The following is a 72,089-nucleotide window of genomic DNA, read 5'->3' on the forward strand; positions in this document are numbered from 1 at the left end:
TTGACGCTATCGCGTCCAAAAAAAAGAAAGATATATATAAAGGCGACTTCCTTCAAGCAGCCGCTAAACGGGAGGGCTGTTACATGAGCCGCCGAGAGAAGCACGGTAACGCAACCTTACGACGCAGGCACGCAGGCGCGAGCGAGAAAAGACAAAATAAAAAAAAAAAACAGACACACACAAAAGACAGACAGACACACACACACACACACACACACACGGGCGCACCAGGAGAGGAGAAGCGTGCGTGCTCAAGTCGAAGTCTCGCCGTCGCCCGTCGCTGCCTTCGCCATTTTCTCCCGTTGCCCGGTCATCGAAGTTTCCGAATTGCTCAGCTGTGTCGGCTGTGCGTGCCCGTGTCCTGTGTGTGCGCGACTCTGATCTCAACGCTGGACGTGAACGGCATTTAGCGACGGCAGTGCAACATCGCGTACTGTGAGCGTGTTCGTGTTGGTTTCATGATGGTCTGAAGGACTCAAGCGTGCTTGCAACTTCGTGTATTCGTGTTCGGCAAGCACCTGGTTAGGCACAGTCGGAAATGCGAACGGTAAGTGGTGCTTCTGTGTTCTCAGTTTCGCGTCGCTCAAGTGTGTAGTGCTGCACAGTGTGTCGCGTGGAAAGTACAATAAAAAGCAGAATGGAAAAGCATTGAGCGCACATACGTGTGATGCCTGATGCGCGTTTAAAAAGCTTTTGTGAAGGCACACGCTTCGCACGGCCAGTCTATCAAAGAGCGGGTACGCCTCAATGAAGACAATTTGTGCTACACAATTTCTTTGCTTGCCATAAAGCGTGAATGCGGCAGCGTGCTTTCAGAAACTATAAACAAGCGAGAGGTCGCGGTTATCACTCCGTCATGTGTGCATTAAGGCTAACTTTTGTTTTCAGTTGATTCAGTTATTGTAGTTGTCAGCCTCGGTTGTGCGATGGTTGCGGTGCTCGGCTGCCGACCCGAAATTCGATCTCGGCCGCGGCGGTAGCATTTCGGTGGAGGCGAAACGAACGCCTGTGTACTCTGCGATGTCAGTGCACGTTAAAGAAAACATATGGGCGAAACTTCCGGAGCCCTTCGTTGCGCCCTTCACTTTTTTAGAAAAACGCCTATTTTCATAATTCATTTTCGGTAAAACACCCCCCTCCATCAGAATTTCGCTCCCCCCCCCTTCCCCTGTGGCTACGGGCCTGGCGTACGCTATTCCAAATCTCCCTAATATTAGTAAGGGGGAATACTTTTCGATAACAATTTTGCATTGCGCACTTTGTTCGTCTCTAAGACAAAAAAAGAAACAGCATACCATATATAGGGTAATAACGTCATTAGGTTGGACTAGAACGAATAAATTATGCTGCAGAGATATGAATTATGGCCATATATTATGTGAAAGTTGTCTGCTAAGTGACAGCGTTTATGGTGAAGCACGTGCATTTTACGATATTGTCACTTAATTCGTGACAATTTTGTGACATAATTAGTGACATCTTGAACTTTCCTGAATTTCATGTGGATATTCTCATCGAGTTGAAGATGTGCGAGCTGTGCCAGGCTTATTCAGTCACATCAGTGCAAGTCAGCTCAATGCAATACTGATGGCAGAGGGACAATAATTAAAAAAATGTGACTCTCATAAGACTATTATGAAGCTTTGAAGCAAGGCTAAGCAGCCATTAAACATTATCACGGTTAAAAAAACTAATGTTCAGCAAGAACAGAACACCTTTCATCATTTCTTATGGTTTACTTCTTTAAGTCATATGTAAGCTTCCTACCTTCATGCTTCTTGATGAATGTGAATATTGTGTTTAGTGCAGCACCAGAAGCAGTAGACAATGGCACGCAGGTCACCAGATGACTCTATCGCAAATTCTCAAAGGATGTGCTGTTGTGCACCTACTCCTTGCTGTATCATGCTTTGTTTTGAGCTCTTTCATTAGCATGATACACGGCAAACAACTTAATTTATCAGAAACTCAAATGCTGTGTTTTTGATGAAATGGTAGGTGTGGAGTGAACTTGAAACCACAAGTATTTGCTTTCTAGTCTCGCACAGGCAGTGAAATTTGTGGTTGGCTGTAGGCTGGCTGCAGCTTATGAATGTTTGTGCAGTTGGCAACACTAGACTACTGAACTTGATGTCTATATTTGTAAATGCTGTAAGACTTAAAATAAAGGAAGGAAAAAAAGAAATAGATGGGTAGACAGGCAGGTTAGCCACTTCTCAAACTGGCTGGCCATGCTGTGCAAAGGAAGAGGGTACGAGGAATAAAGGATAATACAAAAGAAACTTTACAGAAAAAGAACAAAGCAGGAAAGAAGAGCATGATGCCTCGTAAAGTCTGTCTCTAAGCTCACTTTTGCGTAAGAAGCACAGCAGCACTTTCAATGCTAACATCAAACGGGAGCAACAATGAAAAAGCTCTGGAATCTGTTTTCCCTGAGATTAAAAAAAAACGCTTTATCTACACTGCCAGTTTTGTATTATCTACTGAATTAGTTCTTGGTGTTCGAGTGCATTAGGATAATAAATTTAGAGTTAAAAGATCCTTACATGCATGGACGTCTAACTGAATTTATGCCGGTTATCTGAATTAGGTATTGGTGTGCTTTACAGCTGTTTAGTGCAGCATGAAATAGTGCGTCAATGCAAAAAATCTGTACATTTTTTTTTCTTTGCAGATGGTGCTCAAGATGGCACATGCAATGCTATGCAGCTGTGGACACCAGCAGCTTGATAAGAACTCTTGAAGCTCATCTGGATGCTTCACAGAACCTTGGTTGGTAGCAGTAATCTCGTTAGGAGAGAGTGATCAAATAGAATTCATTTCTGAATTGTGCAGTGCATACCTGTGTTTAATGAAGCAAGTCATTGATACATTCGAAACATTGAGAGTATCACTATTTTGAGTCCAATGTCATGGTAGCTCTTATCTCAGTCATCCGATACAGTATGCAGAATCTGCACCTGCACTCTGTCACGCCTATAACACTATATTGAATTTACAGTGGAGTGCCTCCATAATAGACACCTGTAGCATGATATTGACTGTATTGTGAGGGATTCATAGTGTTCCTGGCGAAATGGTCAGTACTTATATAACGGCAGTGCTAAGAAGACAAGGACAAGAAAGTGCACATCAAGAGCGCTTACTCACAACTGAAAGCTTTATTGCCTAAACTTGAACCTCGCCTATTACCCGCCAACTAGTTCACATTCCCGTTTTGCTTCAAACGGTCAGTATTGTGATGCATTACCTTAACAATGAAGTGGCATATACATCGATATACATTGAAGCTCACTAGCGCATTGTTATTATGGTGTTTAACTTTATTTTTGTGTTTGGTAGTTGCAAAACCGTTCACAATTTGCGACACAAATGTTAGTCCTGTTGTGAGTCACAACAGGACTAACATAGGATGGGCTCCATGCGCCTTGTGATTTAATTTATCACTGTTAGGAAAATTTTTACATTCATTTCCACTTGATAGTTATATTAATTGCTTGTCTACTTTGTGTTGGCTAGGGGAGATTTAAGGTAACAGCAAGCAGTAAGCAGCATATAAAATTTTCAGTATGCACGCGTTTCATAGTTGGCAGAAGCAGGATGGTGCAGTGCTTACAGGCAGGTGCTATGTGCACAGCTGGTTTAGTCTGAAGTGCTGTGAGAAAGACAACATCTGGATGTTGCTTTGGCATAAACAGAGTTTTATATTTAAATGTAAATTAGAAAATTGAGGCTGTCCACTGTGGCATGCCTCATAAGTACTATATATCTATATTTTGTCCCGTCTAGCCTAGGATTTTAAATAATTTATTTGGGAGAACTTGCACTAAGTTTTGAGGATAAATGAATTATTTTGTAATAGGAGTTGCCTCCACAAAACAACAAGCAACACTGCACACTAGCTATTGTACCTTGTTCTTTTGCTAGGTGTATAAAAACATGGCAGCAAAACATGGATAAGCAATTCAGCCTCGTCTTTCTGTATTATAATGCTGCGTCTTTCTAGATATTACAAGAATGAAAGTGTGCTGCAAACTCATTGCATATCTCACAAGAAAATACTTGGCAGCTTCTTAATTTTGTATTTTTCTGTTTTTTCGGAAAAGTCTGCAGTAAGAGAAGACAAGTGGGTATTTTGTATGGATGCAGAAAGCTTAATGGACTTCTTTGCTTGATATCTTTTTCAGGACGACTGAACACTTTTGGCAAAGCAGCAACAGTTCTGGCCCACCTGTTTGTCTACAAGACGGTCTCTTCTGTGAACACTCCTGTGCCTTACAGTATACTATACTGATGATCTTGTACATCTCTCAGTATTTAGGTTTGTCAGCACTTGGACTGCTGCACTGTGTTATGCACGGTGCTGAGTCCAAACTTTCCAATAACAGTGTGCAATTGAAAATTTTACATGGCTTGAAAAGATGCTGAATGTAAACTCATTTAATTTACTAAGCATGGTTCTTGACTGTTTTACAGCCGTTATTTATTCCCTGTTCAATTTTTATTCAACCTCATGGCATGTCCAGTCCTTTGCTCTAATGTGCCAAGCCACCACCATTATTGATGGGCAATTTTTAATTCAAAGCATGTTATTGCCTAACTCCGAGGTAACTTTCCTGTCACGGTATTCGCAGATTCATTTTCAATGTGGCACTTCTGCATGAGCCATAAATTGAGCTTTTGAAGGTGACGAGGAACCAATTTTCCGGTCGCATTTCATGGCACTAGCTGGCATGTAAATATTGTAACCATTGGTCTACTATTTATGCATAATAATACGGGTGAATAGGGTTGCGAAATAATGCCATGTTCCCAAGCTTAACCTTATAAATTTACATTATTTCTTAAAAATATGTGAATAAAGGCAACTGTGTTTACAAACCTTGGCAGATGGATCTATGGTCGACACCACAGGTCTTTATACAAAACATTGAACTGCACAATCATGCGTAAGATGTTTTCATGCCTGAGGGCAAACTAATGCAATATACAAGAAAAATGGTACACCACCATGCCTAAGTGTTGCAAGCCTTTATTACTTATCGAGTTGCCTTCATGTGTAAGCAGACACCAAGTTCTCTGTGCATCAGGGGCATAGGCAGAAATTTTTTTCGGGGGGGGGGGGGGGTCGTCTCCTTGATTTGAAGTGGGAGCCGGGCAGGCAGATGTGTTCAGTTGTGATTTTGGGCTCTGTATGCCATAGCAAAAAAAAAAATTTCGAGGGGGACGGGGGGCGAGAGAGGCCCGGTGTGCCCCCCTGGCTACGCCACTGCTGTGCATGCCATCTCATTGGATTGTACTTGCATACTGGCATTTCGAAGTGTGTCTTGCTTTGTGATGAATTTTCGAACTATACTTTCATAATATTTTACTGCTGTGAATTAGTGCTCAGGTTGCATTGTGTATGTTGTTTCATCTGTTCACTAATGAGCATAGGTTCTGTGGTAGATGAAAATGTATAATTTACATTGACATTGTGAATGTTATTGTTTTGATTCTAATAAAGTGCTACAACCAGCATTTATTGTATCATTTGAAGTTTTAAGAATTTGTAATGCATTCAAACAAAAAAGTCCTTGTACATGTAAAAGAAATTGTTCAGGCTCTGATATATAGGTCGTGGTTCACAGCCATGGATGTTTTGGAGACCCCTTGTGGACTGGTGGAAGTGATGAGGGACCCCTTGCAGTGAGAAGTAAGGAGGGGGGGGCGAGGGCTTATAAATTAGCACAACATGCAGCGTGAAATAGGTGCCTTGCGTTTCTCCGTGGCAAAGGATGGTCAAACTAAAGTGCCACGCCAATTCAATCTCAACAGCTTGTCACTAAGTTGTGCGATCTGCCGCCACATTTCAGCTGTTTCTCACTACGCTTTCTCTTCAAATATGCAAGCCTGGAAAAGCACATGTGGTAGAAAATTGCAGTAAAAGCTTTACAGCCATCTCATGGAAAGCATAAGTCAGCTCCGCCGCAATGCATAACCGTTATGCGGTGAAGCAAAACAAAAAATAGTGGGGGCCGCTGTCATTGGACATATTGTTTCTTCAAAAAAGGCGTATTTTCTTTTTTGTTCGAAGATGCGTTTCGTGGACCCCCAGAAATGGCCTCGCTGACCCCCCCCCCCCCTCCCTTCTTGAGAACCACTGCATGCTACAGATAATGCTTGCGTTACTAGATGGGTTTAACCGATGATTCTTGCAAAACATCGTGCAAATAAGCGACAGGCAAACGGAAACAGATCAACTGTGATCGAACATTGATGGGTTGATCGTTTATCAATGATCGCATAATTTGTAGATTTGGAATCAACTACAGGTACACGAGGTGGTAGGAGTGCACATGGCAGCCACTTTTTTCAGTTTTTATTTATCTGCTGCACTCATGTTCGTGCTATGTGTAATCCTCAATCACGAAAAAGTCAAGTTGTGTCGTGCCGTGACAAAAATATCCTAATTAAAATGACACCTTATTTTCTGAAGAACAGCTGTTTCACTGAGGCATAAAATAATGCCTTTTTTTTTTAATAGGTACTGCACAATCTCTTCAGAAGTAGTGCCAACTACACGCGGACGTTCGCAATACAGAGGCGCAACAGTATTATCTTTTATTTATTTTAAGGGAGACATGTCACTCGCGAATTAATGGACATCGTGCTTAACCTTGGTGGACGCCTTCGACATACATTTTTAACGGCGGCGTGATACGGAAGAGTAAAGGTTACTTAGTAAAAGGTAGTCAGTCTCCGGGTATAAAAGCAATTAAATACTGACTATGACTAATTCAGAAGCACTGTATGTCGTGCTTCAGCGCGCGTAAGTGCTCATCACGCAAATATTCGTCTAACTGCTCAGAGGTGCCGCTGACCCTGCGTGCAGATCGCAACAGCACCTACACGCGCAATAAATGCACATGCTTGTATAGGTGCACGCTAAGATACCCTTGGAACTCTGACATCGACGTATGTAACAAAAATATGCGACATATGATGGTCTTCGAACAGCTGAGAACGCACTGCCGACACTTGCAGCTCGCGGCAAAAATAACCAAAACTGCTCCAACAGCACACGCTCGTAGAATACACATACGTGAGTTTCGCTATCTAAAGGTACTTTTCACGCCGGTATGAGCAAATTTTTGGGCGAGCGAGACATCCACGATGTATGGTGAACACACAAAAAACACACGTTTATCATTTCTCTTGCGGCACGACAAACGACGAACAGAAGTCGGAGCTGAAGGTGCTAACGGTGGCCTTCGTGAGTTCATGGCGCCGCACTAACTATTTACGAACCTAATCCACGCGCAAACACACGCCGATGATGCAAAAAAAAAGAAGTAGCAAGCTCCGCCCTCTCGTTGCAAACCACTTTGTAGATATATAAGGCCGTGAAAAGTCAACGAAGGACGCGGTGGCTCTGTGGCGTAGTTGTTAGAGTGTCTGCTTTCGGTGCTTGTGGTCATGAGTTCGATTCCTGTGTCGTGTGCGATTTGTATGTGTTGTCATATGTGCGTGTTTACATTGATGTCCATTTTCTAATTATCCCTAGAGATAAGCATTACAGAAGTTATTCCGTGAAACGCTGTTAAAGTGCCAAAATTTTTCTTTTTCTCAGCCGCTTTGTGTGCCGTAGCTGCCGCCACGTCAAGTTGCGCCAGCTATGGAGGATAAAAACAACTAACCGACACATAATGTATGACCTTCGAGATTCCGGGATTGTCACTCGCTAAGCCTACATCGTTGATTATTTGAGTATGGCTCTCGAAAACGGTGCCGAATCGACACGAATACCTTGCTGTCGAAGCTTAAGGACGTGAACCTAAAGCAAATAAAAGCATCAGTTCGGCGATAACGAGCGACAGAACGTGCGACGGCCACTTGATAGATTCGAGGTGGGCGGCTATCGCTTTCGGCGGCGCGGCCATGTTTACCGGGCGTGCGTATGCGCAGTTCACACCCGGTATTCCGGTGCAGAGCATTTTGCGTATTGCGGTGTGCCGGACAGACTAAAATCCTCTAATGTATGCGTTTCGGTTGCGAGCGCTCTACGTGTTTTGGTTGCGTGAATGCGTGCGCGTATGAATGTGCCATTTTCTGTGCTCGATTAATTTTATTTCAAAGCTGTTTCAACGTGATAGCTTTACTCCCTCGGAGGAGTGCTTTCACTCTATCGCAGACGGAGTACTGTACTCCATGAGGAGGCGTTGAATCACTCCCTGTCTAGAGGGAGTTGTTTCACCCCAGAAAAGGGAGTGCCCAGCGGGACAAGCCAAAACTCTCACAAAGGGAGTGCCCCGACGCCCTTTGTTTTAAGAGTGCAAGTGGGAGCGAAGCCCACATTTTACTCATTGCTGGTGCTTTGCTAGTTAGGCTGCCACGGCGGCTATGCTTTTGCAAATTAAGGTACTTCGCGCACAGCATTCGCTATTGACGCTTCCGACTAATTTTGGTATTGTCGCCGTGAAGAATATACTCACGAAGGCATCCGGAATATTAATGCGAAAGTCGTAGACACTTCATGATATGCGAAAAGTGGCCGTGAGCGTCAGCGCCAGCACGAACGGACCAAAAAGTCACGTCATCACAGATGACATCATCCGTGAAGTATCATGACGTCACATATCGCTAAAATTAGTGATTTATTATGACCCACCTATGGCGTCCCTAAACATGACCTCACATTCTGACATCGTCACGTTACATCGTCGCATAGTCAATGGAGGGCCGATCGCGGAGGCAGTGCCACACCACGTGAGCTGCAGAAAATTTCATGAGAGGGGAGGGGCGATCGATAGAAGAGAGTGAGAAAAAAAAGGTTGCTTTCGCTTTCGACTCGTCTCAGCCGAATGCACAAGGGAGCGTGAGAACTTTCCAACTCCACTCTCGATGACTGTAGTGCGAGATTACTTCGCTTCACGTACAAAGCCGCGTGCTTTCGCTAGTTCCTTCATTGCATATATACATCTTCAATGTCGGAAACATCGCTCAAATGAGACTGAAGTGCTTGCTATCTAGAGATGTAATTAGTGACATGTTATAGTTCTCCTCAGACTGTACCTGAAGGCTACATTGTATCGAAACGCGAACGGCTTGTAGCTTTGAATTGGAATTTGCTTTTGACCTCAACACTGCATTTACCCTGTATATTACTTGCGATATTATGGCAGTGTTATTCTCGGCACATGATCAACAGTTTACACTTACACTTATGCTTACACTTACACTTATTACACTATGAAACCTACGAACTGCATGCATTAAACGAGGGTACTACGATATCATCGATGACATCGTCATTTAGGGGAGTACGGTAGTTACCATTCTCTACTAGGTTCTTTACTAGAATGCACCTGACGAGAGCTATAATTACTGCACCACTTTCTTGAGAGCGGCGGGCTTTTGAGAACTCTATCGCGAACTCTCACATTACAAAAGTTTCCAGCCGCTTAGGTTTTATCGAATTCAGTTATGGTTGTACTGAAAATAAAATCACGCCATATCCACGAAGTGAATGATGATTGAGGGGCTGGCTCAGAGAAGATCAGGAAAACCCGTGAATCTTCTGTACAAGTCCTCTATCATCGCATGAAGACGTGACACACGTTGTTATGTATATATATGCATAATGTTCTTGTTTTAATTTTCAGTTTTGATGAAATATATACACCATTTACAATTATATACACATTGATAAAGTATATACAAAAGAAATATCTCAGAGCGCCTGATTCTCCGTGGTCGACACTTGCAGACGCAACGCTTCTAATGTTCTTTCAATTTGAAACTGCCCTCAAGACGCGCTCAACAAAGTGACCCTAAAAATAGCTGTCCGGCGCTCGCCTGGCTGCCGACCGCGTTCCCCGCTCGCCCTGTGAGAATAAACGGCCAGGCTAGAGGGAAGACACGACACGCGTAGCATTCCTCTTCGCGTTCCACGACGCTTTGAACGGATGGATGCAGGTTACGGAGTGGGACTTCGCCCCAGCTTAAGAACCTGGCGAGCCAGCTCCTAAAACAACACACAGTATTCAAGATAGGCGTTAGTTATGAAGTAAACTCCTAAACACTGCCTCAGATTTCCGCAAACAAATGTATTGTTTGCATCCTTCCTGAGAATTCCTTCATACAACGCGATAACTACGTAACGAAAGACAATTTGGGGTAAGGTTCAGCGCGCTTTTTGCCATTCATTCTACCACACTGTCGTCACATTTTACAGCAATATTCTTGGAGCTCGTGCTACAGAAAAATATTTTAAGCATGTCTTTTCGTTCCATTACGTGCAGCTTCCTTATTTCGAATTGTTTTTCTTACTTATGCTCCTATACCATGTCTACAAACCTGTATTTTTTGCTTGCTATTGGGTTATAGCTGCTCAAAAAACAACTAAAGCAGAGCACGAGTATCGAGAAACTCCTCATCGCATTTGCGATTCGTTCTGGCCTGACACTGCGTCTTTAGCGAAGCGGAAAGCAGGAAGTCATTTGGCGCTATCACGGATGAGAAACCCTCCACGATTCCGGTATTTTTTTTCTTGTTTGCTTTATTTGCGCAACGCAGACTGGGAGACCGGGTAATCAGCGACTGCTTTTGTCCGGATTCAACATGAAGGCAATGAGATGCATTGGTTCACCAATAATTATGCCGAACACTGTAATTTCGTAACGAAGTTAGTGATAAGCTGTGCAAAAGAACCGAAAATGTGCGAACCTCTATTTGGTGATTCAGTTTTAGTCTGGAACCCGTGATACGTCATCGTTATACCTCATGTGATTCACATCCAACCGTCTACTGTATTAAACACGGACTTCTTGCAAAAATTTAAAATTCAACCTCACTCCGTAAAAAAATCTAACGCTTTGGTTCTGTGAATTAAACCAGCCGCTCTATCAAAAATCGTAAAAAAAAGAAACGAGAGAAACCAGAACACACGTAATCTGTTCACTGGAATAGATCCATAAGAAAAAACCTATCGGAAAGTATTGAGTTGTTCATTGTTTTGTCATAATTATGAGTGGCGTGTGTCTAGGAAGAAATTTGTGCGAGCCGTATATTTTAATTTCTAAACGTTGTCAACCGTTCTTTCTCTTGGTTTTCATCATTTAATTGTTTTTTTCTTTTTTTGATTATTCAATATGTTCGCGAAAATCCCTTGGTGGATGAACAAACGTTTTTAGATCACGTCATCTCATTCTGTGACACTGTCTAACAATTTATTATGTGTACAGAAACCTTCGATGGCCAACGGTTTCAGTTTTTCTCCACTAAACTAAAATGCAGAACGCTCACGTAGGTACAAGCTGCGGCATGCGTCATAGGCCAAAAATTACACACTTGAATCTTTCATGTTTTTAGGGGCGAAGCTCCTTACGGCGGCACCCGTTCGTCCCTCGTAGTCGTCGTCATCGTAGTAGTCCGTAACATGTCTTACGCTTTGACCTCCAAGGTGGTGCCGGTGGGAGATTTCTCCTGTGCGTTGTTGAACAATAAAAAATTCGCAGCGCGCGCGTTAACTAAAAGCCGAATTCTTCTGTCTCTCATTCCCCATTAGCAGCCATTGGCATGTTCCAGTAGGAAACGTTAGTAGAAGTAGAAGTGTAAGTGTTAGCTAAAAGCCGACTTCTTCTGTCTCTCATTCCCATTAGCAGCCATTGTTTACCTCCAAGGTAGTGCCTGGTGAGATTTCTCCTGTGCGTGATTAAACAATAAAAATTTTGTTCAAAACGCCGTTGATTGATGAAATAAACCAACGAAAGACGCCAGATGTTTTGTAAAAGCAGAACGAAAGAACGCCAGATGTTTTTCTTAAAGTGTAGTAGTAGTAGTTGTATGTAGCCACCTCGCCCGATCGTCAACGGGCGAGGTGGACCGGCAACGGCGCGAGGACCCTGCCGTACGAGAGTTAAATCACACTAAAAGACATACTTTGCGGGCGATACACTCTAGTGAGCTTTCAACTTTTCGTCTTAATGTACATGATAAAGAAATTATTTCTACGAAAAACGCAAGGCACACCTTGAGCAATATATTTGGTTTTGGGACGCTAAATGGAACCATGAGGCGATGCGAAGCCGGAGCACTTGCACGATCGCGTTCCGTTGGCTTCCGTTGGGCATGCTACCGACCTCGCGTCGTGGAACGCGCGTCCTGTCTTCCCTCTAGCCTTGCCTTTAATTCGCACAGGGCGAGCGGGGAATGCGGTCGCTCTTGGCGCTCTTTCGCTCGGGAGCGGACTTCTTCCTTGCATTTCACCGATCACAAGTGATAATGAAGGGACCACGTAAACCAACAGTACAATAAAAGTTTGATGTTTAATATATACACGATGTTTCACACTCTTTATAGTATGTACTGGGCGCATTTCACGGAAGAGTTTCACGGTTTACAGATGATTCCCTCCGTAGCTTCGCCCCACTCATCATCATTCACCCCGTGGATATGCTGTGATTTTTTTTTCTTTTCTTTTCGAACCAATACAGTGCAGAGGCCAGGTGCCTGAATACAACAGTGCAGGATGTACTGCATATAGAAAAGTAGCGGTACGGGGGACCAGCAGTTCTAGCAGAACTTATAACACAGGTATAGTGTAACACAGGGAACGCTAAAGCAATAAACGTTTTAAAAAAAACATAGTATAGTGACCTGCGTTAAAAATTACCCCTCAAAGAAGGCTTATCTGGAAAAGCAAACCATCACGAAGGAACATAAACTTTTCCCGGTGAGGCCTACTCGTGGCAGGGGTGGTGGATCGATACCTGATGAAGGACATCAGCTTCCCGCTAGCGTGAAACAAATCACGCCGCTCTCTTGGCTCCAAGCGTCAGACGTGGGAGGGTTAAAGGTTATCGGCACTAACATCTGGAGATGGTCGTTTGTCAAGAAGGCTAAAGGTGTTTTTGTTTCTTACAACAATCAACCCACCTGAAAAAAAAAAAAAGCCATAATATTCGTCTTATTTATATTTTGCCGTTTTCAGTGCCTTCACTTCACGCGTGCCTTTTGTAGAACGTTTAAAACTTTCGTGGCCTGTATAACTCGTAGGAGCGAAGAAAGGATGATCTCTGAAAAGAAAGAAAGAGGCACAAGTGTTAGTTTGGGTATAGGGTTACCAGGTCCCAAGGAGAAAAATTAGCCAAAAATTGGAAAGATTAGCCAGAAAGTAGACAGCTTGAACCAAGAGATGTAGAAGAGCCAAAAGTAGCCACGCGTGTATGAAAAAGGTGGTTATGTTTTATTTAAACGAATTAATACAAAAGCGTTTTGGAGAAAATGTAAATTAATATAGCATGAAGCTTAACAAAATCAGATTTGCTGAGTTTAGCAATGATTCCATGCAGGACAACGATGTTTCTTACGCGGTTGCAAAAGTGGACAATTTTATTTATTTATTTATTTATTTATTTATTTATTTACAATACCTTACAGGCTCCTTATCGGAGCATTGTGTAAGGGGGCGATACATAGGTAAATATAACATATGTGACAAATACAGAAGAAATGAAATCTAATCTATACATTCTGAAATGTGCACTGAGATATTGCGATGTACTCGACTGCCAAAGGAAGGACGAGTAACATACATGTAGAAAAAGTAAATAAGGTAGGAGCATGCGCAAAGAGAGAAAAAATGCGAACCTAAATAACATTGAAGGTTATCGGCACAAATGCTCGGCACAAAAGAATACGGTACGCAAACCTTTCCGTTAGCGTTTGGTGATACTGCGCATGCGTCATACGATAAGAACTTTGGTACGCACTTGATATTTAATAATAGTAATATCTGGGGTTTAACGTCCCAAAACCACGATATGATTATGAGAGACGTCGTAGTGGAGGGCTCCGGAAATTTTGACCACTTCGGGTTGTTTAACGTGCGCACTTGATATTTGTAATATAGCGTACGCACCAAAGCGACGCAAACGCTACGAATCCAAAGCTTCCTAGAGACGCTGTCGTCGGGCTTCTTGCGTGAATATTTTAAGAGGACTGGAAGTAACAGTGCTGTGGTTAAAATAAAATTGAGTACGGCATGATTAACCTCAAGATCTCACTTGTTGGCATAATGACACTGAATGATAAATTGTAGTCATTTTCGCAATGATTTCTTGCGTGATGACGAAGTCAGAGCAGTCAATCTTCCTGCATAGCAGTTAGTACCAATCCTAAGAAATTGCACAGTCAGTTCGTCGGATATTCGGTTTCTAATATCGGTGAGTGCAAGGCGCCCTGGATGGAGAACACTTTCGATCGTCCCGTTCACTTCCACTTTCGGTATAAAGTCGCGTTCAGAAATATATATGGCGTTTTTTTTTTCGAAATGGGCTATATCCAGAAACCGAAACTAGCTCAAATATTGCTCCATTGGCAAGTACATTCTCTCAACTTTCCTCTAAAAAGAGATCGGAACGAAATGAGTCAAATACCAACGGCTGCGTGTGCTCACAGATCCCGTTTCAAAACGAAATTGGGCCAGATCCATGCGCTGTATGGATCGAAATGAGTCATATCCGGTATGCCGATAGTAGAGCGCTTCGGCGATCACGTGGTTCGGCGAACGTGGAAGTCTTCGTGTGATTTCCCGCCTAGCCTGACTACTCCGCCTGTTTTCTAGGTGTTTGTGGAAGTTTTTTTTTTTGCCCTTTCGGAGCTGCATTATCATGGATCCTGGTGGAAGTGAAGAGATCAGCGAGAGATCGGTCCCCAGACGTCGACGACATCGTGAACAGAATCAATGTCGACGCCGACGAAGCAAGAATGTGCCACTGCCCGAATTTCAATAAAGTTTTTTCAAGAATACCGCATTGAATTCCATGCCTCAATTCGAAATGAGCCAAATCCAAAGTTATCATGCTAATAATGGTGAAATCCGCTGCATATTTTTTAATTGATTGTGGCCAGAAACTTCCCTAGCCGACATGTAAAACATATCATAGAATAGCTTTGACAGCGTTGTATTTAGTTTGCATTGCAAATTTTTGCCGTTTTCTCAAATTCTCTTTGGATGGATTTGACCCATTTCGAAAAAAAAATGCCTCATATGGGCTCGAAAAAGAGACCCTATGCAACGGTTTTCGCCGAGTCCCAGCCACACATCTAAAAGCCTTTTCTTATTTTGGGAGCTGGAAACATACCACGCTTTGACGCCGTATACTTGAACGCATGCGGCTGCGACGTCACCAAATAGAGATCATTTGGTTGCAATCAAGGGGAAAATAGTAGCCAAGTAGCCAAGGTATTTTTGTCTGCCGCCACCGGCCTAAAACAGTAGCCAGGCTGGCGCAAAGCAGCCAGACCTGGCAACCCTGGGCTTGGGTGCTGTAATTCAACGCATGCCTTTTCAGAGCGACGAGATGTTATTCGATTGGGCTGTAAAGCTCGCTTGGTGATGCGCTTACGGTAGGGAGACGTTACAAAGTACACAGGACACAGTGTTAACAGGACACCAAGCCAACCAAGCCACCATCACCAGCCAACATCACCAAGCCAGCATCACCAAGCCAACGTGAACCAACTAGCCCCTTTCGTCGCACTACTGGGCTATAAAGCATAACATCTACGACCGAGAACATGGCATTACTGAAACAAGTCTGTTATGAATGACCTCTGCATCACAAATGATTGTAATGCTCACTCATACAGTGAATGACTCAACGCCGAGTGGGCTAAGCGTGCCAAATTATTCGATATTCCGTGTTAGCGGCATGAGCAACGTGTGACACTTTTTACTCTTCCAAGCACTTCGAAGGCAGTGCGTTTTAAAAAATAAAACTGGTACGAAATCGATGGTACTGCTTCATGTTAAGAGTTAAATGGGATGCATGTGATTTCGAAGTGTAAGTTTACTTAAGGTAAGGGCCAACCAACTGTCACGATAATTAATGAAAATAAATTGAATCAGGTCATTGAAAGAGCAAGTGGTTGTCTAGTAAGTATCGGGGATTGTTGCTTCACCTGGTGAAGCAGATTTATACTATTCACTTCCTTCTACGTGCCCTCCGTGCTCTGAGATCCACTTCGGCAGCGCACGAAACACAAGCTGAACCCAAGGAATGCACCAAGACACAGGTGCCGCTACTACACGCCTAAGTGGAGGGTCACCTCCAATTCCTTATGTGACATAAGAATATGCTGGCGCACAAATAAGGCGCCGGCTACTCATCAGCACCAGAACGGGTCGAACATAGAACATACCATATTCAAAATTTTCTGAAGCAAGACCGAAAGTCGAGCTAGTTGGTACATATTCATCTTGAGAAGCTGTTAGCGCAAAAAAAAGACAGGGACACAGAGGGAGGGAACAAGACCAGCGCTAACTATCAACTGAAGGCTTTATTAGGCCAGAAGAAAACATATATACTCTGACTACGTCACCCGCGGCACATGCGCACGGTCAACGGTGCAAACCAAGGCACTATCTCTCTATACCTATCGTTAACCCCTTTTCTTTAGGAGCGAAACTTCTTTGTTAGAAATCGTTACTGACGGGTGACTGATGCAAGATGATCCCCTGATGTGTATGTGATAAACCTCTGCCAGTTCTCGCGTGGTGCGATCACGGTGCTTAAATAAGGTGACCGTGTCAGAGAAGCGTGCTTCGCATCCACACTGCGCAGAATGCATTGCTAAGTGCGTGAGCGGCTTCCCTTTTAAAGACGAGAGGTGCTCCCTTAAACGTATGTTAAGGCAGCGACTTGTCTGCCCCACATACATTCGTCCACAACTTAATGGAATGCAGTATACAAGGTTTGAGGCACATGTAACAAAGCTAACTTTGTGCTTGACGTTGCAAGTACGAGAGGCCCCTCTGTCTCTAGCGTCCAGCTTATTTCCAATCATGGAGCACATCTTGCCTAGTTTATTCTTGGCTGAGAAGACCACATTCAGTCCATACCTATGGGCGGCCTTTTTTATACGGTGCGAAAGAGCATGCACGTAAGGAATTACCGCCCATCTGGATCGTTCCAATTCTTGCTCACGTGGAAGGCCCCCTTTTATATGCTTTATCAGGCGCCTACAAACAGCCTGTAGCACAGACTCGGGGAAGCCGGCCTGTTTCAGCCGCAGTACCTGCTCTTTGAAGCTCTGTCGTACCAAATGATGGCACGACCTGGTAACAGCAGATTTTAGGCATGAGAGGGCTATCCCGTTTTTTATAACCTTCGAATGAAAGGATTGAAAGCTTAACAGGGGCTTGCTAGACCGAGGGGCATACTTATAACATGTATGGTTAGCTGAAAAAAGCAGTGTAAGATCCAGAAACTGTAGAGTGTAATTAATTGGCTCTTCACAGGTGAAACTCAACCCCCCGCAGTGTGGATGCGAAGCACGCTTCTCTGACACGGTCACCTTATTTAAGCACCGTGATCGCACCACGCGAGAACTGGCAGAGGCTTATCACATACACATCAGGGGATCATCTTGCATCAGTCACCCGTCAGTAACGATTTCTAACAAAGAAGTTTCGCTCCTAAAGGAAAGGGGTTAACGATAGGTATGGAGAGATAGTGCCTTGGTTTGCACCGTTGACCGTGCGCATGTGCCGCGGGTGACGTAGTCCGAGTATATATGTTTTCTTCTGGCCTAATAATGCCTTCAGTTGATAGTTAGCGCTGGTCTTGTTCCCTCCCTCTGTGTCCCTGTCTTTTTTTTTTTGCGCTAAAAGCTTCTCAAGTTCAGAAATTTCATATCAGAGGACGTACAGTCGCAATCACACTTGTCTAGAACACCCAGTCGGCCGCTTCAGCTGCCGTTTTCTGCAGAAATATGCGAATACCGACGCCGTAATGATGCCTAACATAGTCACACTGCACGCTAGGCCAATGTGCTATAATCCAAGCACGAACGGAAGCTCGTAGCTAACGTGAGGTAGGAGCTGCGGACAGCAACATCGCCCACAGCTACGCGCTCCACCGCTCTAGACAAGTGCGCTTCCGTTTGTACTCATTGCAACATGGCAAGCTAGAAAATTACGTGGCACATACAACATAGAATTTCAATCACACCAAACCACGCAGAAGTCCCAGAAATACAAATTGTAATGTTCCCTAATATGAATGTTTCTATTAGGCGTGTCGCACATACATCCTTCTTTCCATTTTCTTAACACAGAAAACTATGGAAAATTTGAGAGCAGACAAGAACAGATCATGAGGGACAGGTATTGGGGAGCGTGTAATTACACCATTGGTGAAATGAATGTGCTGCCAGGCCAGACGCCCGAATGCATCGAACGGTGAAACAAAGCCCATTCCGTGCCATATGTGGCGGACTCGTGTACCGGATTCACCACCTGCAGGGAAATATACAGGTCTGCATTAGACGAAACCGACGCGCTTCAATATATCGACCATTCGAAGAACCCGCAGGGCTTGAAGCTCCTGAATAGCCATCGCGAAAGCGGTCGTTCCGGTCGTTCCCGCAACTCGAGACTGGAGCCCCTCTTCTATTGGCAAAACCCGTCGTGATCATCCCCTGCTCATTTGCGAGATTGGTGATTAGGGTGCATTTCGCGCTGCGTCTTTCGTTAATGCTTCGGGACGTGTTCTTCCGACGCCGCCTGGTTTCCAATTTCGGTGTAAATGCGTGCAAAGTGTTTATTTCAAGAATTAAAATATGAAACTTTCTCTCTTTACAAGAGTATGTTTCGGGAAAGTTGCGATAAACGCCCGCACCCGCTGGTGCGGTCATTTATCTAATGCTTTCCGCCTTTTGTAGTTGCGGGTGTGTTACCCTCACCACTCCACCTTAACCCTCCTTTGATCTTTTTTCTCCTCTTACTGGCATTCTACAATAAAAAAAAAACAGATATGTCAGTCTGGCTAGCTTTCCTGCTTTTCCCTTTCTTCTTGTTTTCTTGTTTGCTATTGTCTTTTTTGCCCTGGTATTTGTAAGACTGCAGTGCTGAAGATGGAAAGTTTCCGACTTCTTATATTGTCCAAGTGACGTTGTTACTGCATTTAAGTGCTTTCATGGCCGGATGCTGTTTGCGGAGGCTCCGACGAAAGCGCAGAGATGTTTGACGGCGCGGTGCCACAGAAAGTCACGACCGACCTCAAATGAAGCTGGAAACGGTGGGAAAAATCAATCGTAAATATTCGCTTTCCTTTATGCGCCTGGTGCCTCGTTCACTGTAAAATGAACCCCCCGGAAACTCTGAGGTTTCACTCTGTAGTATCTTCAGTAGGACGGGAGCCTAATAGCCAACACACATGTTTATTGCAACAAGCAATGCAACAGAATGACCCGCAACACGCACACGCGGCGGTCTTATAAGCTAACAGAGAACTAACAGTGACGTAAGACAGCCAACCACTTACACGTGCATCTTATCTTAGGTACGACCCGCAAAGCACAGAGTGACGTCAGCGCACGACTAACGCACGTTCCATCTTAGGTGGAATAACACAACACGCTTCCTCGATGTATTGTAAACAAGCACAGCCCCTTAGTGTCCAAGCATGAATCAAACGATTTGGCGAAAAATGAAACATCCCAATCGAAGGAAGTGATAGGTATAAGCGTTGGCTTCTTCTCTTACCGTTCTTCTATGGTGCTTGGTGGTAGACATTAGCGAATGCGGTACTCCCATGCATGCTGCCTTGTTAGACTGCTCCGGCAACCCGCTATCGCACGCCTTCCTATTGCTCCCCTCAAACATTGTGGGCATAAAACGTTATGTGACAAAGAAAAAAAGTTTTGACTTACTGAAAACAAAATAAACGCCCTAAGGTGTTCTTCAGTCAAATAGCTCAGAATGGGCGTAATAATAACTAACAATTATCTTTCAAAAGTAATAAGGTAGCACTCGAACGCATATATCATTTTAGACTCTTTATACCAATTGAGCCAACCGCCGCAGACCACTGACTTGCGAGGTTGGTTGTGAAAGTCCTCCTTCCAGCTTTTTCCAACAATATCATTTCACATCGAAGATGTGTAACTTTTCCTTCATTTGGTTCCTAATGCCATACACAATAGAATGGCATTTGTATAACTCACGTAATTTTGCGCAACGAAGGTGGTAAGGCTGCATATTGAGCTGCGATAGTGAATAGTGGCCATCGTGTTTTGGGCAAGCATAGCTTGTACAGCACGCAAAATGCGTTCGCGATAGACAGGGAGGGCAAAAAAAAGTTTCGTCGTGCCTTGAACATCTCGATGGCGTACCAGTTCTTTTCAGCCCAAAAACACTAGAAAGTTGTCTACAAATGAAGTTCAGTTTAGACGCAGAATGTTGAAGCGTGCTTGGGCGGAAAGGCAAATGACAACGCATATCAAGGGGTTGTTGTTTCATTTTCATTTTCTTTCTGTATTCATATTCTTATTATTTAATTTAACGTTGACATATGTTCATAATTATATATTCATATCCACATATTCATTTTCTTCGTTTGTTTCTGTGGTTGCAATACATGCCGAATTTGTATAATCGCCGCGCCAAATTGGGAGGATTTCGAGTGGTTACTAGGCGCTGCGGGCAGTCCCCAGCAAGCCCGAGCACGTAACAGAGCAGCGAGAGAGGTCACCTAGCCTGAGCCTTTTGCAGTGTCAGTACGGAGCGATGTTCTCGTACACCTCGAGTAAGCTGAACGTGCTCGGCGTTCATTTAGCGAACCCTTCAACCATCACCCTAACCGGAAGGTGGTATAGGTGAGTCAGCAGCGACGATGGACAACATCAATACTGTCCAGTGTTCGACAGGGAAATGAGTTTACACTCTTCTCGACGTGCATGTTTCTTTTGTTCGGTATACCGTGTTCCCTCTACTTTGATGGCATGGTCTCGTGCCACATAAGTGTTGCACGCCCGACCCCCGACGTAGGCCGGCAGCATTGGCGTAGCCTGGGGTTGCGGGGGGTGCCCGAAATTTCTGGATTTTGCGGTCGGAAAGGGATGTACCCCTTTCCGACCCCGCGACCAGTGTATTGGACGTAAGAAAAAAAGCGGCGCATAAAAGCAAGCAGCGCTAAAATCGAAACCGGTAGCACCTTTGCAGCTTCTCTAAGAGGTGGGCGATACCTTTTTTTCATGTAGTTCCTCCCTAAATCGCATTTTCTTATGGGGTACCCTCACAGTAATGGCGTCCTCCACGAGGGAACTCGTGCGCTCAGTGCCCTCAAGTATGCGAAATTATTAGAGGTTCTATCTTCCCGCAATTTAGATAATTTAAATCATGTGAGCAAGCATACCTCCGCTTGAAGCAGTGTGGCGGAAAGGCAGCCTTTGTAATCAGAAGTTTGCACGCAATGCGAGATTGTATTTATGTCCAGTACACCGGACTATGTGATCCAATTAGGATGCATCGTGCTAAACATGGGCAGAGAAATAAACTAGGAAGGAGCGTCACGTCGCAATCTTGAAGACCAGCCATGCAAAAAGAAGCAGGAGCATGCCAGCATTTCTCCGAAAAGCATTTAGCACGAGGAGGGAGCGGAGTCAGAGAAGGTTCGCTGGGGCACGCCAGGAGCGCGCGCTCGTCAATTTTATTGCGATAACAATTACACGGACACTATCGGCTGATTGTTGTCGTCGTCATCATGACCCGGATATATATATATATATATATATATATATATATATATATATATATATATATATATATATATAGATATAGATATATACGTAGATTATGAAGAGTCTGTCTTCGGTTGCCGTAAAATAATTAGGAAAAAGGTATACGCTTCTAAAAAACTGTTTATTTGTCGACGTTTCGATCGGAGACCGATCTTCATCAGGATGAAATTTACCAGGCTTCGATGCGCTTTTATATCATCGCTCTCCGAGCCGAGAGAAAGAGAAAAAAAGAGAAAAAGGTTAAGGAAAAGTACATACAGAAAAAAAAAGAAAAAAGGAGAGAGAGAGAGGTAAGAAACCTGCCGAAATAAGTCGCAAGTACGCTTGTGCACATACTTTGACTAACATAAGAAGAACATGTGTTTCTTGACAAAAAAGAAGAGTCGTCAACACCCCACGTGCACATACTTTGGCCTACGAAACACACGTGTTTCCTAAATAAAAGAAAAAAAAAGAAAAAAAGAAAAAGAAAGAAAACAAAAACCCCGCTGATATCCAAAGATCGTCCAGGTGAGGTACATTCCTGTAGTCACTAGTTGAGTTCCAATGCTTTGAAGCCCCAACACAACATGGGTGCATTCCTCCAGCCCATTGTCACTCCTCACGTCTTCGGCTCCCCCCCTCCACATTTGCTCCTGAAGCCTGTGAGGGCCGGGATGAAGCTTCACAAGAAGGGATAAGCGCTTAAAGGCAGTCAACTCAAAAAGCTTAGTAAAAGTCCGGGAAGAATGTAAAAAGGCACATTCACTAAAAAACAGGTGGTCACGATCTCCGGTTTGTGGCTCCAGTTAATGTTTATGAAGAAAATGGAGAATACGTTAAGATTGGAATGCGTGTGAGCATGCTGCATGTCCGACAGCGTGCTCCTGAAGCGATGTCCGAAAAAATAATAAAATAAACTATAATAAAAAATAATAACAAAAAAATAATAAAATAAAAGGAGAGAGATCTTCAGTTAAGATTATTATCAGCTTGAATCTTGCAGAGCCCGAATTGAAGACAGTATGCCCGGATTGATGTTTAGGCCAGCCTTCAATGTATTAAATTTATAAATCATATAGGATTCGCGCTGTTCACGCTCCCTTGTACTGGAGAAACCACTTTGCAGGAGTGTAACCTTCATGGAATCAAATGGGTGGTTTTCGGAATTTATATGCTGAGACAGAGGAAGATGCGGAAGCGAATTAACATGGGAACGATGGTTATTAAAGCGGGTGCGGAAGGCCGTGTCTGTCTGACCTATGTATTGAATACTGCATACTCCGCACTCGAGAAGGTATACTACATTAGAGCTGTCACAGTTAAGGTTTGAGTGAAGAGAGTATTTGAAATTGGAATGCATGCTTTCAACAAAGTTGGTTGTCTGTATGTGTTTGCACACCTTGCAACGAGCCTTGCCGCGTGGCTGGCATCCAGTTACAGGTGCCTTATCGGTTTTCGAACGTACAAGATAATCCTTAATGTTTTTGGGGCGTCTATAAACGACTCGCGGAGGGGAAGGGAAAATAACTGACAGTCGTTTACTCTGTTGTAAGATGTTATAGTGTCTCTTTAGAATTTTGTTTCCGTTAGGAGGGTTGCTTCGAAATGTTAGAACCAACTTTTTCCGTCCCTGTTGTTTTAATTCTTTCTGCTGATAAAGTAGTTGTTGGCGATCTAGGTTTGCCCCTTTACGTATGGCGTCGTTGACTATAGAAGGAGGATAGTGTTGCTTCGCAAGTGCGTTGCGCAAGTTATTTGCGTTGGCCTCAAAGTCTTCGGGGCGGGAGCAAATTCTCCTGAATTGGTGGGCCTGCGAGTACGGGATGCTCGTCTTGCAGTGACGAGGGTGGCAACTATCGAAGTGAAGGTACTGCTGCCTGTCTGTAGGCTTTTTGTAAACGGTACTAGTCAAGGACCCGTCTTTTACTTTTTCGTGGACGTCGAGGAAATTGATTTCAGTTCTTCAGTATGTGTGAGTGAAAGTTATGTCTGGATGAGCTTTGTGAAGGATTCTATAAAATTAACTAAGTTCTCTTGTGTATCCGTCCAAATGATAAAGATATCATCTAAGAAGCGTTTGTAAAGAAGGGGCTTAATTTTCTGGGTTGACAAGAACTTAGTTTCAAGATCATTCATAAAAATATTAGCGTAGTTGGGTGCCATTCGAGTCCCCATAGCAGTGCCATTTATTTGTAGATAGTATTGGTTATGAAACTCAAAGCTATTGAGTTGAAGTACCAGCTTCGCAAGGGTTTCAATTACTGTTGGACTTGGCAAGTCATCACATTTGTGCTCACTATAGGACTCTACTAATGTTTTGATGCCGTCTTTATGGGGAATATTAGTGTAAAGGGAAGTTACATCAAGAGTTACAAGAAAGGCACCATCAGGGATTTTTATATCGTTGATGATCCGTATGAAGTGCTTGGTATCACGTAGGTAGGAGGAGTGTGTAGGCGGAATGTCCTTAATTAGGGAGTCTATGTAGCTTGATATTGGTTCGGTGAGGGGTACCTCTTCCCGAAATAATTGGTCTGCCGTGGTTTCCTTTCTTGTGTATTTGATATATATATATATATATATATATATATATATATATATATATATATATATATATATATATATATATATATATACTTTGGTTATGAAGATCGATGGGTCCGGTACGATAGATGAGTGAGAAGAAGGACTCACGTACGAAATGTAGTTTTATTAACGTTTCGGATGGTGGGCCAGCCTATATATATATAGAAGAGGCACAAAGAAAAATAAAGCAGAAGAAAAAAATCCGGGGCACCAGACCGGGGATTTGAACAATCGCCCCCTCGCTCCCCAGCGCACTGCATTAGACAACTCAACCGTGCCTCATGCATGCGCCGGCGAAATAACGGCGAGCTATTTATATACACCATTTACCTCTGGTGGTAAGCGAATCTCGGAAGAGCTTGAGCATGCTTTCTATCTCGCAACGCTCCTAATTTTCTTTCCATTTGAAAACTCGCCCTTTTCTTTACGTACACCTGATGTGGAAGAAAAAAGAAAAAAAAACAGAAAACACCGGCCACACCTGACATCAGACAACCCCGTGTGGCAGGAGACGAAGGGGGTCACTCTACGCGCCGCAGTTTAGGGCGTCCTATTCTCCATTGTAGACACTTGCAGACGCAACGCTCCTAATTTTCCTTCAATTTGAAAACTGCCCTTGAGACGCGCAGGACAAAGTGGCCATTTTCTGTAGCCACTCATGATGTGGAAGGAAAAAAAAACGTCACAGTTTCGCCGCAACGGCGAAGCAATAAAATGCGATAACAATAAATTTGAATGTAACGCGAAAAACAGAAAGCAGCTCGAAATTTCCAGTGCGTCGCTCGAGCCCAAAGCACGCACGAAAAGAACGCACACAGGACGAGCGCGAACTGTCATGCGTCAGAGCTCAACACTTGAAGCGCACTGCTCAAACGTAAAGCCGGACGCACGAAACGAACGAACAGGTACACACAGGACGAGCGCGAACTGTCACAGTTGTTACTAATTTCTGTTTGAAAAGCGCGCTCCTTCGCAAACGCGGCCGCTGCAGCGAGCGACGTGACCTTCGCACGCTCTGTGACTTCAGCGCGGACATCGCGGGGAAAGCACAAGACATACAACACCCCGCTCTACCCCCCCCCCCCCCCCCGGCTGCCCCCTTCTTTCCTCGAGATAAGCGCGCCAAGGCGACCACGCCATGTAGGGCGAAGAGCAACGGCGTTCTCAGGAGCGGGGTGTATAACAATACTAATATCTGGGGTTTAACGTCCCAAAACCACGATATGATTATGAGAGACCCCGTAGTGGAGGGCTCCGGAAATTTGGACCACCTGGGGTTCTTTAACGTGCACCTAAATCTAAGCACACGGGCCTCAAACATTTTCGCCTCCATCGAAAATGCAGCCGCCGCGGTTGGGATTCGATCCCACGACCTTCGGGTCAGCAGTCGAGCACCATAACCACTAGACCACCGTGGCGGGGCAGGAACGGGGTGTCGACCTCTAAAGCGCGCCACGCGCGCGCTTCACGCCATTTAGGTGGTGACTGAGAAAGCATGCTGAAGTAAATGGTGTATATAAATAGCTCGCCGTTAGCAGGCTGAAAGACGGTGCTGTTGGTGGCATAACCGTCGAACGCCGCGCGTTGCAAAGCGAGAGGTCGCCCGTTAGATTCCGCGCGTCGGAAAGTTTTTCTGAATTATTTATCGTTGTGGCTTTTATATACCCTATTGAAAATTCCTCCACCATGAGGAATGGTGGATTCCACCATCCACCATTATGGTGGATTATGGTGCTGGAAGATGGTGGCACGTGGTGTATGCTGGATGCTGGCGTATGATGGATGCTGGAGAATGACGGAGCGTAAAACGGCTCTACAGCGTCGGCACCATCATGCCTAGCCGTCACACACAAATAATTGTATAGAAGGCGATGTAGAAAGCACTAGTACAAGAAAAAAAACCGTATGCGAAAAAAAAGAAAACTTCCGCCACCGGGAATCGAACGTCCGACCTGCGGATTTCGAGCCGAGTACTTTACCACTACGCCACGCTGACTTTTTTGTTCTTTATTGCAATGCTAATATGTTCTATACATATACACATGTGCCACACATCACCCACCAGCACGCGTAAGGCTGGCTGGATCTACTTATGAACTTTTAACTGTTTCAGTGTATCTAATATACAAATCATTTCATTTCTTGCCCCTCGGTGCTCCAGCACTTCTCTGAGCTTCGTGATCTGTTCAACAAAATAGGCGTTAACCGATCGCGCTTGTGGCTCAGCATTTCGTATATCCATACGTGACCTCCATATGCTATAAAGACCTAGAAGCGTGAAGAGGTCATAAAGGAGATTATTTCCACGAACAGGCAGAAAACGAATTCCGTAGGCATCAACTGGCAGTTCCTTCTTCAATGTTCTCTGCAGCACATCCCAATAAAACACAGCGTCCCAACAGTCAGTAAAAACATGCTCTACAGTTTCTGGTTTGTTACACAAAAGACAATTCACTCCCCACGGCACAAACATGCCTCGTTGTTCGAGCCATGTTTTCACAGGTAGTGTGCCCGTGTGAAGTTTAAAGAAAAACGTTTTAACCCCAGGTGGAACTAACATCTTTTTGACGCGTTTCAGGACGTCCCTCCCTGATCCCTCCCCATAAATGGTTCTGTAAAGGGGAACTGGAAAAACTATGTCTACCAGGTCTTTCAGTAGGCGCTTCCTGGGAACGTTACTTAAGTATTCAAAAGAAAATCTACTTATAAGAAACCTATAGGAAGAAACCACCTCGCATAAGTAGCGGGATACTTTATACGGACCGTTGTCCATGGTGGAGACAACAAATTCTGGTATAGCTCCGGTAACATGACTTGAATAATTGTACGGATGAAAGGGTTTTGCTGATCTCTTAAGAATAAAAATCTACTAACCACCTGTTTCAAGAACAGGTGACTTAACCCCAACCCACCGTCTCTGACCTTCCGGAAAAGATTAGTCCGAGATGTTCGCTCGTATTTAGAATTCCAGACAAATGTTGCAAATATCCTATGAAAACGCTGAATATTACTTCTTGTGCAGTAGAGAACCTGGAGAACGTACGATATTTTAGCTGCCAAAAGACGTTACATACCGTGGATCTTGCAAATATTGACAAATTCCGCCCACCCCAGCTTAAAGTCTTTGTGCTCATTTCATCCGCCTTGTCTCTTCAAAACTGCGTATTTTCTCCATATCTATCTAGTGGTACCCCTAGGTATTTGTTGGGTACAGTGCTCCACTGCAGTTTCTCATAGACACTGGGTGTCTGCTGCCACGAACCATGCCATAATCCAAAACTTTTGTCTGTGTTCAATAAACTACCAGTTTGGTCGCAAAAGCTTTGCGTGATCTGCAGTGCTATTTTCACACTTTCCTTGTCGGTACATATAAAAGCAACATCATCCGCATATGCAAGCACTCGTACCTCAAAGGACTGCAGCCGGAAACCTCTTAATTGATCACTGTTAATGATTTTCCTACACAGGGGCTCTAAAAACAAAGCAAACAGTAATGGTGACATGGGACATCCCTGTCTTACAGACGAACGAACATCAACGCGTTCTGTCAGTTCTCCATTTACAACCAAACTGGTGGTACAGTTTTGATATGCCATTCGAACCCCTTCACATATAATAGAACCCAGTCCAGCATGTTCCAATATATCAAACAGTGTGGCATGACATACCATATCAAAGGCTTCTGAAAAATCAATTTGTACCATCGCTGCTTTTCCTAACTGAGCATCGCAGTATTCTAGAATACTCCTCGCTACATGAGTGTTTGTAAATATACTTCTACCTTTGATTCCACAAGTCTGATGTGACACTTGCTAGGCGTCTTGCAAAATGACTAGTCAACATACTAATACACAGTTTGGCTTCAGCTTTGTATGTCTCATACTGGAGACAGACGCGATCTTCACATCCTACTAAATTTGCGTAGATATTAAACGCAAACAAACTGCTGCCGGTAACAATGACACGTCGATAATGGCAACAGCGCTAACTTTCTTTTAGCATTCACAACGTAACTCCAAAGAAATGTGTCAAGTGGAGCCAGGAGCGCGAGTATAGTCAACCGGGTGTTACTGCGAAGTTTTAATAGCCGTTTCTCGCTTTTTCCAAAGTGCTACATGTGCAGAGACGTTCTGTCGACTGCAATCGCATTCGATAAATACGCGCGTACAATTGATTGAGTATTCTGATGGCTTTTTTTTTTCGCGCAACGTACAGCGCAGCCGTGCCAGCGCACTGATCTGACGCTGTATCATTAGCTACAACTGCATAACAGCTGGGCCAAAGCAAGTGCAGTATGCGGGAAAAATATGCCATCATATTGGTTCAGTAAGGCGTACGAATTGACAACTCTATGTTCTCGCATACGTGTCAGAGAAGCGCCGGCGAGTGCGACCGGCGGCGGTTGGTGACCGGAGGCGTTTGCTGGAAGCGCGTCGCATCTATGCTCATCGCTTCGTGTGCGGACACTGTACACAAGAAAAAAGTGCTTCATTTAGGTTAGCCGATGCCACAGGTGTGCTCTAAAGTCATTCGTACTCACCGGAATCGTGTATAAAACCAGAAGCGCCGATAACACGTAGACGGACTCGGTCGCTACGCTATGCCTAACCTTTGGTGGCAATCATGGTGGTAGAATATGATGGTGGTAGTCATACTTGGTGGGGCTTATCTCGACGCACGCCGAAGGTAAAAGTTTGTGCATTTAACTTTGCATGAATTTTCACTATTACCTTAAAGTGCCGCTGAGGTAACTGAGTGTGCAAGAATTGCCAGAGTTGCGTTTCAAGCGTGACGGTATCAAGCGGAGGCTGTTTTCTGGTCTCCCCGCTGGGACTCATTTACTTCTCGGCAAATGCGCGGCGATGTAACACAGTTACTGTCGCTGTTCACACCGACACTTCTAGACTTGTAAACGTCAAAATGCAGCAGCACATCGCGGATGTAAACCTGATAAGCACGTGCGTAAAATATAAACATTCATGGCTGCTGTGCTCCAGAAAACTTGTGGCGGTTATTGGCGCCGCATGAATAAAAAAAAATAGCGCTGGAAAGCTTAATGAGCGGTGTTGGCTTCTTTGAACTGCATATATTTCTGCACATTCAAGAGGAAAACATTAGACCTGACAGCGACTTCACATAATGTCGTTCACTTCCATCATGCCACCGTCATCCACAATGCTTCCATCCTGCCACCGTCACCCAGCTTGTTCACCAAGTCATCCGCCAAAACATGTTTTGCTCGCCACCATCAGCCAGCAATTTCCACTTAACACCAAAAGAAGCTCGCCACCACCACCACCATCTGCCACCATTTTTTCCACTCTCGCCATCATCATCCATTATGACCACTACAGCTTCCACCACATCCACTATTCTTTCCACCTTGTCCACGATTGTTTCCGCTATGTCCACCAAGATTTCCAGCATCCACCAACCCACGATTTTCAATAGGATATATATATATATATATATATATATATATATATATATATATATATATATATATATATATATATATATATATATATATATAGCACGTAGGAAAAATTGTTCAGTAAAGGACTGACGTTTCGGCCGCGGGACCGGCCTTCGTCGGAGTGGCCGGTCGACGAAGGCCGGTCCCGCGGCCGAAACGTCAGTCCTTTACTGAAAAATTTTTCCTACGTGCTTGATTTTTTTCAACTTTTACTTCCGGGTCCTTTGTTAGCACTTTATTGTTTATATATATATATATATATATATATATATATATATATATATATATATATATATTCATTTATTTATTTATTTACACACACACATATACAGCGCATGGCGGAGGCGACGGCATAATTCAGCCGAGCCTATCCATAAAATTGCTATCACAATAAAAACAAAATACACCTGGCACAACTTGCACCAGAACGCCTCGTGTGTCACTCCACGCGCCGCAGTTTAAAAGAGAAAGAAATATAAGAGCATCTGATTCTCCATTGTCGACACTTGCAGGGCGTTGCTCAAGAACAAAGACGTAACAACAGCGACAGTTGTTAGTTCACGCTTGCCCTGTGTATGCATGTGCGTTCTTTTAAAGACGATAGTCTTTCTTGGGGAACTTAAACGCAGAAATTTTGGTCTGTCTTTCTGTCTGTCTGTCTTTCTGTTTGTCGGCACGTCCCTCGATACAGCCACTCGGCCAAAGTTGAACCACTTGCCCAAGGGCCAGCCGTCTTGAACTGGTACGGCTGTTCATACTTGTGAACGTTGTCGATCGAAAAGTAAATATCAGCAATATCTGAGGTGCAACATCACTAGGTAAGTATTAGGTGGCGTGTTCCTTTAATAGAAAATGCATACATACGTAATTTTAAGGACCCTAGTTTCTTATGCTACGCTGAAAATGCATAAGAATGGATGCTTGAGCGAGTTGGTATGCGTTCATCTTTGTTGAAACAGCGCTCACTAGACGACGACGAAGTAAAAGAAGGCACAGGACAGGCGCTGCCTGTCCAGTGCCTTCTTTTACATCGTCGTCGTCTAGTGAGCGCTGTTTCAACAAAGCTGAAAATGCGACTGCGCTGAAATTAGCCTTCCTCCGTGCCCTTCGCACGAGCTCATTGTTGTGTTTCGGTTCTGTATTGCACTGTACGAATGCCATTGGTTGGTTTTGAAAAACTTTAGTTTTGAGAAGGCCAAGAAGGTGAAAAGAAATATTTAAAAAATGAAAAAGCAGCGTTGTGGGCGGCCTTCAGGCTGCCGGTTGTGGGCGCCGCTCTGGCGTTCCTGTTTTAACCAGGCGACGTGTAAATAAAATTACACCATCTCCCGCTAAAGGGGACCATGAGGCGATGCGAAGCCGGAGCACTTGCACGATCGCGTTCCGTTGGCGTTCGTTGGGCATGCTACCGACCTCGCGTCGTGGAACGCGAAGAGGGACGCTACGCGCGTCGTATCTTCCATCTAGCCTGGCCGTTAATTCTCGCAGGGCGAGCGGGGAACGCGGTCGACAGGCGGGCGAGAGGGAGGCAGCGTGGGAGAGGAGAGAGAAGCGGAGGGGACGCGCATGCGCTCGAGCTCATCGCGGCGTTGCGCAGGAGAGAATTTCGGCATGTCTAGCCCCCGTTTCAGAGGAAGAGTGGAAAGGGGAGGCGAGAGGGGGAGGGGGAAAGTGGAGAGGGAAAGTGGAGAGGGTAAGGGGAGAGGTAAAGTGAAGAGGGAAGGGGAGAGGGGATGGGAGAGGGTGCGTGGAGAGGAGGTGTGTGGTGAGGGTATGCGCATGCGCAGTAAGGGTGGTCACGCCGCACACCACCACCACCACCACCACCGGATTGAGCTCCGCCTTAAGATACTTCGCATCTAAAAAGAGTGTGTGGAGAGTACTCGTTGAGTGCGGACGTTTCTCTGCTTCAGCGCTTCGCGCCAAACCGCGTTTCCGGGCGGGCTGGCGTCCCCGCCGGTCGCGTTGGTCACCGCCGGTCTTCGCCTGCTGCTGCGCCGGGACTACCAGCACGCAACACAGCACTCATGTTTCCCGACGTATTGCCAGATGGCGTCCTTATCTCACACAGCGCCTCTTCTATCGTCTTTACACGACATTTGCAGCGAAGCACGCAGATACGCGGCCAATTTTTTTGGGTGTCGTTCTTTGTGCTTCGGCGGCGCGCTGCAAGTATTGAGCTGCTTCTCGTCGTTCGTGTGACATTCCAATTTCTTGCTGTCGCACTGATTGCTTTGCCCTTTCGGGGAAACTGTGACTCTTCTTTAACAGTGAAGCTGTTTAGCAAACTGTTCGTTGTCAGTCGAATTAAAAGCTATCATCATCATGCACGGGTACATGCCACAGAAATTGAGTAAGTCCCACTACTCACCACTGATCCAGTAAAGATGCAGGAGGCAACACTTAGCCCAACAAAGAATGGCTGCGAAGTGACGTGGCGAGCCGAAGACCCCGAGTACGTACAACGAGAGAATACTAGGGAACGGGAAACTCAAAGGCGGCTGCGAGAAGACCCCGAAGCGATGGAAGGCGTATGACAACGAGGACGTGCCCGTACATCTATGAGAGGTGCGAACGCTTGGTTTCAGCGCGAGGTTCTCTCTCTGCAGTTTGGGCATCCATGTCGTGTCTGTGACTGTCTGGAGAATAATTGGGACCTCTCTGCGCTGTGCATCGACGTATTAAGAACGTAGCATCACCCAGATAAATCCTAGAAACAACGTAGAAGCATCCAAATTGGGCTTCAGAATCGTCCACTTTCGTTGTTTCAAGCCTTGCGCGGCTTAGTGCAAGCTTCGCCATTTTAAATGTGAAGCATTTCATAGCGAACCTCTGGCACTTTGAGCGTTTCTATCTAGATATCTATCGATCTATCTATCTAGACGCCCACGTCTGGGTGCTCTCATTATCGCCTCCTTAACTTGGTGTAGACCAAAATTTGCACGGGAGAGTAAGAGGATTTGACAAATATGATTGCAGGGTCATGACATGAATAACGTTAAAATCCTGTCGCGCACGTCTTCAAACCCTTTCCACTAGACACGTGTGGCACATACCCGTTGACCACAGGCCGCGATGTACGGGTATGCGCCACTGGTGATTGGCAGTTTATGTCTACCCAGGAACGGCGAGAACAGACATTGGTAACTTAAATGCTAGAGCGTTAACGAAAACCAACATCGGCAGCGTTGACTCAACGAATGGAAAGAATGAAAATTAGGATCCCAGCAGGAATCGAACCCAAGCATTTTATGTGGCAATCAGTTATTCTACCACTGAGCCACGCCAGGTCTATAAACTGGTTTGGAAAAACAGCCTACGCAAGCGTAATATCGGTGCAACGTGAATTGTGGTTCTGGTGCTGGCTATCTGATTTTACAAGAAAGCAATAAACACTACATGATACTCCTACGATGTGTACTCCTACGATACAGGCGTCATATCAGATCAACGTATGTAGTTCCAGTGCTGGTTCCGCTTTTAGACCATTATGTTTGTATTTAAATTACTCAGCAAGCTATACTGAAGCATTGTTCGACCCCGGAGGAATACATTAACGAAAGTTACATATGATATCCACATCACCGCACCGTAAGGTCCACTTCGTCCACCAGAACGCCGCAGTGTCCTCTTCATTTCTTACGACGCTGGGCGATGGCCTCATGCTGACCGAGGATGATGCCAGATTTATTGACAGCCGCTTTGTAGACTACGCTACGTAGGTCACATACGCCCAGGTAGTCTACGAATACGACAAACACCATCCACTGATGTTGGTCTACGTAGAACTATCCAGGCCTACCAGCCTCGACGGCCTATACCTCACCAACGCGAAGGGTGGCTTCAGGTTCCGACATGTCGCCGGCTCTGTCGACAGACAATTTGTTGGCACAATGACCGAGGCATCCACGAATTCCAACAGCTTTACTATACCTCATACTTCACTACACATGGACCCCCCGTCACCACGATCCCGACCGGATCCTATAACAAGTCATGACCAGCTGCTGGTGCTCACTGATCACGGTGATGATGCCCTTGTTCAAGAACTCTCAAGAAATTCTTAAACACATGCACACGGGTTCGTGAAACGTGTGTGCGTTCTCGGGACACGTATAAGCACTACATATCAGCTTACCGCTTCTGGTGTTGGTAATACCCACGTTGCGATCGGCAGCGTTCATCATCATCATCACCATCATCATCATCATCGTCATCATCAGCCTGTCTACGCTCACTGCAGGGCAAAGGCCTCTCTCATGTTCTGCCAATCAACCCGGTCCTGTGCTTTCTGCCTCCCACATGAATACACCAATTGGCAGCGTTACCCAACTGTAAACAACTGGTTATATAACACATATGCGGCTCTTCAACATATTGTTACGGGGAAAAATACAATACTGAGTCAGTATCAAGGCACAGCACAGCTCACAACACAACGTTGACTTCTTCACCTCTTTTTCAGCTCCCCTTTTCAGGGTATATCCCACTATGCCCTCTTAGCGTAGGTAAAACCACGCAACACAACCCCCGGCGGCAAAAGCGCCGACCCGGCGCGTCTATGGGACCACAGGAGAAGGTGGGTGGTAACGCTTGAGCCTGGATACGTGGACGACGTCACGGGATAATAGAGGAGAAGAGTTTGTAGGATTAGCCGGGACGATTTCGTATGTAACGTCTGTCAATTGTCGAAGCACGCGGTATGGCCCCGTGTATCGAGAAAGTAGCTTCTCAGAGAGACCGGCACGTCGCGTTGGGGACCAGAGAAGAACGAGGGAACCCGTTGGAAAACGTTCGTCACGATGCCGCTCGTCGTAACGGTGCTTCTGTGTTTCTTGAGAAGCCGTCAATCTGTGGCGGGCAAGCTGGCGGGCGTGGTCAGCGCGGGCAATAGCGTCGCGTGCATATTCCGTGGTCGACTCTGCAGCAGCCGGAAGGAAGGTACCCAATGGCAACGTTGGTTCGCGTCCAAACAAAAGGTAAAACGGTGAGTATCCAGCGGTGTCGTGCCGGGAGGAATTATACGCGAACGTCACGTAGGGAAGTGCAAGGTCCCAGTCACGATGGTCGGTCGACACGTATTTTGAAAGCATGTGTGTCAGGGTCCGGTTTAAGCGCTCTGTCAGCCCGTTTGTCTGGGGATGGTAAGAGGTCGTGAGCTTATGCTGGGTGGAACAGAAACGCAGGATATCGTCAATCACTTGTGAAAGGAAAGTACGGCCTCGGTCTGTCAACAGTTGTCGTGGGGCACCGTGCACTAAAATAAGATCCCGAAGTAAAAAATCAGCGACGTCTGTAGCGCAGCTGGTTGGAAGGGCTCGCGTGATTGCGTAGCGGGTCGCGTAATCGGTAGCAACGGCAACCCACTTGTTTCCTAAAATGGATGTTGGAAATGGACCGAGAAGGTCCAAACCGACTCGGAAGAAGGGCTCCGGTGGGATGTCGATAGGCTGAAGACACCCAGCAGGAAGTCCCGACGGCTTCGTGCGGCGCTGACAAACCTCGCAGGCGTTGACATAACGCCGCACAGAGCGTGCAAGGCCAGGCCAGTAGAAGCGGCGGCGCACACGGTCACACGTGCGAGAAACGCCAAGGTGACCAGCGGTTGGGGCGTCATGAAGCTCGTGGAGGACTGTGGAACGCAGGTGCTCTGGTACGACCGGCAGTAGAGCGGGTCCGGCGGGTGACAAATTACGCCGATATAAGGTGTCATCTTTGAAGGCAAACATGCGTACAGAGGCGTCGTGCGGGGAGGATCGCAGCCGTTGCATTATTTGACTGATATGCGGATCCCGACGCTGCTCGTCGCCGAGGCGAAGCAGCTAAGAGAGGGAAAATACGCAGTCGGTCGAGGCAGTGCTCGTAGAGGGCCGGTCAGCCACAGGGTAGCGGGATAGGCAATCCGCATCTTGGTGCAGTTTTCCACTCTTGTACACGACCGTGTAGGTATACTCCTGCAAACGGAGTGCCCAGCGAGCGAGACGACCTGTGGGATCTTTCAACGAGGCGAGCCAACAAAGGGCATGATGGTCGGTGAGCACTGTAAACTGTCGGCCGTATAAATAAGGACGAAATTTCACAACTGCCCATACCAGAGCGAGGCATTCGCGCTCCGTAATTGAATAATTGCGCTCCGAAGTGGACAGCAGCCTGCTAGCATAAGCTATCACGTGATTCTGCCCACGTTGTCGCTGGGCCAACACAGCGCCGATTCCGTAACCACTGGCGTCAGTGCGGACTTCGGTTGGCGCGGCAGGGTCGAAGTGGGCTAGACCAGGGGAGGATGTGAGCATTGTGACGAGCTTGGAGAAAGCTGCTGCTTGCGAGGGACCCCAGTTAAAGGGCGTGTCTTGTTTGAGCAGGTCCGTGAGAGGTCTAGCAATTTCGGCGAAGTCTTTGACAAACCGCCGAAAGTAGGAGCAGAGTCCCACAAAGCTGCGAACATCTTTGGCGGTTTTCGGCACAGGGAAGTCCTTCACGGCTCGAATTTTTTCCGGATCAGGTTGTACGCCGGAGGCATCAACAATATGCCCAAGGATCGTAATGCGGCGACGGCCGAACCGGCACTTGGACGAATTAAGCTGAAGTCCGGCGAGACGGAACAATTCAAGAATTGCTGAGAGTCTCTCAAGGTGCGTTTCGAACGTGGGCGAAAACACAATTACGTCGTCTAAATAACATAGACACGTAGACCACTTGAAGCCGTGAAGCAGAGAATCCATCATTCGTTCGAATGTGGCTGGGGCATTACATAGGCCGAAAGGCATGACCATGAACTGGTAAAGGCCGTCAGGTGTTACAAAGGCCGTCTTCTCTCGGTCCACGGGATCCACAGGGATCTGCCAATATCCGGAACGGAGGTCGATGGAAGAGAACTACGCGGCACCATGCAGACAATCAAGGGCGTCGTCAATTCGAGGTAGAGGGTAGGCGTCTTTCCTTGTGATGTTGTTGAGATGGCGATAGTCCACACAAAAGCGCCACGATCCGTCCTTCTTTTTAACTAACATGACCGGAGACGCCCAGGGACTGGAGGACGGCTCTATAATGTCCTTCGCTAGCATCTTATTTACTTCCTGTTGGATGACGCTCCGCTCAGACGCAGACACTCTGTAGGGGCGGCGGTGAACAGGGTTGGCATCACCTGTGTGTATGCGATGCTGGACAACGGACGTCTGCCCTAGAGGTCGGTCACCGAAATCGAAAATGTCCTGGTAGGTCCCGAGAACGCGCTGGAGGGCTTCAACGTGTTCAGGCGGAAGGTCAGCGGCGATCATGTTAAAAATTTGACGGCTGCCACAATTGGTTGTCGGTGGCGTCCGCTGCGTAGGAACAGCGGCATCCAAGGCGAAAGCTTCGACCGGTGAATCAAGTAGCGAACAAAGGTGGGCTACGGAAATGCCTTGTGGGAGCACTTGATTTGCGAAACCGAAATTTACCACCGGTAGCCAGGTTCTGTTAGCCGTGATGCTGAGAACCGTATAGGGAACAGCAACACAATGCTTGAGCAGCAAGTCGGGAAGAGGCGAAGCGTAGTAGTCACCGTCTGGCACAGCTGGTGAGCACAACATATCGACGTACGTAACAGATTGCTGGGGCAGGTGAATAAAGTCGCTGCAATGTAATCGGCACGAAGGTTGGGACGGGGGGTCACTGAGTTGCGGCAGTTCAAGTCGCAGCACACCGGCGGAGCAATCAATAAGCGCAGAGTTGGTTGCCAGAAAATCCAGCCCAAGTATGAGGTCGTGGGGACATGTGGCAAGGACAGTAAAAAGGACGACCACCTGATAACCGGCAACGGTAAGCTGAGCTGTACACATCCCAACGACAGGAACGGTGCCGCCATCCGCGACTTGTACCACATTGGTCAAGGGTGGCGTCAGAATCTTCTTCATGCGACGACGAAAATCCGCACTCATGACAGAGACGTGAGCGCCTGTGTCGATCAAAGCTTGAACAGGAGTGCCATCAACATGTACTTCAAGTGTGTTCTGGTGTAGACGTAAGGGCAACAGAGGATTTTTGGTTAACGTCGACAGGGCAGCTTCACCTCCAGAAGCTGCGCAGCCTAGTTTTCCGGAGACATGCGGCGGCTAAATGACGGCGAGGGCGAGCGGCGGCGCGTTGGTGAGCGAGAGGAACGGCTTGGAGGCGGCGACGATGGGAAGGTGCGGCCATAGTCCTCAGGGGCGGCGAATGCTGAAGACTCAGTGCGGTTCGGATAACGGCGATTCATTGTGCGGAAGGGGCCGTTGTAAGCGGGATACTGGCTAGGAGGAGTAGAGGGCCACTGACTGCGACAGTAACGAGCAACGTGGCCTGCACGACCACAGAGGAAGCAGATCGGCTTATCATCTGCTGTTCGCCATTCAGAAGGGTTCCTGGAATGAACAGGGTACTGACGGCGGCGTGTTGTCTCAGAGGCTACGGAGGTGTCAGTATTGTTCATGGCACAAACAGTGGAACACAGACCCAGATTGGCGAATTCCTGGCGGACAACGGCCTGGATCAGGGCGACAGCCGGTGCCGGTGTCTCGGACAACGTCGGTTTATGGCCAGCCGGGCACACAGCATCGAGTTCGCGTCGGACGATGCGTGTCACATCGTCAGTTGTGGACGGCTGAAAAGAGGTTCCTTCGCAAGACGATGTTGCAGCGGTGTTGGGGAGACGATGGAACTGGTGCGGAATGCGCCGACTCTTCGCTTGTTCCAGGCGGCGACACTCCTTAATTACGGCGTCGATGGTCGTGACGTTGGTAAAAACGAGCAGATTGAACGCATCGTCTGCGATACCCTTCAAAATGTGTGAAATCTTGTCAGCCTCGGGCATGTTGTGGTCAACCTTTTGACACAAGGCTAACACTTCTTGAATATAGGTCAAGTAGGGCTCGGTTGACGTTTGAGTACGTACGGCCAATTCTTTCCGTGCAGCAAGCTGTTGACCAAATGGGTTGCCGAAAAGGTCATGGAGCTGTTGTTTAAACATGTCCCAGCTTGTGACTTCGTGCTCGTGGGTCTCAAACCAGACGCGAGGGGTTTTGTCGAGGTAGAAGATGACATTTGCCAGCATAACGGTTGGATCCCAGCCGCTTGCTGATGCGCTCGTACATGCTGAGCCACTTGTCCACATCGATGTTGTTCTCCCCGGTAAAGGTGCCGGGGTCACGGGGTTGCGTTAAAGCGACGTACTGGGTTGTTGTTGTCGGAGATGTTGCCGACGTAGCTGGCGAAGGCGTGTCTTCACCCGGAGCCATGGTTGCAGACTTAAAGAGGCGTCCACTGCGGAGCTCCGTCGTCAAAAAAAAAAAGTACCCCGCACCTCCACCAAAAATGTTACGGGGAAAAATACAATACTGAGTCAGTATCAAGGCACAGCACAGCTCACAACACAACGTCGACTTCTTCACCTCTTTTGCAGCTCCCTTTTCAGGGTATATCCCACTATGCCCTCTTAGCGTAGGTAAAACCACGCAACAATATATATATATATGTGCGCGTATAAAATTTATACATATCTTTAGCGACATTTTGTAACGTGTCGCTAAGTAAAAAACTTACGCCACAGTCACCTACCCGCCGCATGCTTCGCATAATATCGACTCCCACGGTACGTGGGATCTGCCGAATTTTTTTTTCACGGGCTCATTAAAGAATGTGAAACAGCAGCATGATGGGAATTTTACCGTGAACACGAGGGGGTCTGCCTGTGTACACTGTGCGCGCTCCTTAATTTTTAGATGCGAAGTATGTTAGGGCGGAGCTCAATTCGGTGGTGGTGGTGGTGGTGTGCGGCGTGACCACCCTTACTGCGCATGGGCATACCCTCTCCACACACCTCCTCTCCGCTCACCCTCTCCCCTCCCCTCCCCACTTTCACTCTCCCCTCCCCCTCTCCCCTCCCCCTTTTCCGCTCTTCGTCTGAAACGCGGGCTAGACATGCCGAAATTCTCTCCTGCACGACGCCGCGATGAGCTCGAGCGCATGCGCGTCCCCTCCACTTCTCTCTCCTCTCCCATCTCGCCCGCCTGTCGACCGCGTTCCACGCTCGCCCTGTGAGAATTAACGGCCAGGCTAGATGGAAGATACAACGCGCGTAGCGTCCCTCTTCGCGTTCCACGACGCGAGGTCGGTAGCATGCCCAACGAACGCCAACGGAACGCGAACGTGCAAGTGGTCCGGCTTCGCATCGCCTCATGGTCCCCTTTAGCGGGAGATGGTGTAATTTTATTGAGATAGCAATTATATGGACAGTCTCGGCTGGTTTTTGCCGTCGCCGTCGCCGCCGTCATGCTGCGTATATGTATAAGTATGTATGTATACATCAATATCGCAAAGAAAAATAATTCAGAAAAATGCTTCCGAAGCGCGGAATCGAACCGGCGACCACTCAATTCGCAGCGCGGCGCGCTAAGCACTACTCCACAAAGTGTAGATCCGTCAGGTAGCTAACGGCGAGCGTTATATACTAACCCTTTACCGTTTGCAGCCCTCCGAGACGGAGGCGCGTATAAGCGTTTTTTCATTACCCGCGAGATGGCGCTAGGAGCGCGAGGGGCGCACTTAAAGGCGTCGGCCAGCTCTCTCGCTTCTTATATTTGCGCAGGGAGAACCTTGCCGTTCCGCTGTCTGCTCGCGCGGGCGCTCGAACAAGCTACCGCAGTGTTCATGATTCTCAGCAGGTGGAGCTACGTGGTAGCTCTCACCGCGCGTCGCGTACGTGTAGCTAAAAGCGTTTTAGATGTCGTGCACGTAACACACGTCTACTTCTCACGTTCGCGTACGAGAAGTCCCTACGTACGTGAAATTAAAACTGTCTAGTAGCTGCCGGGTAGTGACGGACGCACGGTAGTTGCAGCGCGTCCATCACGGGCCCCTTTTCTGGCTATCGCATTCATTGCTTCGCCCTTGCGGCGAAACTGTGACTTTTTTTCTCCCTCCATAGTGCTTAACGCTGTGAGCGAGTTAGTATACGAAACTTTTTTTTCTTCTTCTCGGATTAAAATAAGCCGTGGCAGGGTTTTCTAAGACAATCTTCTGACAGGGCCAAGAGCAACATTTTTTCAAGGAAGACAGAAGAATGTGCATACCCATAAGTGCAGCAAGTAAATCCCAGTGTCTAGAATACTGCACATTGTTCTCCCGTGAAAACCATCGTACTTACCGGCTCCTTCATTTTTTTGCATGCTTTTCAACAGCCTCTGAATTATATAGAAAAAGCATCAAGAAATTTTGTTCTACACTACAAAAAACTCGAGATGGAAATGCACGCGCAAATAAAAAGGCACCAGGAACGTACTGAAATGGTAGGGGAATCCCCTCCCCCGTTTAAAACATTTCAGCCTGCGGCCCTGGCAGACGACACGTGTGCGCGAAGAAAGGGCCACTTGTTCAGTGACCCCTTCTCGTGTTCAGCCAAACGTCCATTAAGGGATGCTTCTATGAATTACAGATTTTGGAGGCGGCATAATTCAAGAAAATCCCGGCGCTGGCGAGCGTGCAGAGATGCGGGTGTACGCTAATGGGGGTCCTCGAAGGAGCGCCAGACACATGCGCATTGGTATGCGTCATTTCCCGATAACTGATGCTCTCTCGATCGAGGGCTTGTCGATGATCTGCCGTTTCAGATATTGAAATCGGATATTTTATCCAGATCACTTGTCATTTCACGTTATCGCATTTCACTGTTGCCTTTACTTGTTACATTTCATTGTTTCATGCATGATGGTCATTGTCGCCTGTAGCAACAGGTACTTTGCGCTGCTAAGCACGTGGGTGAAGATCCAATTCCAAGCATTGAGAGAGGAACTAGTTGGGAGGGAGCATTGCGCTATGCGATAGGAGGAGAGAAAGAAAACTGGTAGACCAGGTACGCACACGCCAAGCTTCGTTTGTCCCCTTTTTTCCCGATAGAGGAAGGGCTCCTATTTTTTTTTCCGCAACACTAACGCTGTTCTAGGGCTTGGAAAGGGAGACGAATATTTAGCTTAGAAGGATGTGAAGGAAGGATCATTCGGAAACATCGATGATATCGCTACCAGTTCAATTTAAGTACATTGTCAAAAGATTTTCCCACAGTGTGATCGTTCATGGTTAGGACAGTGTGAACGTTTATTTTTATCATGCGTTTTACGAAGTCAGCATAGAACATTTCTTCTTGGTTCTGCAATTCTATTTATGCCCTTAGTGGGACATAAAGTATAACACGTTTCGAAACGCTGTTACAAACCAGTAAGGTGATGATTTCAATGCACGAAATCTCACTCCCTAAAGGAGCACTGACACAAAGCTTTGAAGGCAAGAGAACTTGTGGGGTCGATTTGGGTATACACATAAGCATCATCTACAAAAGTGTCAACGAATATTATGGCCTAGGGCATGTCCAAATCAATTTTAAACAACCAACACGTGACACCCGCCTTTGATTTTCGTGTAAGCAATGAACCGCCACCTGCGTCACGAGTTTATGCTGGCTGCCAATAGACCTGCGAGCGCGCTCTCCTCGCAGACCTCTTCAATAGAAAGAGGGGGAAGACCTGTACGGGAGTACCAAGGCTGGCTGACTTACTTGCCTCAGCAGTGACTCTTTGGGGGCTCACGCATATAATACAATGCGTCAGAGGGGATTATATCGGCACCCAGAAATCCTTAGTTTAAAAGAAAATGGCAACGCTCAAAACAGCAAAACTAGGCGATTCTGAAGACTAGCATGGTATCTACTACGTTGTTTCTAGGTTGTTTCTAAGTCGTTGCTAGGCTTTAGCCAGGTGATGCTAGGTTGTTTCTACGTTGATTCTCAGCGCAGAGAAGTTCGAGCTGAACCACACACAGTCACTGACACGACACGAGTGTCCAAACTGCGGACACAGAAACTCGAGCTGAAAGCAAGCGTTCGCACCTCTCATAGACCTGCGGGCACGTCATCGTTTGCGTACGCCTTCCATCGCTTCGGAGTCTTCTCGCAGCCGCCGTTGCCTTTCTCGTTTCCTTGTATTCTCTTGCTGTACTTGGGGTCTTCGGCTCGCCGCCATCGCTCCACAGCCATTTGTTCGGCTAACTGCTGCCTTCATTTTTTGTGGACCAGTGGCGAGTAGGAAGACTTACCCAATTTGCATGGCACATAACCGTTTGTGATGAGAAAGTGTTGAATGGTGAGATTTACCCAAATTCTGAGGCACATACCCGTTTATGATCATGATAGTTTTTTTTGGTTCGCCGGACAAGAAACGACTTGTTAAACAGCTTTGCTATTCAAAGTTGTCAAAGCGGCGCTTATGTGCACGCGCTTTTGTGTCCTCCCGTAGCCAGCTATTGTTACGTTTGGCCTGAAAATTCATCGAGGCAGACGCCATTGAGCGTACAGCTGTCTGCCAGAATGCTGCCTCCCCCCCCCGTATCGGCGCTTAGACGGAGGCAGGAATGCCAATTCTTCCTGGAGGAGCCTATGCCGAGCGAGCGAGCAGGTCGCCGTGGACGGATTTCCCAGAAAAAGGACGTCGGAATTCGGAGACCCCTTTTTGGCTTCTTGTTCTCTGCGTGAGATAGCACCGCGGGAGAGTTTCTCACCCAGCCACAACTGCCTTCTACCCTACCGCAGCAGGGAAAATTAACCCGTGCTGGAGGGAGCGGTCTGCGTGTTTTCCGGAATTCGACACACCCGCTTTATCGTGCGTTTCGGTCAGCGTGGGACTGCGCCGTTGAAGACGCTCCCAACAACCCAGGTGGGGCCTTCACCCGAGGCAGCCATCATTCAACGCTTCTTCCAAGTATTACTGGCAGTGGAAGCGGAGGTCATCGGCCCTTTCCCCTTTGGACAAACTCCTCGCCGACCTTCTCACCTACGAGTCTTCGGGGCGTGGCGAGTGTATTGTGTGACTCTTTGCCTCCTTTCGGGAGGCCGGACGCCAAGACGACAGGTCACCGGATTGGCGGGAGACGCTGACACCGGTTTGCCCGTGCTTCTGCAGTGACGGTCTCGGGGCTATAAAAGCCGAAGACTTTTGACGTTATTTCTCTGCTCTCTCTTTTCACTCCAATCTCTTAACCATGTAAATGAATCTACGTTCCTTCTTGAAAGAACGCGCCTCCTCACTGGAAATCATCGGCTATGGGGACGGACGGCGGGAGCCAGCTACCGTAACGAGACCCGCCGAACCCCAAACCTTACAACTGGTTGGCAGCGGTGAGATGGACCTTGCGACATGGTGCTGCGTTTGTGGTGAGTGCTTGGTCTTTGCTATGACTTTCCAGGCTTTATTTTGCGTTTACACTTGAGTAGTGTAGAAGCTGGATTGTATTTTTGTGGGTTAGGTAGATCACCTAGTTATGCGTAACGAGTGAGTTTGAGGGATCACCTAACTATATGTGAGCAGGACCAAAGCAAAGCGGCAGTCATGGATTTGAGGACGATGCTGAAAGATGAGCTCTTGTTTGTGTGCGAGCATCTCGGCATCAGGGTAGATAATAAAATGGCAAGGACAAATATGTGGAAGCTGATTATTAGGGAATCCAGTGAGGAGGACATTAACTGCGCGTTAATAGCTTTCAAAAGGTTTGAAGAGCGAGAAAAGAGAAGAGAGGAGAGGGAATCAATGGAGCGTGAGCGACAAAGAGAACGCGAGAGACAGGAACGGAAGGAGAGGCTAGAAAGAGAACGCGAAGAGAGGAGAACAGAAATGCAACGTTGGAAATGGTCTCAAGTAAATTCAAGGATTCACCAATTCAGAGAGGGTGAAAGTATAGAGCGTTTTCTTACCTCTTACGAGAAGGTTTGCACAGAACTTGGGCTAGACCGGGACTATTGGTCTATTGCATTATACAGCGTTCTTCCGTGTGACTTGTTAGGTAAGATAGGGTACCTTCCCAAGGAGGAGTTCAATAAGTACGAAGTAACTAAGGCGGCTTTATTGCGGTCCTTCGGTATCACCCTTAAGAGAGAGCAAAACAAGAATGACTTGCAGAGAGATCCTTCTGCGGAGAAAAATGCGCGACAGGTCGTTGTTAGTGAAACCGACCCAGAGAAAGGAACGCGTTTCTCCGATTGTGCGAAGGTAGAGCGTGAGCTAGAAAAGGAGAGAGAAAAACACGAGAAAGAAAGAGAAGAACGCGAGCGAGCCTTAGACGAAGAGATTGAAAGGTTGGAGCGTAAAGTTGAGGCAATGCGGCGGAGAAGTCAGACGTCCGCAGAGGTTGCGCACGAAAGGTGCGAAAAAAGTGGCGAGTGCGGTGCACTTCAAAGCCACAGAGAAAGCCGCTCCTTGTGAGATACCACCAGGGAAAGGTACGCGTCTCTACGAGTGCGACATGCGCACGGAGCCTTCTGCGGAGAAAACCGAGAGACCGGTCGCGGATAGTGAAATCGCGCCTGATAAATGTACGCGTTTCTCTGACTGTGCGAAGGCCGAGCAAATAGAAGACAAGACCGCGGCTGGTATCGAGTCTGAAAGGATTCCGAAAGGCACTCCGTGTGGGACTGAGGCTGGTTCCAGCCGCCCTAATAGGGTCATTGAGGAGTTGGAGACTTCCCTCACACCCCAACACGTGAATGGCCTTCCGGAAGTCGAGAGAGAAGAGGACAACGCTAGTCCTAAACGTAGCGGTAACGCAACGCTCCAGATAGACAGCACTATCGGAGAGGGCCTCTCAAAAAAAGTTCCTTTTGATAGCGGAGGAAATACCTCAGAGTGTGAGAGGGTAGATAGCCATACTGTCGAGAAGGGCCCAGCTGTAGTTTTTGCAAATGAGAGCACAGATCAACTGGCCCGACAGTGCAACGGAAAGGAGAAGTCGAATGACTTAAGCGAGAGAGAAAGTGGCGCACAAGCATCCATGAGCTGTGAAAATGCCGATGTCGCAACCCAGAGTGAAGTCCACCGTAATCGGGGAAATGTTCGCAAACGTCGCCGCAAAAGAAAAAAGCGCACTCGTGCGGCGCCGCGAAGTGTTGAGATAGGTGGCACACGGCAGAGCGAAACACAGCACAGGCGAGCGGGCAGTTTGAGAAAACGTCCTTTGAGGCGTACAGTCGGGTGCAAGCGACCGCCGCAGCGCAGAAAGAAAAAGGACAGGTCATCACCCAGTTCAGAGAAACGTCCTTCGGGGTGTGCAGTAAGGTGCAAGCGGCGAAGAAGGGGAAGCGGGGGAGAACAATGCGCATCTCCACGACGGAGGGTGCCTTCGACAGGTACAAGTTTGCGAGGACAACAATGTCGAGGTATTCCTAGACGCAAGGCAGGAGGAGCAGAGCGCCGAGCGAGAGCAAACAAAAGGAGAGGATTGCCACTCTTTTCCCCGCGTCTCTGGCATCCCCTTCGCCTTTGTGAAGGAAACCGTCGGAATTCCCGAACGAGGCGTGACGGAGAAGTACAGCTAATGGCGCGCGCTCATTGTAGTCTCTGGCGATCTGAAATGCCGCCAAGACCGCGACCGCCACGAGTACGACTAAAAAGGGGAAGAAAGCTGTAAGCTTGTCGGAGAATGTAACAGTTTGTTGAAAGGATTTTTTTTGTAAGGTTATTCTAGTTTGATGTAGTGTTCTTTTGTTATCTCCGCGACTAGTTTGTTTAGTTAAGCAGTTTCTTACTTTTTGTATTTTTAAGCGATGTATGTGTTTCTTTTATTGAGCCTATAAGCATTGTGCGAAATAGTTGTGGGCGCAATATTATGAGTAACTGGTGCGGAAGCAGTGACCCGCACGGAAGTGAGCTGACCGCGTAAGATCGAGTCACGGTAGTCATGTGTGAAAATTGGTACGACCGCTAATTGTGAAGCAGTGGTAGCGTTTGTCGAGCGGAACCGAATTTCACTTGTTTATGTTTTTATGTATAGCGCGAAGTAGTACACTGTCACCCATTTTAAGGGAGAAAATGAGCAATTTTGAGGAAGGTTTTAGAGTAAAACCAAAGCGGTTTTTGAAATGCTCAGGTTTGGCGCTGAATGCGGCTATTTTAGTGGACCACTGTCAGGATTGACAAGCATGTTGGGCCGGATATTCAGCACGAATCCAACGCAGGTTACGTCAGGGGCTCCCGAGGTGTACGGCGTCAAGAGTTATTTTCTTTGCGTGTTGTTTTTCGTGAACATTTAGGTTCTGTCGCGCGTTAAGAGACGTTTAGTTACTAGGAATGTGGCGTATGGCTAATTGTGTGGTTTAATGTTTCAGCGCTCTATGAATGCGAGCAGTGTAGAGCAAAGGAGCACAGCAGTGCGCAGTGCGTTCTTTATCAGTGGCTCTCAGGGACGGGTAGCATTGACCACACGAGCCTGTTAGTACGCGATATTTATTCCATCTATTTTGTTTACTTTCATTGATGGCTTACACGTCGTGTGATCACGCAAGCTGAGCGTTACGCTTTACCGAACATTAAGGATAGGGACACGTTTCAGACAGTTGTATGACGCAGCTGAATCTGCTGTGAAAAAGTTTGCGAGTACGTCAGGTTGTGTTTCAAGTAGGTAATAGCGGCTACGTTTTGAGTTTATTTTGAGTGAGCGTAGAGAATACGCACAGATATCTTCTGTAGGTTTTAGGCAGCCTTCGTGTGAAAGCTGTGTTGTTGGTTGTTTTTCGTGTAGTTAGATATGAGAAGGTAACGCTACATATAGCAGTGCGGATGGTAGGAGCAGACTTGTTTTAAAATCGGTTGTTTCAGGGATCTAGAGCCAGATTATACCTGCTTTTGGTGTTGTTTTGCTTGGACGGCCAAAATGATCCATCTTGTAGGCATCTCCTCATCCATGAGTGTTGTAGCTTTGGCGGCACGAAATTCTGCCAAAATTTTAGAGTAGCGGGTTTTTCATTTCTTTGTGTGTCGTGAGAAGCCTGGAGAGTTTTTAGCGAGTCCAAAGCGCTTGATCGCGGCGTGGCATTGTGTTGTGTGGTTCGCTTTGCTGCTGTCGATCATTGTGAGGTGGTTTGGGAGTTTGTTGCGAGTTCGCAGTTGCGGTTCCAAGCCAGGACGTCGTCCTCATCACCAGCCTTTCTCTTCGTGCCCAGCGGTTGTGAGCGCTGGCCAGTCGAGATTTTCCGGGCGGCGGAGGAGCTGTTACGTTTGGCCTGAAAATTCATCGAGGCAGACGCCATTGAGCGTACAGCTGTCTGCCAGAATGCTGCCTTCCCCCCCGTATCGGCGCTTAGACGGAGGCAGGAATGCTAATTCTTCCTGGAGGAGCCTATGCCGAGCGAGCGAGCAGGTCACCGTGGACGGATTTCCCAGAAAAAGGACGTCGGAATTCGGAGACCCCTTTTTGGCTTCTTGTTCTCTGCGTGAGATAGCACCGCGGGAGAGTTTCTCACCCAGCCACATCTGCCTTCTACCCTACCGCAGCAGGGAAAATTAACCCGTGCTGGAGGGAGCGGTCTGCGTGTTTTCCGGAATTCGACACACCCGCTTTATCGTGCGTTTTGGTCAGCGTGGGACTGCGCCGTTGAAGACGCTCCCAACAACCCAGGTGGGGCCTTCACCCGAGGCAGCCATCATTCAACGCTTCTTCCAAGTATTACTGGCAGTGGAAGCGGAGGTCATCGGCCCTTTCCCCTTTGGACTGAAACTCCTCGCCGACCTTCTCACCTACGAGTCTTCGGGGCGTGGCGAGTGTATTGTGTGACTCTTTGCCTCCTTTCGGGAGGCCGGACGCCAAGACGACAGGTCACCGGATTGGCGGGAGACGCTGACACCGGTTTGCCCGTGCTTCTGCAGTGACGGTCTCGGGGCGATAAAAGCCGAAGACTTTTGACGTTATTTCTCTGCTCTCTCTTTTCACTCCAATCTCTTAACCATGTAAATAAATCTACGTTCCTTCTTGAAAGAACGCGCCTCCTCACTGGGAATCATCAGCTATGGGGACGGACGGCGGGAGCCAGCTACCGTAACGAGACCCGCCGAACCCGACTCCTTACACTATGTTGACATTAAAACCCCTCTGGGTCCCGCCTCACTCAGAGCTCTACGATACCGAAACTACCACTGTGCGCTACAAAATCGCTTCCAAATAATGAACCGTCACGCGCTCTAGCAAACTAGCTTTCCAGGAATGATAAGTGAATCGTTAGCTATTTATTGCAACAGAAAAAAGAAAAAGATACAAATTTTTTGTGTCAGTGCTCCTTGAAGCAATTGGTGAATCCGGAGGGGCGGGGGGGGGGGGGGGGGGGGGGGGAGGGGGGGTCAGCCGCTCCTGATGAACGTTCTTCTGTGTGTTTGTGTGTCAGCGTGTATGCATATATACAAATGCAACATTAAAAATTTCGAGGATTAGGGCTCAATACCACCCCTGCTGCTCCTGTGACTACGTAAGTAGCACAAGCGAAATAAACTACGGTAAAATAAACGTACATCCGCGAACAACGTATCAGGCCAACGGAAGAGCACCGGCTAGCTGTCAAGGCTTGATGTATTCAAGCCCGCTCTTTCGGGGCTCCCTCCACGAGGCGTGCCTGCGAATGCAGAGCTGGTTGAGCGGCGCCGCAATCGACGCGATATCAGTCACGTAGCGACGTTCGAGAGTCGCGAACCTGGCAAAGCACGCATTAGCCATTGAGACAACGGGTTACCGCGAGCACTCACCGGTTGTAGCAGAGGCAACTTCCCCATTGAGGAAAGCCACATAACAACCTCCTTAAACCTCGAGAAATACGGAGCGCTCGCTGGACAACCTGACGACGGTGACGCTTCCGTTTGTTTGTATTGTTATTTTAAATGCGGAGCATTTCTTAGTCGCACCTGCGGCGTCGGCCGCCGTCCACACCCCCACGGCGCATGCTCGGCTCGTCTCGTGCAGGCAGCAAGCCTCTCCTCTCCCTCCCTCGCATGCTCGGCTCGTCTCGTGCCTGCAGCAGGCCTCTCCTCTCCCTCCCTCCCTCCTCTCCTTCGCTCCCTCCTCTCGACCGAACAGCGGGCGGTGTGTATATGAGCGGCGGAAGGCGCGTTCGGAATTCAGTCAAGGGCGTCTTTACTTGGCTTTCGCTCCATTTGACGCTTTGCTTGACTCGAGTAGACGCGATGGAAGCAACAGTACCTACAATCAACGTCCCACGACTCGTTGAAGGCAACGTTACCCCACCCTCACCGTCGTCGGCGTGAACAACAGCAAGCAACGCAGAAGACAAGGCTGCGAAGAGACGAGCATACGACGCTGAACGCAAGCGTTTGAAGCGAGCTGCGGACCCGGAATTTCGTGCACGAGAAGCTGCTGCGAGACGGCAACGACGGGCTGCGGATCCTTCACTCGGGGAACGAGAAGCAGCTGTGAAACGGCAACGAGGGGCTGTGGATCCTGAACGTCGTGCTCGAGAAGCAGCAACCGTTCGTGAACGTCGAGCAGCGGATCCATCACTTGGGCAGCGCGATGCTTCTGCGAAACCCAATTACGCAACATTCACGCGATATCACCCCCACTCTGCGACGCATTTACTCGAGTTCCCCCCGTGGGAAGATGCGGGCGACATTTTTTCTATTCTACATAACCATTGCTGGAGTACTGTATTTTTTCACGCGAGTATGCCTGAAAGAAATTTAATGAATGACTCTTTCTGTGTATATATGTGTGGATGTGGCCGTAAGTGTTATTTGAGTGTATATGTGATCATTGTATATATCATAGGCACCACCCGACACCTGGAGAAGCAAGCCATGCGATAAACCAGGCTAACATCTCCGGGAATATCATTCACAATTGCTATCTCTGTCTGTATTTTTTTGTGCACTGATGCAAAGAGGGCAGGAAGGGGAAGATTCAAGTTGCGATAAAAAATCCGTAAACAGCGGGTGGGTGTTCCAGCCGATGTTTCGACAAGTGGACTTGTCTTCTTAGTGGCTAGAACAGTTCGAGCCTAGAAGACAAGTGCACTTATCGAAAAGTCGGCTGGAACATCCACCCACTATTTGCGAATTTTTTCATCGATGTAAAGAAAGATGTTTTATCAGTTATTTTGCAAAAACGGCCTTGTTGCCATTGAAAAAATTTGCTGAAGAAATTTGAAACCACTCTGGCAAACGCCATAGTGATATCTTGTTTTTCAGCGTTTTTTCGTTGCGATAGTAATTATATGGACGCTCTTACCTGGTTGTTCCCGTCGTCGTCGCCGTCATGTGCCGTATATATATATATATATATATATATATATATATATATATATATATATATATATATATATATATATATATATATATATATATATATATATACCGGGTGTCCCAGCTATCTTTAGCCAAGGGTTTAAAAATACAATATTAGAAGCAGGCGAGCGGAATCACTTGCAAATTACTGACAGTCACCTTGCGCACTACAGACAATTTCTGGTTTGGTAATTAACTAATTTGTTAATTAGGATTATTTAATTAAACAGCTAAATATTCACTGTAGGCAAGAAATGTGGCTTGCAAAGTTCGAGAGCGTCTTCAGAAACCCCAATTTCATTATTTGCGATAAAGAAAGTTTCACGTATACCATTTTTTCCAAGCTGCAAAGAAAGCCCGCGAAATACAAAAAGAACCACGTGACTGGCGCGTTCGCGCGCCTCGAGAATGCTGCCCTCAGCCGTGGTTCGAGCGAACAAGATCAGCTGCGGCCGCGACTCGCCGGCTCCGTTGCAGCGATAGGCCGATAAGTCGACGGTGGTTTTTTTGGCTCGCGTCAGCCAGTTGGCGCGCGTGACGGTGCAAGTTGTAGCGAGCGCGGGCCAAGAAACCACCGTCAACTTATCGGCCTACCGCCGCAACGGAGCCGCCGAGTCGCGGCCGCAGCTGATTTCGTTCGCTCAAACCACGGCTGAGGGCAGCATTCTCGATGCGGGCGAATGCGCTAGTCACGTGGTTCTTTTTGTATTTCGCGGGCTTTCTTTGCAGCTTGGAAAAAGTGGTATACGTGAAACTTTCTTTATCGCAAATAGGGTGATTCCACGTAAGATCGAACAAACGATGGCTGGTCGACCTCTCAAATTTATTTCAACATTTTATATATTATCGCTTGATGAGTGGAAAAAGAGATCCGCCATTTCTTTTGCCGCAAAAAATTTTTTCGAACCACGGGAAATCAATAATGACGAAGAGGTGGAGTGGAGCGCTCATCCGCTCCGCTGTTTTGGCCAACTTTCGTTATGAATTGCACAAAATATAATAAAGTTAGGTAGCTGAAATTTATTTACCTAAATGTATGCATGTTTTTGCTTCTGCTAAGGTATTTTTAGTTTTTATGTGTAGTGTAGATGTTTTTATAAAAAAACTCAAAAATGGCCCAATCGGCAAAATTTTCTTTACTTTGAAGGTTTTTATCTCAAAAAAGCCTTGTAGCATAGCGAAAAAAAATCTGCATTACGTTCTTCGCATGCGTATCTACCAAACTGCCTAATCTTGTAGTTATATAACTTTTCAGTAAAGAGATATGATCGGGCTAAGTTCAAGAAAACACCGAACAATGGAAATTTCTGACAACTAAAAGAAAACCCCATTTTTTTAAATTTCTTAAACTTTGTCCACATATTCTCCTCTACATCAGCTTTCACAATCATTAAAAACATGTTGCATAATGTCGTTGCACTAATAGTTACGGCCCCTCCAATGAGACCCTTAGGCAAGGATGGGCAATTCCGACTTCTTGCCCGGCAAGTGTATAAAATGCAGGCAGGATTGAATTTCTTTTTATTAAAAGGCCAGCAGGTACCTAAAAAGGCGTTGCCGGCACTGAAGACGTTAATTTTGAAAATATTTGGTCACTGCAGCGGCCACGAGCGCGGAGCTACCGAGTAGGCGCGCGCGCACCCGAGATGCTCGATGTTTCACAAAACTGAAAATTGGGCTAGATGGTGGGGATTCATTGTGGGCGAAGCGCAAAAAAACATAGACGGAACATCTCCTCTTTTCCGTCTATGTTTTTTGCGCTTCGCCCACAATGAACAATGCTCGATGTAAGAGACGGCGCAGTGAGAGCTCGTTTTCGCGTCCTCAGACCGATTGAGTTCGAAACAGCAACACCACTCGGGTGACTTGAACGCACGTGCACCGGTAGTCGCAGTGATCTGGTTAATTGCGTCGATTTCTTTTTCAGGGGCCATAAGAATGTCATCGTTATACAGTGCGTTCCGTGAAGAACTTTCATTGCAGTGGTAGCAAAAGCACGCGAAGCACAAGTAGTCCGTCTCACTGACAGTCACTGATCTTTCGGGCGTTAAACGTTCCTTCAAAGCATTTATGTCTAGGTAGGTAACTCTGCGAAATTTTGGCTTCTTTGCATTAATTAAAGGAGTACTGACACGATTTTAGACATCGCAAAAGGGACATTTTTTGCTTCGTTGGTATGCAGTGTCCACGCTGTCCACACACAGGAGTCGGAGAACACGTATAAAATATTTTAATTTGACTTTGAAGTTTTCGTCGCTGAGCATTTGCAAGCCAGCCACACTGCAAGGACATTATCCCGACAAGTCAAGACAGTTCCTCCGAGTTCGCGAGTTCTGCGTCCTGCATGCAGCCTAAATCGTAGAAATCACTGTCAGGGTCACTGGACGACAATTCACTCATCGTTGTCTATTGCACCACGAACAGATGACGGATTTCCTGCTAGTACGTTGCGAATTTCTGTATCTCCGTGACGTCACACTGCTATGAAACGATACTGAGAAGCCACCCCCTCGATATCGAAACCGAAAGTGTATATTTAAGGTGGCGCTAATTAAAATATAGGATGCATTCCCAGGCACCACAATAGTCGTTTTAGGTTTCTCGACACCAGTATTTTTATTTAGAGTAACAATCCGAATTTTTTTTTAATTCGTGTCAGTACTCCTTTAAGCTTCTTGTGCTTCGAAAGGTAGTCTCCACAATAGACTCATTCAGAGCTATACTTTCTCCTCATGAGACGCACAGGAGGAGTAGAGTAAGAGCAAAGCACAAGAACTATCCGCGCCGAATGAAGTGTGAAGAGCGCACCGAACACGCGGCCAGTTCACGCCGTCTGCTGCCGGCATCTAATATAGACAAGCGCATCCGGTTACCGATAGTTTCGCTTTTATTTCCTTTGACATTCCATATTTTGCTTTGCCACTGGAGCGCCACGTTCATGCTTTCCACTGATCGCAACTGGCGCAGCGCAGTTTCTGTGGCAGCAGCGTGCGTGAAGCGAGCGCTCATATAGCTCCCTTATAGAGTTCTCATCTTGCTTCCATATCCGCCGTGTTATCAGCGCCTAGCTGAGATGCGAACAGAGGGCGGATTGAATAGCGAAGCTCCAGTGCACGTGCGTTCAAGTCACCCGAGAGGTGTTGCTGTTTCGAACTCAATCGGTCTGAGGACGCGAGAACGAGCTCTCACTGCGCCGTCTCTTACAACGAGCATCTCGGGTGCGCGCGCACCTACTCGGTAGCTCCGCGCTCGTGGCCGCTGCAGTGACCAAATAATTTCAAAATTAACGTCTTCAGTGCCGGCGACACCTTTTTAGGTACCAGCTGACCTTTTAATAAAAAGAAATTCAATCCTGCCTGCATTTTATACACTTGCTGGGCAAGAAGTCGGATTGGCCCATCCTTGCCTAAGGGTCTCTTTGGAGGGGCCGTAACTATTACTGCAACGATATTATGCAACATGTTTTTAATGATTGTGAAAGCTGATGTGGAGGAGAATAAGTGGACAAAGTTTAAGAAATTCAAAAAATGGGTTTTTTTTTAATTGTCGTCAGAAGTTTTCATTGTTCGGTGTTTTTTTGAACTTAGCCCGATCATATCTCTTTACTGAAAAGTTATATAAATACAAGATTTGGCAGTTTGGTAGATACGCATGCGAAGAACGTAATGCAAAATTTTTGTCGCTCTGCTACAAGGCTTTTTTGAGATAAAGACCTTCAAAATAAAGAAAACTTTGTCGATTGGGCCATTTTTGAAGTTTTTTATAAAAACATCTACACTACACATAAAAACTAAAAATAGCTGAGCAGAAGTAAAAACATGCATATATTTAGGTAAATAGGTTTCAGCTACCTAACTTTAATATATTTTGTGCAATTCATAACGAAAGTTGGCCGAAACAGCAGAGCGGATGAGCGCTCCACTCCACCTCTTCGTTATTATTGATTTCCTGTGGTTCGAAAAAGTTTTGGCGGCAAAACAAATTGCGGATCTCTTCTTTCCACTCATCAGGCAATAATATGTAAAATTTTGAAATAAGTTTGAGAGGTCGACCAGCCATCGTTTGTTCGATCTTACATGGAATCACCCAATAATGGAATTGGGGTTTCTGAAGACGCTCTCAAACTTTGCAAGCCGCATTTCTTGCCTACAGTCAATATTTAGCAATTTAATTAAATAAACATAATTAACAAATTAGTTAATTACCAAACAAAAAATTGTCTGTAGTGCGCAAGGTGACGGTCATTAATGTGCAAGTGATCCCACTGGCCTGCCTCTAATATTGTATTTTTTAACCCTTGGCTAAAGATAGCTGGGACACCCGGTATATAGAAAAGCCACAAAGAAAAATAATTCAGACAAATACTTTCCGACGTGCGCAATTGAACGCGAGAGATCTCGCTCCGCAGCGCGCGGCGTTAGACGGCTAGGAAACGAGACTTACGTGTTTTAGCATGCCAACGGTCAGCTACTTATATACAAAATTTATCTCGGCGTGCTTTCTTGGTCGACAGCGCGATGGCGCGAAGGGCGCGAGGGGCGCGCTTTAAAGGTCGTCGGCCCGCTCATTGCAATGCGCGCGCGCATCCTGCCACGCCAGGAGCACCTTGCCCTTCAAGACGTGGTCGCCTGCGCGCGCGCTTATCTCATGAGGGGGGTGCCTTGCATGTCTTGTGCTTCGCGCTAAACGACGAAATGTATAGCGCGAACGGGGTACTTGGACAGACAGAAAAAACGAGGACAGGCGCCTGTCCTCGTTATTTTTGTCTGTCCAAGTACCCCGTTCGCGCTGTACATTTCGTCATGACATACCAACAAGCCCAAGCCGCTACCCTTCACGGTAAAGTTATAGAGCGTACGAAGGTCATTTCGCTCGCTGCAGCGGCCGCGATTGCGAAAGGAGCGCGCTGTTCATACAGAAAGAAGTAACGACTGCGACAGTTGTTAGTTCGCGCTCATCTTGTGTATACCTGTGCGTTCGTTTCATGTGTCCTTCTTTATGTTTGAGCCGCGCGTTTTAAGTGCCCAGCTGTGACACTTGATAGTGCTCGCTCGTCCTGTGTGTGTCCTTTTCGTGCGTCCTTCGCGCTTGAGCAACGGGCTGGAAATTTCAAGCTGCTTTCCGTTCTCGTGTTTCATTCCAATTTGTTGCTATCGCATTCATTGCTTTGCCGTTCCGGGAAAGCTCTGACTTTTTTTAGCGACAGTTTCTTGTGATTTTCTTTCTCCCTCTTCTCCAGTGGGAGTCGACCAACTAGAGTCCGCATTGTAGTTTAGATTCCGCACAACTTTAGTCCGCATTGTAGTTTCTTAATTCGAAAAATACGGTCAAAGGTAAGAACAAGCTTAATACAGTGGACTCTCGTTGGTACGTTTTTCACGGCAACCGGAAAATAAAACGTATTAAGCGAAAATCGTATTAACCAAATAGATTAAAAAAGGAGATAGAAATGCATACTCCGTCAGCAATTCCCTTTTATTGAGCAACGTTGAAGTCGCTGGCCAATTCGCGCTGCACTTTCTTCTGCGACCTTTTCACCGCAATATCGAGGCTGCTGTGGCTTCAGAGGCTCTGCAACATCCAGATCGTGGCTGGTTGGAATGCGGTTTGATCTAGTATACTGACGAATATACATAGGATTTCTAGATATATCGGTCAAGGTCCACTTTCGCGGTCGAATTATCTGTTCTTGGTCAAAAATATTATCGTCTTAACTCTTTCCGGCACTGTGGTCACCCCCAGCAACCACCTTTTCTTCATTTTAAGACGAAAGTGTTTTATGCTGGGGGTCCACCACGGCTCCACTGACGTATTTCCGTCACGGATGTGAGGTTTTAAAACATAAAGAGTAACAGATGGCTAAGAAAAAACTAGAAGAAAAAGTTCCATGACCCGGAGTCGAACTTACGAGCCCTAGCTCCGAAGCGCGCCGCGCGAACCGATTATGCCACAGACAGCAAGTTCTTCGCCATGCTATTGGCGAGCTATTTATATGCACCATTTGCCAGTGGCGGTACTCAGAGATCGGTGGTACACCAGCGTGTTTTCAATATCATTAGCGAGATGGCGCAAAGGGCTCGAAGCGCGCGCTTTAAAGATCACCGCCCCACGCGTCGAGATGAGTGCGCGCCTCTACAGGGCGTGGTCGCTCGTGCGCGCTTATCTCAAGATGGCGGTGGTTTGTACGTCTTGTGCTCTCACCGCAAGTTTGCTTTGAGAGCACGAAGGCAACTTCGCTCACTGCAGCGGCCGCTTTTGCGAAAGGAGCACTCTGCTAACAAAAAACCCGCATTTCCCCGAAGGGGAGTATGAGGAAGTGCGAAGCACGGGGTGATGCTATGAGGGGGCGCGCGCGACTAAACTGCAGAGCCGAGCGAAGGAGACGGCAGCGAGAGAGCACGCGCCAGCCGACCCACGGAGGTCTGGCCGTTTTTAAGTGCAAAGCACTTTTACTGATGATGATGATCTGTCTTCCGAACTCGTTCCAAAGAACCCGCAACGCGTTCAACTTGTTGGCGGCGTTGCGCACGCCCGAGATGGGGCTCAGGTTGTTGTCGAACCACAGTCGATCGCACACCGCGCAGCTATATCCGAAGCTGCGGTCTAGGAAGTCTCGCTTGAAGCGCGCGTCCGGCCGATCGAATTCGAGGGCGCCAGATCGGCTTCAGATCACGCCAGATCGGCTTCGGGGTGCTCGGCTCGCTTCGCACGCTTTCGTTCGGCGTCTCGCCGCCGGCCTTCATCACCATGTTCATCACCACAGGCAACGCGCGGAGCGCGCGCAGCCACGGAGCGGAGGGCGGAGCGCGCGCAGTCACGTGGGGCGTGACATCGCTGCGCCGTTGCTACAGACGCTCCTCTCCGCTCCTCGCGCCGTTGCTATGGGATGGCGGATTCAGGGTCGCTTATAAAGTGCATTCGCACTTAAAAAAATAAGTTAGAACTGTGAGAGTTCGCGTTCATCCTGTGTATGTTCGTTCCGTGCGTCCTTTCTGCTTGAGCAGCGCGTTGTAAGTTTCGAGCTGCTTGCCGTTCTTCGCGTAACACTACAATTTGTTGCTATAGCATTCATTCCTTCGCCATTGCGGCGAAACAATGCCCAACAAACGCTGAACTACGTCTGTGAAGACACGCTTCACTTTCGTGGTATACCGATTCCTATGACAGAGGGATCAGACATGCTTTTTTCTTTCGCTTCGAGCACACGAGCCCCTCGCGTCAGATTTTACACGGCACGTTTGTAAAGCTTTCAACGCAGTGACAGAGGTGATGCCACTTCGTTTGGGCTGCAAAGTTGCGGGTTACGCGTGGATTCATCCACCTGCCGTCGTCTTCAATGCACGCTGCACGTTGGACCCGATACGTTTTTACAGAAATGAAAGTATCTACGCTTATTAAGTTGATGTCTTAGGAGAACACATTGTATAGGTAGCTAATACCAAGTAACCTAGGAATTAAGAGCTGTACTCAGTCAGCACAGAGCACTGTGTCGTTGAAGTTGGTGAACACCTAGGGTGACCACCATGCATGAAGGGTCTTAGAAGGCTGGTAATATATTATTTTTATTGGTGCTTGGAGGAGAAGCTTTGCCAAATACTTTAATGAACCTTCAAGACTGAGATGGATGTGTAGTATATACAATGTCGCCGTGCTCCTGCAGGCAAAGAAGACTTTTGTAGCCTTCTACCGAAACTTACTGGTAGTCCATTATTGCATGGTGGTCGTCTGAGGTGACCACCTCATATTTTTGAACTAAAGGTGCAAATATTTTTCTTCTGGGAAAATCATTTTCTCAAAAAGAATTCACCGTTTTTTGCATGAAACTCTGTTTCCTGCCAGGAATGCAGTTCTGTGCATGAAAAAGTTAAACGCATGACAATGCGTTATTTCCAAGAAAATTTGGTCAGAAATGAAAAGAAAACCGTATTAGGCCTAAAGACGTATTATGCAGAATTTTATTAGCGAAATTCCACTGTACAGGCATTTATTTTATGAATCGGGGTATATCAAGCATGTATAAGTCAGACCACGCCCTGTAGGACAAAGTGCACCAGGTGAAGCATAAGGTGCGCGCGCTTTAGAACGAGGGGGCGACGACCTTTAAAGCGCGCCCCTCGTGGGCATCTCGCTGGTGACCAAGAAAACACGCTTAAGCGCTTAAAAGCCCTTGAAATTAACACATAAGAAGTGTTAATTTCAAGGGCTCGTTTCGTCGCAGGTTCGGTGCCTGCCCGCGGCAAGCTATATTTTCGTCCACTTTTCTTTCTTCACAATTACCTTACATTTATTACTAAAAACATCCCCTATACTTTCCTTGGCATTATTGTCTGTTAGTTCTCATTAATATTGTGTATAACAAAGAACACGAGCCTTTGAAATTAACACTTCTTTCCTTCATTCATAGCGAGGGCCTCGTGCTGGCAGACTTGATGCTTTCAGGTAGTATGCGAGGGATTATTGGTCAGCTGCCAGCTCGTAATAAGTTCACGTGCTACGTGACGCCAACAAGGCAGAAAAAGAGTGTTCCACACTCGCCGTCATGGCTACTGGCGGCGCTGACTGACGCTCCCACGTTTAAATGCACACATATACCCTATAAAGCGGACGGGGGGATGGCCGCCGCGGTATCTCAGTTGGTAGAGCATCGGACGCGTTATTCGATGGTCGCAGGTTCGGTCCCTGCCCGCGGCAAGCTATCTTTTCGTCCACTTTTCTTTCTTCACACTTACCTTACATTTATTGCTAAAAACATCCCCTATACTATCCTTGGCATTATTGTCTGTTAGTTCTCATTAATATTGTGTATAACAAAGAAAACGAGCCCTTGGAATTAACACTTCTTTCCTTCATTTAATATATATATATATATATATATATATATATATATATATATATATATATATATATATATATATATATATATATATATATATATATATATATATATATATGCAAACCTGCCCACCTGCTATGGTCTCAGTAGAGACTGGCAGTATGGAAAATAACTAAATAATTTAATAAATAAATAAATAGATATATATCCGAGACATGACGACGACTGCAACGGCCGGCGACGGCAAAAACCAGCGGAGAGTGTCCATATAATTGCTATGGCAATAATAATCAAAAGTTGAGATGAAAGCCGATGGATCGAAGCACTATGCTCGGATAGGTTGAATAAACAGAGGGCAGCCCGGCCGTTGTTTCTTTAGGAGGATCGATAGGACAGGGACCCCCTATGGAAACGTCGGGCAGCGATAAAATATCTTGTGATATAAATATTTTATTCATTACAGTTTAATCACCTTCACCAAAAAGGAAAGCACTTTCACGATGCTGTACTGTCAGTGCTCGTAATTTAATTTGCCATCACACGTTCCAAATGGCAAGCTGCTATTTCCAGCTCCGGTATCGAGGAACAGCTATGGTTAGTCCAACGGGCCCGCGACGCAGCAGAGAGGCTTGGTCTTTCTGTTCCAACGTGGGAGCGGCTCGCAACGTGCTAGAGCACATTCCGAGGGACCATAATAAAGTTTTTCCATCCATTCATCCATCACTTCAGCACTTTCATATTTGGGAGAGTCTTACAAAGGGCGAGTTTTACGAAAGAGAATAGAACTGCTCCGTTGGTTTTGGTACAGCCTTTCTTCGTGTACAAGGCAACGTACGTAGCTTTAAGGCTCGTCCACGGGGAAGGCGGAGCGGCCAAACCGCCGAAGCGGATTTTCAATGTGGCCAGGCGGAGAGTGCGCGTACATGTTCAGATCGCACGGCTCGCCTGGCTGCCCACGCGGCCGAGGTAGTTCGGCATCTCTCGTTTTTGCGGGCGCGCCGCCATCGCGTGGCACTGCTCGTCTACCCTCGCCACCCAAGCCGCCTGTCTACACCAGCTCCACCACCACATGGGGTTCTGATTGGCTGCAACAAAGCGGAGACCGTCGGCGGGCGGACAAATCTGTCCCCAAGTGATACGGCTCGCCGCCTCGTTTCCGCCCGCTTTAGAAGCCTGGTGAGGAAGATTCCTCCACTTTCCACTTTCCCGCTCGGCCGTTTTGGCCGCTCCACCTTCGGAGTGAACGAGCAGCTCTGATATGTAGTGCTCGTAGATGGCGAAACAACAGGATCGTGTCGTCGACTGCCTGTGGATTTTAAGGCGAAAGCTTTAGATGCCTCATGAAGCGCGAAAATTGACCGGCGTCCCGCGTCGGTGCCGTCCACACGAGAGATGCAAAAAATCATCACGTGATGAAGTCACCATACGACGCCATCGTGAATTCACAGATTGGCAAAGTTTGTGACGTCATCATGTTGTCACAGTGACGTCAGGTGACGTGGTGTGCAAAACCAGGTGAGATGCCTCCGATGCTGGAGGCAATGCAAAACCACGTTAGGTGCTGAAAGCTTTCGGGAGATGGCGGGGCACGAACAATACTGCACAAAAAGCAGTCGAGGTTTTGACTGGGCATGGCGGTACTGCTACGATTACTTGCGCTAAACGACCTCGACTGCTTTTTGTGCAGATGTATCTCCTGGCAATTCTTCAAGCATCTTACCATGAAGCGCCCTGTGCTGCCTCCGGAACCTCGGTGCCATCGGCTCGGGTCCTCCACGGATCAAAGAGCCACACTTCACAAGACCAGCGCACTGCCTTGGCAAGGGGCGTTTCGATACCTTCTTCCCAGTGCTTGTGCACTCCGAGGCAATCATCTGACCTGCCCCGCCCACATCCGACTTCGTTCAGAAAATCACGCGGAACTGCGTCTGCGGTGACGTCACTTCACGAGGTTATAAAGCTCGGCGATCCTGCTGCTATCTTCACTGGGCATGGCGGTACTGCTACGATGACCTGCGCTAAACGACCTCGACTGCTTTTTGTGCAGATGTATCTCCTGGCAATTCTTCAAGCATCTTACCATGAAGCGCCCTGTGCTGCCTCCGGAACCTCGGTACCATCGGCTCGGGTCCTCCACGGATCAAAGAGCCACACTTCACAAGACCAGCGCACTGCCTTGGCAAGGGGCGTTTCGATGCCTTCTTCCCAGTGCTTGTGCACTCCGAGGCAATCATCTGACCTGCCCAGCCCACATCCGACTTCGTTCAGAAAATCACGCGGAACTGCGTCTGCGGTGACGTCACTTCACGAGGTTATAAAGCTCGGCGATCCTGCTGCTATCTTCACTGGGCATGGCGGTACTGCTACGATGACCTGCGCTAAACGACCTCGACTGCTTTTTGTGCAGGTAAAAAACACTTTATCCCTGTTCGCACCGCGCACTCGTCATTTGGGATTAGTAGTACTGCCATGCCCTGGCCGTTGTCTTGCGATTGTGCATGATTGTGTTCGCGTTATACTACAGCTGTTGCTTCTCGCTGGCGACGTAGAAGAAAACCCTGGTCCTGCTAACACTCGTTCTGCCGATACTCAGCATAATGATGAAATTTTGTCAGCTTTACAACAAATACAGTCAAGTCAGGCATCTTTGCTTACCGAAATAAAATCAATTCACGCCACGCTGGCACAAAACGAAGACACATTTTCTGAAATAAGAGAACGCTTGTGAAAGATTGAAAGCGACTGTTCTTCGATAAAGCAACTTAACACAGATATCGGCAGCCTTCGCACAACCACCGAACAAATCACAAACCGCATCGTAAACCTTGAAACAAGGATAGATGATTCTGAGGACAGATCACGCCGAAATAACCTTGTGTTCTTCGGTATCATGGACGCTGAACGCGAGACCTGGGCGCAGTCTGAGAGGCTAGTAATAGATGTCTGTCAGACTAACCTTGGCGGGACCATGCAATCCCGAGACATTGAGCGGGCACGTAGGTTGGGGCGTTTTCGCCAAAATAAAAATCGGCCGATCATAGTACGCCTCAGTAACTTCAAGGATAAAGAAGAAATTCTGTCATGCGCCAGGAAGCTGAAGGATTCAGGAATTAGCATTTCTGAAGACTACTCTCCCAACACCAGAATTGCACGCAAAAACCTCGCAGCATTTGCAAAGGATAAGTCCACTCCGTGGAAGCTACGTCACAATAAACTTATTATCGATAACTGCGTTTACGTGTTTGACCGTGCTACTCAAAAAGTGATACCACAATCATTATAGCTACAAGCCAACAACCCTAAGCACCAACGTAATAACATAGAGGACTTGTCCATTATCTATACTAACATAAGAAGTGTTATTCCGAAGCGAGACGCACTACGACACTTAATCGAAACCACTAACTCTGACGTAATAGCTTTGACAGAAACATGGCTACATTCATCTATCCAAGATAGTGAATTGGCGTTGTCCTTTCCATCATTTCACATCTTTCGCAAGGATCGTGATAACAGGCGAGGTGGAGGTGTCATGATTGCCACCCACCATCGCCTTCAGTGCCTGGTGGTTGATATTTCCTCTCGCCTAGAATTGCTATTCATCTGTTGTAATCTATCTTACCCGCCTGTTATCATAGGAACCTGCTACCGTCCCCCTGACGCTGATGTTTCGTTTATTGCTGAATTCCACGAAGCACTTCGCTTACTTACAAAAAAATATAGTAATGCTCATCTAATATTATTAGGTGATTTTAACTTCCCAGGTATCAATTGGTCTGATCTCTCATTTACTGCAGCTAAACAAAGCGTAGAAAGTGACTTTGTAAATTCTTGTCTGACCTTCTTGTCATCGCTCTTCTAACCTTTGGCTTATCGCAAATCATTACCGCAGCAACGCGTCACAGTAATAATACATCAAGCCTGCTGAATTTATTTCTAACGTCTCACCCTAATAATGTCTCTTCACTTGCTTATCTTACACCTTTGAGTGATCATGTAGTCGTTTTCGCTACTTACAAGTATCAGCTACCACATCCACCAAAGGTAAAAAAAACAATAACGCTTTACGACCGAGGTAACTACGATGCCATTAATGATGAATTAGGTGTTTTTTGTGAATGGTTCCTCAGTGACTTTTCCCAGAGAAATGTCGAGGAAAATTGGTGAATTTTTAAAAATAAAGTGCAGCAACTAACTAAAACTTACATTCCTACTGTTACGGTTACGGAGCGATCTGGAACACCATGGTTTAATTCATCACTCAAACGAATGAAAAACAAAAAACAACGAAAATTCCGCGCCGCTAGGTCACTGAATACGCCTTTAGCATGGCAGAAATACCGCGACACCGAAAAAGAATTTCAGTCTCTTGCCGTTAAAGCAAAGCGCACATTCTTTTCTTCTACCCTTCCAAACATGTTAAAAAATAATCCGAAAGGATTCTGGAAAACAGTAAACCCACAACCCGCCAAATCGGTCTCGCTACGTGATGAATGTGATTGTGTGATACCTGACTGCACTGTACCCGATGTTCTGAACTCTGCATTTTGTTCTGTTTTCACTGATGAGCAAGACGGCACCTTGCCTGATACTCCATTTCTTGATCATCCACCCATGTCGGAACTCATTATCACTGCTGCAGGAATTGAAAAAGCTATCGAGTCTCTTAAGTTATCATCATCTGCAGGTGTCGACAACATAAATTCTAAAATACTGAAAAGTACAAAACGTGTATGTAGTGTAATCCTGCAGCGCATCTTTCAGCAGTCACTGACAACTGGAGTGGTGCCACGGGACTGGAAAGTAGGAAAGATCATTCCCGTCCCCCAAAAAGGTACTTCTTTCTCCCCTAACAGCTATCGACCAATCTCACTGACGTGTGTATGTTGCAAACGTATAGAACACGTCATCTACTCACATGTAGCTAAGTTTCTTCTTTCTGTTGACTATTTCTACCATAACCAAAACGGTTTCCATAAAGGCCTTTCATGTGAGACACAATTAGCTTTATTTATAAATGACATTAGCTCCGCCATAGATGTTAACGTACCATTAGATGACTTATTTCTCGATTTTGAAAAGGCCTTTGACAAGGTCCCGCACAAAAGACTTTTTTTAAAGCTATCGCGCCTGAATTTTCACCGATTTGTAATTAATTGGATTCAAGATTTTTTGTCCAACAGTAAACAATTTGTCTTTGTAAACAATTACTCTTCTGCGTCATCTCCCGTTAGATCAGGCGTTCCCCAAGGGTCCGTACTTGGCCCTCTGCTCTTTTTGATCTATATCAATGACCTTCCTACAAATATTTCATCTAACATCAGATTATTCGCTGACGACTGTGTCATCTATCGGCCCATTCACAACAGTAACGACACCCTAGCGCTACAATCTGACCTAATTCACGTTGAATACTGGTGCGCCAAGTTGCTGATGTCACTAAACGTTAATAAAACATCTCTTCTCTGTTTCCATCGAAGGAAAGACTACCACACACCACAATACCTTCTTAACAATTCTCCAATTTTCTCTGTCTCCTCGTATACATACCTTGGCATAGAACTCACCACCGATCTCACTTGGACACCCCACATAACCAATATAGCTAGCAAAGCTAACCGCGTACTCGGTTACCTCCGCCGGAACTTACGCCTAGCACCATCTTCACTAAAACTGCTAGCTTATAACACTCTACTGCGACCCAAGTTAGAATATGCATGTACCCTATGGGATCCTCACCAATGTAACCTGATCAAAACATTAGAATCTGTCCAAAATCGTGCAACTAGGTTTATCCTCTCTGACTGCTCATACACTAGCAGTATTACGGTGCTTAAATCTCGTATTAATCTTCCGAACCTTGCTCTTCGCCGCAAAGTCGCTCGGCTCAGTCTTTTTCACAAATTTTATCACGCTACCCCTTGTACACCTGCAATCGTTCCAGCTCATCGCCATTCCAGCAGACTCAACCACACCAAATCTGTTCACAGGCCCTATGCTCGGACCGTAGCGCATTCATCCTCGTTTTTCGTGCGCACGTCAAAGGACTGGAACGCTCTCCCCGCCAGCATCGTGCACCACTCCAGTTCGATACTCTTCAAAGAAGACATTGTAAAACTTGTGCTATGTTAATCTACTGCCCACCCCTCATGTAAAACCCCTTAATAGGGGCCTTTGAGGTATTGGAAATAAATAAATAAATAAATAAATACATCAACTGAGGAGAAAAAAAAATGCCTTTCGCCTTCCAGTTGTCTTAGGCGAGTGCATAAAAGACCCCGTGAATATTTTGTCATGTAAATTGTTCCTTCATTGCTTGTCATACGATGTGATGCGGTTTCGTCTGTTCCAGCAGTGAACGTTAACACCACAGGAACATTTATTGCTCCGAATTCCACTTCCTGTGCCATTACTGCTTTCGGCGGTGAAGAGTGTGTAGTTGCTCTTGAAATGACAGAAATAAAATGAAGATAATTACTCTTGCTCATGCTTTCCTATGGTTACTGGCCATCAATATACCAACGCTACAGTGAAGATTAAAGGTTGCGCTCGGTGTAGTTGCATTATCGCAACTGGGGTAATGCCCTGCCGACCAAAAATAAGCAATTATGCGGGATGAGAAAATGAAACAGGACAGCACTTCTATCGTTCGTGTCGTACACCTTTGCCGTCTAGTTTTTCCAATAATTATAATCGTAAAGATTATAAATGTTTGCTTATATGTGTGCCTGAAAATACTCGTTTTATGTGCGCCCATGACGAAGACAAGTTCATTTGTAAAAACGTTCCCTCCATCGGCAATACCTGGTGAACGATTTTTCGTCGTTTTATATGTGCAACTCCATGAATAAAGTCCCTAAAATGGGAACAATCTATCAGTGATTTATTGCTTTGATAGGATAGATTTGGTAACTTCTCTTGTCCAATAATAATAATAATATCTGGGGTTTATAAAGAGGTTTATTAGCGGCGACGATACTCAACAGCGACAGTCAAGGCGGGGCCGACTCTCAGCGCGAGCTGCGTTCTCTTCGATAAGAGCCGAAGAGGGCGACCCACTAGAAGGCGTTCGAGAGGACGACCGATTACCAAGTTCGAACGCTTCGCTACAATTACCCCGGGTACGAAAAGGGAGCCGCCTGGCGACCTAGCAACTTGTCATTATGAGGGGGTCGTGGTAGGGCTTCAGGCGCTCCACGTTGACAATGTCGCGCCCTCGACGGCGCATGTCCGAAGATGGTTCTATGGGTTCGATGAGGTAGTTGACCGGGGATGTGCGTTCGACGATACGGTAGGGGTCTTCGTATTTGGGCAGTAGTTTGGAGGAGAGGCCAGTTGCAGTGGTAGGGACAGAGAGCCAAACGAGCGCTCCAGGCAGGAACGGGGGCGTAGAAGTGGTGGTGTCACCGCGAATGCTCTTCTGCCGCTCTTGGTTATGCGTAGTGAAGGTCTTGGAGAGCTCACGACACTCCTCAGCAAGTCTGGCTGTGGCAGAAATAGGCGCACATTCAAAGCGATCCGGCTTGTAGGGAAGGATTGTGTCGATTGTGTGCGACGGGTGCCTGCCATACAATAAGAAAAAGGGTGAGAAACCAGTAGTACTCTGAGGGCGGTATTGTAGGCGTACGTAACGAAGGGCAGAATGGCATCCCAATTTGTGTGGTCGGCGGCGACGTACATCGAGAGCATGTCGCCGAGCGTGCGGTTAAAGCGTTCGGTGAGGCCATTCGTCTGCGGATGGTAAGCAGTAGTTTTGCGGTGAACAACGTTGCACTCTTTGAGAATGGCTTCGACGACTTCCGACAAGAAGACACGGCCTCGATCACTGAGCAGCTCCTGGGGTGGACCGTGACGCAGCATGAATCGGTGGAGCAAGAAGGAGGCCACATCGCGGGCCGTAGCCGCTGGGAGGGCGGCAGTTTCGGCGTAGCGCGTGAGGTAGTCTACAGCGACGATGGCCCAGCGGTTACCAGCGGACGTCAGAGGAAGTGGCCCGTACAAATGGATGCCAACGCGCCCAAACGGCCGGTCAGGGCAAGGTAGGGGTTGCAGACCAGCCGGCGACAGGTGCGTTGAAGTTTTGCGGCGCTGACAATCGATACAGGAGCGAACAAACTTCTGCACGTAGCGGTACATTCCTCGCCAAAAGTGCCGTTGGCGAATGCGGTGGTAGGTTTTCGATACCCCAGAGTGTGCACACTGCGGATCATAGTGGAACGACTCGCATATGTGAGAACGCAGACAGCGGGGTATAACTAGTAGCCACTGGCGACCGTCGCCGTCGTAATTGCGTCGGTGGAGGAGGTCGTCGCGAACGACGAAATGGTGGGCTTGATGACGCAACGCGCGAGAGGATGGTGTGGCCGATGGATCAGTCAGCAAGTCTATCAGTGAGGCAATCCATTGATCCTTGCGCTGTTCGGTAGTGATGGTGTGAATGTCGAGGGAAGAAACGGCAAAGTGAGACACTGAGCTGTGGTCATCGTCGTCAGGCAAGGGAGAGCGGGACAGGGCGTCGGCGTCAGCATGCTGGCGTCCGTTGCGGTACAGCACGCGGATGTCGTAGTCTTGCAGGCGAAGTGCCCACCGGGCGAGACGGCCTGAGGGATCCTTCAGGGACGACAACCAGCACAGTGCATGATGGTCGGTGACGACATCAAATGGGCGACCATACAAATAAGGTCGGAACTTCGTAAGGGCCCAGATGATTGGCAGGCATTCTTTCTCCGTAACGGTATAGTTGGTCTGATCTTTAGTAAGCGTACGACTTGCATATGCCACGACGTATTCCGGGAACCCAGGTTTGCGCTGCGCAAGGACAGCGCCGAGGCCAACACCGCTGGTGTCCGCGTGTACCTCTGTAGGGGCCGTAGAGTCGTAGTGGCGTAGTATCGGAGGAGACGTCCACAAATTACGGAGCTTTGCGAAAGCGTCATTGCACTCTGACGACCACGAATTGAGGGGCCCGTTGCTGCCAAGGAGCTTCGTCAGCGGCGATATAATAGTCGCGAAGTTGCGGATGAAGCGCCGAAAGTAGGAGCATAGTCCTACGAAACTGCGCAGTTCTTTGACCGACGTAGGTTTGGGGAACTCTGACACAGCCCGAAGCTTGGCTGGATCGGGGAGAATTCCGTCCTTGGACACGACGTAGCCAAGTATTGTCAGCTGCCGTGCCGCAAATCGGCACTTCTTTAGATTCAGTTGTAGCCCGGCGTCGCTCAAACGTGTCAACACATGCCGTAGGCGTTGAAGATGCGTGGAGACGTCCGGGGCGAAAACTACCACGTCGTCGAGGTAACACAGGCACGTGTGCCATTCCAAGTTGCGCAGAACGGTATCCATCATGCGCTCAAAGGTCGCGGGCGCATTACACAGCCGAAACGGCATGACGTTGAATTCGTATAAGCCATCCGGCGTGACAAAGGCTGTCTTCGGTCGAGCGTCATCAGCCATGGGGACTTGCCAGTACCCTGAGCGCAAATCGAGCGATGAAAAGAATTCTGCTCCTTACAGGCTGTCAATGGCGTCGTCTATTCGAGGTAGGGGATAAACGTCCTTACGGGTGATCTTATTCAGTCGTCGGTAGTCCACACAGAACCGCACAGAGCCGTCCTTCTTCGCAACAAGAACGACAGGAGACGCCCACGGACTGTTTGAGGGTCGAATAACGTCGCGGCGAAGCATGTCGTCGACTTGCTCGTTAATTACACGACGCTCTGCTGCATATACGCGATATGGACTTGCCGCAGTGGTGGTTGGGCGCCAGTGTCGACGCAATGGGTGACAGCAGACGTGCGGCCGAGAGAAGTTTGCGCGACATCGAACGAAGAACGAAATTCTTCCAACAGGCATAGAAGCTGGGAACGCTCGACCGACGTAAGGTTGTCAGCAATCGAGGAACGAAATACATCAGCGGATGACGAATCAGATGTAGAAACAGCACTGAGCGTACGGGAGCTGGCGCAGTGCGTGTCACCCGGTGCGTCCATAAGTGCTCGTTCACACAGCCGTCAAACCACCCGTCGCGTCACCGTCACGTCAAAAAAACGTACAGCAGACGCGACGTAGTAGTGTACGAACAGACGACGGCGGTTGCAGCGTCGACAGCAGCACGTTTTTGTGCAGTGTTGACCGACTGATGCACCAAAATAGGAATTGTCCACGCAGCTCAAACGGTTCGCTGGCGCTCTCCCGACTCCGCTGGGCTCTCCTCCTCGCACCACAAACACACACACAAAAAAACAACCACTTGTCCCCCCCGTTTTATGGCCCATTCAGTCAGGCGCGCGTTCAGTGTTGCAAGGCCACGGACCTGGGGGCCGTATGCTAGACGCGTGGCTCTTCTCAGAACTCTGAACTCCAAACGTGAACTTCTGATTGGTCCGTTTTCTAGGGGCGGGGCTCCGTCCCTGTGCCGGCGACGGAAACGTAGAGCACTGCTCTACGTCGCCGTCAACCGGTTTTTCCGGAGAAAACGTCTCGGAAATCCTCTCCCCTGACGGAAATCGGTGCCGTGACGGTGACGTGACGGAGCGTTTGACGGCTGTGTGAACGAGCCCTAACTTGTGCGTCTTCGAGGGGTTCCGCTCTGCCGAGACATTCCCCTCGCACTAACGTAACCATGAACGGGGATGGGTTGGTCACAAAATTATCCGTGTCGCCCTGAGTGATTTCCACGGTCGCAAATGGCACCAGCAAGCCTTTCCTAGTGAAAACGCGGTCACATGGAGAAAGAAGTGCAACGGCGGCGCAGAGACCGGTGCAATAGACTGACACAGCCGTTGACGAATTTGCAGGAACTGTGATGTCGTCTTTGACGAATACCTTGGTCGCAGCCGATGAACTGTCTGCCGGCGTCAAATGTGACAATAGTGAGAGCTCTAATTCGGCTGGTGCGCAATGAATGACGGCGTCGTGGCGGGCGAGAAAATCCCATCCCAGGATGACGTCGTGAGAGCATGAAGAAATTATGATAAATTCGACGGCGTACAGAGCGACCTGGATGATGACACGGGCTGTGCATACTGCCGTCGGGTGAATACTTTGGGCGCTGGCTGTACGGAGGGAGAGCCCGGAAAGTGGCGTCGTCACTTTTCGTAGCAGGCGGCTTAGTTTAGCGTCCATAACGCACACGGCGGCTCCAGTATCGATAAGCGCAGATGCGCGAACACCGTTCACAAAAACGTCTATCACGTTCGATGGGCTTCGCTGAGGGCTTTCGCAGTTTGATAGCGTCGCAGCCCTTGCCTCGTGGACTGCGACGACTAGTTTTCCTGGTCGCGTGGGACCGGACGTGGCCGCATCGGTGACAGCGAGTGGCGTCGTGGTGACGGTGAACGGCGGGTAGATGCAGCTGGGCGAGACGTCGGCGACGGAGGCGTAGGTGGGTCGTAATACGGGCGGTTCGACTGGATGGTGGCAGGCGACACGTCTCTAGGCGGCTGCACGCAATTGCAATAGCGCGCCACGTGGCCGGCGTAACCGCATGCGAAGCATATGGGGCGGTTGTCATGTGTGCGCCATCGGTTCGCTGGGGCACGGCCCGTCTATGGTGCAGGACGGGATTGACGGGGCGGCAACTGATACGACTGCATGGTGGGCTGCAGTCGTGGCCTGTGCGTGACGTCGGCGTAGGCTACCGGTACATCCGCTTCGAAAGAGTGAGGTCGACCGGAGGCTTCAGCGTAAATGTGTGGGGCAGCCGTAGCGATTGACGGGGGCGGTCTTGCGACAACTTGGGCGTAACTCAAAGGTGCAGGAGCCGGATGGTACTGGTGGTACTCGGGCATGACCTCCGCGATTTCCTGCTCAACTGCTCGACGGAGGGGAGGCAGAAGGGTGGTCGACGGCTGTTGAGCGTACCTAGGGCGAGCACAGTCCAGCAGAGAGAACTGGCGCGCGATTTCCTCGCGCACGAAGGTCTTGATCTCTGCGAGCAACGCGGAGTGGTCGGGTATGGTCGACAAGCCAGCGAGCTCGGCGTCGCGCGATGGAGAGCGACGGGTCATCGATCGCTGCCGGCGCAGCTCCTCATAGCTTTGGCAGAGCGTTATGACCTCAGCCACTGTGCTGGGGTTCTTGGCGAGCAGCATGGTGAAGGCATCGTCGTCGATGCCTTTCATGATGTGCCGGATCTTGTCAGATTCGGACATGGTGGCGTCGGATTCTTACAGAAATCGAGGACGTCTTCAATGTAACTGGTGAATGATTCACCGGCCTGCTGAGCGCGTTCACGTAAGCGCTGTTCGGCCTGCAGCTTACGAACGGCAGGGCGGCCGAACACGTTGATAATGGCGGTCTTGAAGTCGGACCACGTCGTAAAATCGGATGCGTGGTTGTTGTACCACAGGCCCGCCACACCCGCGACCGTAGAAAACCAGGTTAGTCAATTTTCCGGCCTCGTCCCATTTTTTGGGACACTCACGCGCTCATAAATGGCGAGCCAGTCCTCCACGTCGGTACCATCGGCGCCAGTGAAGACGGGAGGGTCGCGAATACGAGGGACACCGGGACATGTCGGTGCGGGCGG

General features: G+C 47.5%; 1 protein-coding gene across 1 annotated transcript; it reads right to left on the reverse strand.

Moving 5' to 3' along the window:
- Nucleotides 1-12,658: 12,658 nt before the first annotated feature.
- On the reverse strand, nt 12,659-27,842 carry LOC125759987 (uncharacterized). Its single transcript, XM_049419532.1, has 4 exons — nt 27,807-27,842; nt 26,948-27,060; nt 26,552-26,750; nt 12,659-12,673 (listed from the first exon to the last, which is right to left on the reverse strand). The coding sequence occupies exons 1-4, from the start codon at nt 27,840-27,842 to the stop codon at nt 12,659-12,661; spliced, it is 363 nt and encodes a 120-aa protein (XP_049275489.1).
- Nucleotides 27,843-72,089: the final 44,247 nt, after the last annotated feature.

The sequence above is a fragment of the Rhipicephalus sanguineus genome, chromosome 9, assembly GCF_013339695.2.
Source record: "Rhipicephalus sanguineus isolate Rsan-2018 chromosome 9, BIME_Rsan_1.4, whole genome shotgun sequence".
NCBI classification, from domain to species: domain Eukaryota; kingdom Metazoa; phylum Arthropoda; class Arachnida; order Ixodida; family Ixodidae; genus Rhipicephalus; species Rhipicephalus sanguineus.

Coding starts and splice junctions, on each gene's coding strand:
- LOC125759987 (XM_049419532.1), bottom strand. CDS start 27,842: ATGGTACAAATTGATTTTTCAGAAGCCTTTGATATG. Junction 27,061..27,806: donor TTTCAGAAGCCTTTGATATG/GTATGTCATGCC, acceptor CTTTTCCGGAAG/GTCAGAGACGGTGGGTTGGG. Junction 26,751..26,947: donor CGTACAATTATTCAAGTCAT/GTTACCGGAGCT, acceptor TCCCCTTTACAG/AACCATTTATGGGGAGGGAT.